Below are 72,089 nucleotides of genomic sequence, written 5' to 3'. Positions count from 1 at the left end.
AAAATCCATCCAATCATAATCAGTGATCACGCTCCAGTTTCCTTATCAATAAAAACTCAAACACATATCAAGTCTCCCACAAGATGGCGTTTCAATACATCACTCTTGGAGGATCCAGATTTCATCACATTAATTCAGAAAGAGTGGGCATCCTTTCTGGAGATGAATGACTCTCCAGAGATCTCAGCATCACTCTTATGGGAAACAGGAAAAACAGTCATCAGAGGAATAATCATTTCATATTCATCACATAAGAAACGACAGCAACAGGAACAAGAAACTAGCTTAAACTAGACAAAAATCAAACACCTAACACACCAACTAACCAGCAATCCCTGTGAACAAAAACAAAATGAATTAGCTCAACTTAAAACCCAATTGGAAAGCATCATATACAAGAAAACACAATTCATTATCCAACAGCTCAAATATGAAAACTTTCAGTACAATAATGAATCAAGTAAATATTTGGCTAATCTATTACAACTCAAAAAAGAAAAAGCAATAATCCCATCCATACTCAATTCCACAGGTACAGTCACACATAATCCGCAAGAAATCAATGACATATTTCATAAATTTTATAGCAACCTCTACTCCTCAAATCACAAACCCAGTCAATCAGAAATAGACACTTTTTTAAGTAATCTGGACCTACCAACCGTACCATCAGATTTAGCCCACCTTTTAGATTCACCACTCAGCCTCGAAGAATTACATAAAGCTCTACTCAAAATGCCAAACAATAAATCACCTGGACCAGACGGTTTTCCTGCAGAATTCTACAAACATTTCTGGAATATATTATCACCGCTATTCTTCAGAGTAACTACAGAAATTAAAACTACCTCCATTATACCCACCCACATGAACACCGCCGTAATGACATTACTCTTAAAACCCAATAAGGACCCAACCCACCCCTCCAGTTATCGCCCCCTATCACTAATTAACACAGACCTCAAAATCATTACAAAAACATTGGCAACCAGCATAGAAACGGTCATTCCACTTATAATCCATCCCGACCAACCAGGCTTCATCAAGAATAGACACGCTTCAGACAATATCTGTAGACTTTTTAATTTGATCAATACATCACAGCAAAAACACAACAAAACCGTAATTGTATCACTGGACGCAGAAAAAGCATTCGACAGGGTAAACTGGACTTTTCTATTTTCCACCCTCCACAGGTTTGGCTTCGGAGAGTCATTCATCCACTGGATTAAAACACTTTACACTTCACCTAGGGCCACAGTTACCACAAACGGGATCACTTCACCAAGCTTCACACTCCACCAGGGAACCAGACAAGGATGTCCACTCTCTCCATCTCTATTTGCAGTTTTCATTGAACCACTCGCCACAGCCATACGACAAAACAATAAAATCAAAGGAATACAATATACTAATTCAGAACATAAGCTTAGCTTATATGCAGATGATTTATTACTACACCTACAAGATCCTTTCACATCATTACAAGAAACATTCAAAATAATCAACAACTTCTCCTCAATCTCACACTATAAAATAAACTGGAACAAATCCACTATTCTACCTTTGACTGCAAATGCCTGGGATTCTGCAGCCCAAGATCCCTCTCTCCCACTCCACACTGGTAATATCAAATACTTAGGCATTAATATTTCCTCCAGGCTGTCAGAGTTGTTTAACCTCAACTACACCCCTCTGCTGAAAAACATAGAAGATGATTTTAAACGCTGGACCAAGTTACCACTTACTCTTATTGGACACATTGCAACAGTTAAAATGAAAACCCTTCCACAAATCAACTACCTATTTTCATTACTTCCCATTACCCCCACTGACAACTGGTTTCAAACTTTAAATTCTTTAACAACTCAATTCTACTGGAACCAAGAATCTCACTTTCAACCTTACAGAGCACAAAATCACAGGGCGGCCTAGAAGCACCAAACTTCCTTCATTACTTCTTATCAAATCGACTACAATATTTATTCAAATGGATCCATAAAGATAATTACAGTACACCATGGTTACAGATAGAACAAAATCAATGTAAAACCACCTCACTCACAGACATCCCATTCCTACCACAATCAATCAAGAAACAAGACTACTACAAGAACATCACAATCTCCTCAACTCTGACAGCCTGGTGGAAAGCCCACAAAATCACCAAATCATCACTGGCACCATGTAGGTTCACCCCGATTTGGTACAATCCAGATTTCCAACTGTACAACACTTCTGTTCACTTTCCATCATGGCACCAAAAAGGAATCACTCACCTCCACCACTTATTTGAAAATAACCAGTTCATATCATTCAATACACTTATCCAGAGGTATGGGGTTGGGAGAGACCAATTCCTCCAATATCAACAACTAAAATCTATTATTAAATCCAAAATCAACATAACCAATAACACATTACAACCTTCCAAATTAAGCGAAGACATCCTCAAAATTACAAACCCCAAAAGAATAATTTCAAAAATTTACAAACTTCTTTCATTGACAGACACCTCCATAACACTCCCAACCTCAAAATGGGAAAAGGACCTGGCTCTATCTCTATATTGCTATCACTAATATAGTCATTTATGCCACATACTATGAATTATACAATTATTATTATCACTACTATTGTTATTCCAGATATGATCAACTACACTATTATTATTATGGTTGTTGCTGTTGATGTTATCATTATTATCATATTCATTATTATTTTATAATCATTATTATTATTATTACTGCTGTTGTTCTAGTCCTTGAGTGTGGTGGCGGTGGAGGTAGAGGCAGTCGTAAGTCCGGGTAAAGTCTTATTTGCAGGGCGGTGGGGGGTGGAGCCATGCGGGGCGTGGGGCGGGGGGGGCGCCTACCTCTCCCGACTCCTTCGCCTCCGGTGGTATGGCCGCGGTCCTTGGCGAGAACGGCGGGAGGTAACTGGCTGTGGGACCTCTACCCCTACCTCTGTTATAGCAAAAAAAAAATCTATGGTCACCTTCCACTGGACAAACTCTCTCCCAAAGGGTCTGAGAGTGGTCCAGCTGGACTAGGTTTGGACCATCTCCAAAACAGAACGGCAAACAAACAAACAACAAGAGACAGAGAAGGGGAAAAGGGGAAAGAAGCAAAACAAACAAATACTACAAGAGGAATACCCCTTAGCTGGTCTCAGCTGGTCTGGTCCCTGGGCTGTGGCTGTGTTGCTGGGGGGGCTGGCTGTCGTGTGGGAGGGTGATGGTGGCCTCCCCTCCTTGGGCTCTGCATGTTTGGCTCCACCCCCCATAGCCATATTAAATTAATTTAATTAATATACACTCAAATAGAAATAAATTGATATAAATTAATATAAATAGCTAATTATTTAACCCTTTTCACTGTTATTGTGGCTGCCTCTGCCGCTACTGCCGTCACAGTACACTATCAAACAAGACTATTATCATTATTACATTATATTGCTGTATTATTATTATTATCGTTATTATTATAATAATTATTGACGCTCTCACTTTTTCTTTCTCCCCCTCCTCTCTCTCTTCTTCTCTCACTTTCATTCACTCACCCCCCCTTCCCCTTTCCCACAATCAACCCATATTGCTTAGTTGCTTTCTACATTTTACTATGTTTTTCATTGTAATATGATGTTGTCATTGCTGTTGTTTGTCATTATTTTTGTTTGTTTGTCTATTTGCTTGATTTGTCTTTTATTTATTTACTTTTCCTTCCCACTATGTCTTGTCAACAATATCACCAATAAAAAAAAATAATAAATAATAATAATAATAATAATTTTTTTAAAAAAAAGTGCGCCCTGCGCAGTGCGTCGGGACGTGCCCAGCGCACTTTAGTGGATTCATGGAAATCTCGCCGGGCACGCCTGAACCGTAACTGGACAACTGGACAACCTGTGGAGGAAAAAAGAAGCGGATGAAAGAAGGAAATAGCAAATATTCAGGCTCTGAAACTCCCATGGAGCCAGAGCCTCCTGTACCAGCAGCGATTAAACAGAGTTGGCAGGTCTGCGCGCTGGTAGGGCCCCCAGGTGTCACCGACAGATTAAACTCAGCGGCTTCACCTGGAGGTAACGAGAAGCATGGAGGAGACTCCTCGTTAGCAGCCAGATGACTGGAGGAGTTCCTGTTCACAACCTAAGGTCTGAGCCTTGATGGCGTTATGGATGACGTCAAATGACCACTGCTGTCAACTGAGAACTGATGACACATCAATATGGACATCCTCTGTGATCCTCACAGGTGCTACAGGGTAAAGAATAAAGAATATATGGACCAGGGGCTAGCTTCGTAATGGGAGGGTTGAAAAGGGAATGGCAGAAAAAACAGGTAAATGGAACCACCAGGAACGTTTCAGGTAAGTTTACTGTACCAAGTTATAAAACATGAACATAAAATGCAGTGCAATTATCATCAATATCTCAAGATTTCACAGTCTTTCAGCACAACTTAGAGTGTAATGTCCCTTTAATGTCTTTGCCATATCAGTCAGCGCGCTCAAGTCAATGTTTTATGTCAAGTCAGGGGGAAAAATTCAAGTAGTCGGATGTGTGGTGATCCTACCACACTGATACTTGAGTGGAAGCAAAAAAAGATACCAGGTCCTCTTCTCAGGTCTCGGTTCCTCACTCCTTAGGTTAAGAAGAGATCTCACTGGGGGCTCGCCATCTCCCATCCACAGGGAGAATCCAGATCCAGTTCTCTTGTTCTCAAAAAAACCCAGCCTGCATGAAGACGGGACTGTTATTTTCATGACGTCACTACTTTTCTCTAATGGCCATAGTAATATAATAATTCTCCACACATTACTGTAGCACAATAATGATTAAATGAATTCTCTCTTTTAACTGTACAGTTGTTGTTGTTTTGTTATCTCAATGTAAGTATTTCCCACATTTTATACATTTTTTTCAACCTTTTTATACATTTTTAATCAACCTTTTAAACATGAATTTAATCAACATGAATTTTAGCTGTTAACCCATGAATTATGATGTTTTAACTTTTAGTTATAAATGAACTTATCCATCACTTTCATCATACAAGGTATCTCAATATAACTACACACACACTATCAAAATAAACATCATACCTTACTTCTTCTAAATTATCAGAGCAATAATATTCAGTTTTTAACTCTTAAGATAGTTAACAGAAACAGTGAGCAGCAGTGATAAGCCAAGTTCAAGCGTTTATGGAGCACAGACACGTTTTCTGCCACCTCACACATCAACTCACAGTGTGGCTAATACACTTAGCATGCGCTGGCGCTAATTAGCTTGGCAACTCACCAAGACGATAATGCCAAAAGTACTACTACTCCTGGCTCACGGACCCTCGCACACCTCTGACGTCTTCACAAGAGTATTTTATCTCATGGATATGTTAATAATCGCTGTTCTAACTCTCTATTTCTCATCCACTCCGACCGCTGCTGTTTTACCCGCACTGCAACTCACTGACTTCTGCGTAAAGAGAGGGTGGGACTTAACTCCCTCTAACCAATCATAAGTTTGCTCTACTTGATATGACAAATAAGGACTGTGTGTGGAAAATAAGTCATTGACAGATTGATTAACAAATGAAAATGAGATAAATAAGGAAACTATAGAAAAATAAAGATAGAATTGGACCCAATTCTCTACTGGCTTACAAGTACTTTAACACCTACACTGTTTGCCTGTTACAACTTGTCCTGGATTTAGTCCTGTTCGGGACATGTGTGCAGGCAGTCATCTCAGTCAATTGCGCCCCGCGCAGCGCAGATGTACATAAACGTACATAAATATATATTCACGTATATAAATATACATGGACGTACATAAATATACATAAATGTACATTTACGTACATAAATATACATAACTGTAGATAAATGTATGCATGCAGTGAAGAAAGAAAGCAAGAGGATAGAAAAGAAAAGAAAAGAAAAGAAAGAAAAAAAGAAGCAGCAATATATACAGGCTCTGAAGCAACCAGGCTGCCTGAGCCTCCCATACCAGCACGACAGACTAGGCCAGATCTATGCACTGGCAGGGCCCCCCGGTGTCATGCATCGCGAGCTTGAGCTCAGCTGTGCACCGCGAGCTCGAGCTAAGCGGTGGACCGCGAGCTCGAGCTCAGCCATGCATGACACCTGGCGGCTATCGAGGACTCCCCTCGGCTGCGGACCGAGGCGACGGCTGCCGCATGCTGCTTGCGGTGCATCAGAGCCTCCACGTCTCCTGTGAGGGAGTGTGGAATGGAGATTGATGGCAGGACGGGGTCCTATTTATAAACTCGGTTCCAAGCCTTGACGCTGTCATTGATGACGTCAAATAAGCACTGCTGTCAACTGATGACACATCAATATGGACATCCTCTGTGATGTCACATAGCCGTCACGACGAACATAAGATGAAATGAAAGAGTAAAATAAACATCTCAAACTCAAATTCATTGATAAATAGAATATTTCTCACAACAACAGGTGGAGTTAAGGGAAGCTTGATTGATGCCAATCACAACAGCTCCTCTCATAAGCAGCAGGCAGTTTAATGAGCCAAGAGCTCCGGAGAAAACTCTTCTTCCCAAGATAAAAAAATATATACACTTCCCTAAATATGACTATACAGCCCGAGCACACCGAATATTAACAGACAGCACCCACATTTATACAGTATGCCAAATATGCTTTGGAGGTAAGATTTGAATTTCGGTTGCAGGAGACACTGAAATTCCTGTCACCACGTGCAGTGTGCACATTGTTAGCAGACAATTAGCATATAATGTACAAAATATTACATGAAACCAGCAGGTTCTTGTAAATATTCCTTTTACACAAGTAATCAACTTTAAATCATTCCCAAATTGTGTCAGTAATGTTACTAGGCTGTATGATCTGTAAACGGTGTAACTTAGGAAAAAATTGTCATAGAGTTAATATTGGATCATGAGGATGTCTTGTCATACTATGGGAAAACTGATGTCCTCCTGAGTGATGTATATCTCAGCAAAGGAGCAATTATGTGTTCTGATGTAAATTGTGATGGACATTTCTCACCCCACCTTACTTCTTCCACCACCGTAAAAACTTGTGTTATAGTATACAACAAAATACTTATAACACAATATAGGCTAGTTTTAGTGTTATAGTGATGTGTGTCTGTGGTGCTGCATTGATTGGTGCCATTGATAGTAAGTGCTCCTCTTCTCCAGATGGAGGCAGTGTGGGCCAGACTAAGCAGCATTGCTTTCTGAGCTTTCTTTCTTCCTGGAACATGAAGCTGTCACAGCTGTTTGTTGTAAAGTGTGCAGAGTGTAAAAAGACTGGGTCCCGCTGTATCGCTCAGGCTGCACTACAGCGTCTATTCACAGGCGCCATCCAACTACTGAGCGGCACGGGGGCTTTGACCTGCTCCGTTTCCGACCTGGGCCGGTGCACCCCTCCTCAGACCACCTGGTGATCCCGAGCTCCCCCAGGAGCACCATATCCATACCCAACTTAGTGCCGACACCCGATCCACATAGTCCGCTGCAGTTCAGAGCTCCTGAGCTCAAGCCATCCTCCAGCCTCAGCCTCCTGGTAACTTGGATTACAGGCGCGCGCCACCGCACCCGGCCAGAGTCACCTGATTCATCCCAGTTTTGGGATTTAACAAAAGTCATGTCGCCAACAAGCACCTTCCAGCGCCATCTAGCTTCCAAAATGCCAACTACAGTGTTGAAGCTTCATCAAACAGGTCAACACTTTCCCAAAGATCACTCACTGATAATGTCTCATGTTTTCAATAAAGATACATAGTTGTATAACATATGGCCAATTGCTCTTTTAATCTATGCTCATTATCAATTTATTCATATCATCCTATATACATACAGACGCTTGACAAATTCAAGGAAAAGCTGCTCCAGGTCTGAATGCTTGACCTCTACAGTGAGGGGATCTGGTGGCTCTGTTATGCTGTGGGGGGCATTTTGCTGGCATGGTTTGGGTCCACTTGTCCACTCAGAGGGAAGAGTCACTGCAAATCAACACAAAGTTGTTCTGAGTCATCACCTTTATCCTATGATGAAACATTTCTATCCTGATGTGAGTGGTCTCTTTCAGGATGACAATGCCCCAATTTATATGTTCAAAAGGGTTCACTGAATGTTTTGATGAGTATGAAAATGATGTGAGTCATAGTCTATACTATGGCCCTCGCAGTGACCAGATCTCAAGCCAAATTCAACACCTATGAGAACTTTTGGACTGACGTGTTAGACAGCGCTCTCCACCACCATCAAAACAACAAATGAGGGAGTATCGTTTTGAAGAATGGTATAACTGACTTTTATAAAAAATAAACAAATAAATAAAAGTTGCGATTTTTTTCTTTTCATTTGAATGTATGTGATGTACATTGTTTGTATTGTATATTTTTTCGAATGGACTGAGTTTGACAAGGAAGTTGACATAACATAATATAAACCATCGATCAATCAATCAATCTTTATTTATATAGCGCCATATCACAACAGAAGTCATCTCAAGGCACTTTTCACATAGAGCAGGTCAAGACTGTACTCTTTAATTTACAGAGACCCAACAATTCCCCCATGAGCAAGCACTTGGCGACAGCGGTAAGGAAAAACTCCCCTTTAACGGGTAGAAACCTCAAGCAGACCCCGGCTCTTGGTGGGCGGCCATCTGCTTTGACCGGTTGGGTTGAGAGAGAGAAAGAGAGAGGGAAAGGGGGAGGGGGGACAGAAGAAAAACAATCACAACATCAACAACAACAACAAGCACAAGCAGCAACAGCCAGGGAAGGATGCCATCAGGACTGTGAAGGACCGCAAAGGTTCGGCCCGGGACTTAGGTGAGAAAGCACAAAAAAAAACTCCAGGGAAGAAGCAAAGTTAGTGACATGCATTGATGTTACATGAATGCATACAGATGGAGAGGAGGAGAGAGGAGCTCAGTGCATCATGGGAAGTCCCCCAGCAGTCTAGGCCTATAGCAGCATAACTAAGGGCTGATCCAAGGCGAGCCTGGTCGACCCTAACTATAAGCTTTATCAAAAAGGAAAGTTTTAAGCCTACTCTTAAACATAGAGAGGGTGTCTGCACCCCGGACCCAATCTGGAAGATGGTTCCATAGAAGAGGAGCCTTATAGCTGAAGGCTCTGCCTCCCATTCTACTTTTAAAGACTGTAGGGACCACCAGTAAGCCTGCATACTGGGAGCGCAGTGTTCTAGTGGGATAATACGGTATTATGAGCTCTTCAAGATATGATGGTGCCTGACCATTAAGGGCTTTGTAAGTTAGGAGAAGGATTTTAAATTCTATTCTAGATTTTACAGGAAGCCAATGTAGCGAAGCTAAAATGGGAGAAATGTGGTCTCTTTTTCTAGTTTTAGTCAATACACGTGCAGCTGCATTCTGGACCAGCTGAAGAGTCTTTAGAGACTTGTTAGGGCAGCCTGATAATAAGGAATTGCAATAATCCAGCCTAGAAGTAACAAATGCGTGAACTAGTTTTTCTGCATCTTTTAGGGATAGGATGTGCCTGATTTTTGTGATATTACGTAAGTGAAAAAAGGCAGTCCTTGAGATTTGATTTATGTGGGAGTTAAAGGACATATCCTGATCAAAGATAACTCCCAGATTCCTTACGGTGATGCTGGAGGCCAGGGTAATGCCATCCAGAGTAGCTTTATCATTAGATAATGTGTCTCTAAGGTGTTTAGGGCCAAGCACAATAACTTCAGTTTTATCTGAATTTAGTAGTAGAAAATTGCAGGTCATCCAGGTCTTTATGTCGTTAAGGCATGTTTGGAGTTTGTTTAACTGATTGGGTTCATCTTGCTTCACTGATAAATATAATTGGGTGTCATCTGCGTAACAATGAAAATTTATAGAGTGTTTCCTAATAATATTACCTAAAGGAAGCATATATAAGGTGAAAAGAATTGGTCCAAGTACAGAACCTTGTGGAACTCCGTGTCTAACTTTTGCCTTCACGGAGGATTCATCATTAACATGTACAAACTGAAATCGGTCTGATAAATAGGACTTAAACCAGCTTAATGCAGTTCCTTTAATGCCAATTAAATGTTCCAGTCTCTGCAAAAGGATTTGATGGTCAATTGTGTCGAATGCAGCACTAAGATCTAACAGGACAAGTATGGAGACAAATCCTTTGCCTGATGCAGTTAGGAGGTCATTTGTGACTTTCACCAGTGCTGTCTCTGTGCTATGATGCGCTCTAAATCCTGACTGAAAATCCTCAAATAAACTATTGTTATGTGGAAAGTCACATAACTGATTAGAGACTGCTTTCTCAAGGATCTTGGATAGAAATGGAAGGTTAGATATAGGTCTATAATTGGCTAAAATGCCTGAATCAAGAGTAGGCTTCTTAAGAAGAGGTTTAATTACAGCTACTTTAAAGGACTGTGGTACAAAGCCTGTTACTAAAGGCAGATTGATCATATCTAGTAAAGAAGTGCTCACTAAGGGTAAGGCTTCCTTAAGCAGCCTAGTTGGGATGATCTAAGAGACAGGTTGATGGTTTAGCTGAACAAATCATTGAAGTTAGTTCAGACAAGTCTACTGGAGAAAAACAGTCCAAATATATGTCAGGATTTACTGCCGTTACCAAGGTTCCTGTGTTTGGGGAGAGAACGGTGCCTGTTGAGGGCAGGAGGTGGTTAATTTTGTCTCTAATAGTTAGAATTTTATCATTAAAGAAGCTCATAAAGTCGTTACTACTGAGAGCTATAGGAACACATGGATCAGTAGAGTTATGACTCTTTGTCAGCCTGGCCAAAGTGTTGAAAAGGAACCTAGGGCAGTTTTTATTCTCTTCTATTAATGCTGAGTAATAGGCGGCTCTGGCATTACAGAGGGCCTTCCTATATGTTTTAAGACTATCTTGCCAGACTAAGCGAGATTCTTCTACTTTGGTGGAATGCCAAATCCTTTCCAATTTTCGCGATGTTTGCTTTAATTTGCGGATTTGGGAGTTATACCATGGAGCTAACCTCTTATGTTTTATTATCTTCTTTTTTAAGGGGGTGATGGAGTCGAGTGTTTGTCTTAGTGAGCCTGCAGCACTATCAATAAGATTATCAATTTGGGAGGGACTAAAGTTAACATAAGAGTCCTCTGTAGTATTGAGACATGGCAGTGAATTCAGTACTGACGGCATTGCTTCCTTAAATTTATCTACAACACTATCAGAGAGACATCTAGTGAGGACATTTTTGTCTAATGGTGTATAATCCAGTAATAGGAATTCAAAAGTTATTAAAAAATGATCTGATACAATAGGATTTTGTGGAAAAATTATTAAATGTTCAATTTCAATCCCATAAACCAGAACAAGGTCTAGGGTGTGGTTAAGACGGTGAGTGGGATTATTTACACACTGAGAGAAGCCAATTGAGTCTAATAATGAGATAAATGCAGTGCTGAGACTGTCACTATCAACGTCCACATGAATATTAAAATCACCTACTATAATTACTTTATCTGTACTAAGGACTAAATATGACAAAAACTCTGAGAATTCAGATAGGAATTCAGAGTACGGGCCAGGAGGACGGTACACTATAACAAATAGAACTGGCTGTAAAGTTTTCCAGGTTGGCTGAGAGAGACTAAGAACAAGGCTTTCGAATGAGTTATAATTAAATTTAGGTCTAGGGTTGATGATTAGGCTTGAGTTGAAAATGGCTGCAACTCCTCCTCCTCGGCCAGTGTCTCAAGGAATATGAGTATTAATATGACTGGGGGGAGTGGATTCATTAAGGCTGACATATTCTTCATGACACAGCCAGGTTTCAGTGAGACAAAATAAATCAATATGATGATCTGAAATTAAATCGTTTACTAAAACAGCTTTAGATGAAAGAGATCTAATGTTCAAGAGTCCACATTTAATTATCTTATTTTGTTGTACTATTACAGTAGTGGTTTTAATTTTTACTAGATTTTCATGAATGACTCTTCTTTTGTTTACTTTGGATTTAATTGATTTATGTGGTCGGGGGACAGACACAGTCTCTATGTGGTTTTGGGTGGGTAACTGCTCTAATAGAAGCGCAGAGAAGCGTGTAGGACTGCAGCTTTGCTTCCTGGTCTCAACTCTGGGTTGTCATGGTTTTGGTCTACTAATAAACTTGGCCATATTTCTAGATATGCGTTTTCAGCATATGGTTGTATGCTGTCTCTCCTAATCAGACCAGCTCTTCCCCAGAAATTCTGCCAATTATCTATGAAGCCCACATCGTTTGCTGGACACCACTTCGACAACCAGCGGTTGAATTGTGACATGCGGCTATACATGTCATCACTGGTCAGATTAGGGAGCGGTCCAGAGAAAATTACGAAGTCCGACATAGTTTTTGCAAATGTACACACCGACTCAACATTAATTTTGGTGATCTCCGATTGGCGTAATCGGGAGTCGTTGCCGCCGACATGGATGACAATAGTACCATATTTACGTTTATTCTTAGCCAGCAGTTTTAAATTTGACTCAATGTCGCCCGCTCTGGCCCCAGGAATACATTTAACTATGGCTGCTGGTGTCGCTAACTTCACGTTTCTGACTATGGAGCTGCCAATAATCAGAGTTTGTTTCTCAGCGGGTGTGTTGCTGAGTGGGGAGAACCTGTTAGAAACATGAACTGGTTGGTGGTGAACCGTGGGCTTCTGCTTAGGGCTATGCTTTCTTCGGACAGTCACCCAGCCGCCCTGGCTTCCCGGCTGCTCGGGAGCTACCGTGGGAGTGGGAGCTACGCTAGGTCGGCCCGCACCGGATACTAGGGGCTGGCTAAGTATATTAGCAGCTGATTGTTTTTCCATGGTGCGGAACCGCGTTTCCAATTCACTAAGCCTTGCCTCCAGTGCTGCAAATAAACTACACTTATTACACTTACCACTATCGCTAAAGGAGGCAGAGGAATAACTAAACATTTGACACACCGAGCAAGAGAGAGCAGGAGAACGAGAAGGAGAGAGAGAAGCCATCGCTAACTGCTTAGTTTAAGTTGGCTGCTAGTGCTAGCTGCAGTGCTAAAGTGACTAACAACTTGTGCGATTAGCGAGAAAAGCGCTGAGAGTGCTTGTGTAAAACTAGCGAAAGTTTAAATATACAGCAGATATTAATCCACAGTAATGTGATATATATAGGAAAATCAACTGAGATGAGAGCAGCAACAATGCTATCAGTAGACACAGTCGGCAACCGGAAATGGTACAATACGCTTACCGTAGCACGTCAGCACGTCACTTCGGGGAGAATATGCCGCTTCTTTTTGTTAAATTTTATTTCTTCACTGCATGCATACATTTATGTACGTTTATGTATATTTATATACATTAATGTGTGTTTATGTATATTTATATACGAGAATGTATATTTATGTACGTTTATGTATATTTATGTACGTTTATGTATGTTTGTGTACATTTGAGGCACTGCGCGGGGCGCACTTGACTGACATTTTCGCCACATCACTGGGTTCACATCACTGGTCTGTAACGTGTCAACAACACAGAGACTGCTATGAAGTACTTTTACATGTCCACTGTTTGCCTCTTACAACGTGTTCTGCTTTTAGTCCTGTTCAGGATATGCCCGTATGAGTCTTACATTATCCAGGTTTCTGATGGTCTGTGTCGGACTGACAACCTCTGTCATTTCTGCATTAAGGTGGCTTCTGTTCTCATCTGCATCAGTTATCCATGTCCTGACCACGTTTATATTATGTTATGTCAACTTTCTTGTCAAACTCAGTCCATTGGAAAAAATATACAATACAAACAATGTACATCACATACATTCAAATGAAAAGAAAAAAATCGCAACTTTTATTTATTTGTTTATTTTTTATAAAAGTCAGTTATACCATTCTTCAAAACAATACTCCCTCATTTGTTGTTTTGATGGTGGTGGAGAGCGCTGTCTAACACGTCAGTCCAAAAGTTCTCATAGGTGTTGAATTTGGCTTGAGATCTGGTCACTGCGAGGGCCATAGTATAGACTATGACTCACATCATTTTCATACTCATCAAAACATTCAGTGAACCCTTTTGAACATATAAATTGGGGCATTGTCATCCTGAAAGAGACCACTCACATCAGGATAGAAATGTTTCATCATAGGATAAAGGTGATGACTCAGAACAACTTTGTGTTGATTTGCAGTGACTCTTCCCTCTGAGTGGACAGGTGGACCCAAACCATGCCAGCAAAATGCCCCCCACAGCATAACAGAGCCACCAGATCCCCTCACTGTGGGGGTCAAGCATTCAGACCTGGAGCAGCTTTTCCTTGAATTTGTCAAGCGTCTGTATGTATATAGGATGATATGAATAAATTGATAATGGGCATAGATTAAAAGAGCAATTGGCCATATGTTATACAACTATGTATCTTTATTCAAAACATGAGACATTATCAGTGAGTGATCTTTGGGAAAGTGTTGACCTGTTTGATGAAGCTTCAACACTGTAGTTGGCATTTTGGAAGCTAGATGGCGCTGGAACGTGCTTGTTGGCGACATGACTTTTGTTAAATCCCAAAACTGGGATGAATCAGGTGTCTCTGGCCGGGTGCGGTGGCGCGCGCCTGTAATCCAAGTTACCAGGAGGCTGAGGCTGGAGGATGGCTTGAGCTCAGGAGCTCTGAACTGCAGCGGACTATGTGGATCGGGTGTCGGCACTAAGTTGGGTATGGATATGGTGCTCCTGGGGGAGCTCGGGACCACCAGGTCGTCTGAGGAGGGGTGCACCGGCCCAGGTGGGAAACGGAGCAGGTCAAAGCCCCCGTGCCGCTCAGTAGTTGGGTGGCGCCTGTGAATAGACGCCGTAGTGCAGCCTGAGCGATACAGCGGGACCCAGTCTTTTTGCACTCTGCACACTTTACAACAAACAGCTGTGACAGCTTCATGTTCCAGGAAGAAACCTCAGAAAGCAATGCTGCTTAGTCTGGCCCACACTGCCTCCATCTGGAGAAGAGGAGCACTTACTATCAATCGCACTAATCAATGCAGCACCACAGACAGACATCACTATAACACTAAAACTAGCCTATATTGTGTTATAACTATTTTGTTGTATACTATAAGACAAGTTTTTACGGTGGTGGAAGAAGTAAGCAAAGTATTATCTTCCGGCCTCATACACAGCTCCCACAATACCATCACACATAACACAGAGGGCTTTGGGGTGAGAAATGTCCATTACAATTGACATCAGAACACATAATTGCTCCTTTGCTGAGATATACATCACTCAGGAGGACATCAGTTTTCCCATAGTATGACAAGACATCCTCATGATCCAATATTAACTCTATGACAATTTTTTCCCCAAGTCACACCGTTTACAGATCATACAGCCTAGTAACATTACTGACACAATTTGGGAATGATTTAAAGTTGATTACTTGTGTAAAAGGAATATTTACAAGAACCTGCTGGTTTCATGTAATATTTTGTACATTATATGCTAATTGTCTGCTAACAATGTGCACACTGCACGTGGTGACAGGAATTTCAGTGTCTCCTGCGACCGAAATTCAAATCTTACCTCCAAAGCATATTTGGCATACTGTATAAATGTGGGAATATATATACACTTATATATATATATACACCTATATACACTTCCCATATTTAGGGAAGTGTATATTTTTTTATCTTGGGAAGAAGAGTTTTCTCCGGAGCTCTTGGCTCATTAAACTGCCTGCTGTTTATGAGAGGAGCTGTTGTGATTGGCATCAATCAAGCTTCCCTTAACTCCACCTGTTGTTGTGAGAAATATTCTATTTATCAATGAATTTGAGTTTGAGATGTTTATTTTACTCTTTCATTTCATCTTCTGTTCGTCGTGACGGCCATGTGACATCACAGAGGATGTCCATATTGATGTGTCATCAGTTGTCAGTTGACAGCAGTGCTTATTTGACGTCATCAATGACAGCGTCAAGGCTTGGAACCGAGTTTATAAATAGGACCCCGTCCTGCCATCAATCTCCATTCCACACTCCCTCACAGGAGACGTGGAGGCTCTGATGCACCGCAAGCAGCATGCGGCAGCCGTCGCCTTGGTCCGCAGCCGAGGGGAGTCCTCGATAGCCGCCAGGTGTCATGCATGGCTGAGCTCGAGCTTGCGGTCCACCGCTTAGCTCGAGCTCGCGGTGCACAGCTGAGCTCAAGCTCGCGATGCATGACACCGGGGGGCCCTGCCAGTGCATAGATCTGGCCTAGTCTGTCGTGCTGGTATGGGAGGCTCAGGCAGCCTGGTTGCTTCAGAGCCTGTATATATTGCTGCTTCTTTTTTTCTTTCTTTTCTTTTCTTTTCTATCCTCTTGCTTTCTTTCTTCACTGCATGCATACATTTATCTACATTTATGTATATTTATGTACGTGAACGTACATTTATGTATATTTATGTACGTCCATGTATATTTATATACGTGAATATATATTTATGTACGTTTATGTACATCTGCGCTGCGCGGGGCGCAATTGACTGAGATGACTGCCTGCAGACATGTCCCGAACAGGACTAAATCCAGGACAAGTTGTAACAGGCAAACAGTGTAGGTGTTAAAGTACTTGTAAGCCAGTAGAGAACTGGGTCCAATTCTATCTTTATTTTTCTATAGTTTCCTTATTTATCTCATTTTCATTTGTTAATCAATCTGTCAATGACTTATTTTCCACACACAGTCCTTATTTGTCATATCAAGTAGAGCAAACTTATGATTGGTTAGAGGGAGTTAAGTCCCACCCTCTCTTTACGCAGAAGTCAGTGAGTTGCAGTGCGGGTAAAACAGCAGCGGTCGGAGTGGATGAGAAATAGAGAGTTAGAACAGCGATTATTAACATATCCATGAGATAAAATACTCTTGTGAAGACGTCAGAGGTGTGCGAGGGTCCGTGAGCCAGGAGTAGTAGTACTTTTGGCATTATCGTCTTGGTGAGTTGCCGAGCTAATTAGCGCCAGCGCATGCTAAGTGTATTAGCCACAGTGTGAGTTGATGTGTGAGGTGGCAGAAAACGTGTCTGTGCTCCATAAACGCTTGAACTTGGCTTATCACTGCTGCTCACTGTTTCTGTTAACTATCTTAAGAGTTAAAAACTGAATATTATTGCTCTGATAATTTAGAAGAAGTAAGGTATGATGTTTATTTTGATACTGTGTGTGTAGTTATATTGAGATACCTTGTATGATGAAACTGATGGATAAGTTCATTTATAACTAAAAGTTAAAACATCATAATTCATGGGTTAACAGCTAAAATTCATGTTGATTAAATTCATGTTTAAAAGGTTGATTAAAAATGTATAAAAAGGTTGAAAAAAATGTATAAAATGTGGGAAATACTTACATTGAGATAAAAAAAACAACAACTGTACAGTTAAAAGAGAGAATTCATTTAATCATTATTGTGCTACAGTAATGTGTGGAGAATTATTATATTACTATGGCCATTAGAGAAAAGTAGTGACGTCATGAAAATAACAGTCCCGTCTTCATGCAGGCTGGGTTTTTTTGAGAACTAGAGAACTGGATCTGGATTCTCCCTGTGGATGGGAGATGGCGAGCCCCCAGTGAGATCTCTTCTTAACCTAAGGAGTGAGGAACCGAGACCTGAGAAGAGGACCTGGTATCTTTTTTTGCTTCCACTCAAGTATCAGTGTGGTAGGACCACCACACATCCGACTACTTGAATTTTTCCCCCTGACTTGACATAAAACATTGACTTGAGCACGCTGACTGATATGGCAAAGACATGAAAGGGACATTACACTCATGGACACTTTCAATTCAAGTTCTGCTGAAAGACTGTGAAATCTTGGGATATTGATGATAATTGCACTGCATTTTATGTTCATGTTTTATAACTTGGTACAGTAAACTTACCTGAAACGTTCCTGGTGGCTCCGTTTACCTGTTTTGTCTGCCATTCCCTTTTCAACCCTCCCATTACGAAGCTAGCCCCTGGTCCATATATTCTTTATTCTTTACCCTGTAGCACCTGTGAGGATCACAGAGGATGTCCATATTGATGTGTCATCAGTTCTCAGTTGACAGCAGTGGTCATTTGACGTCATCCATAACGCCATCAAGGCTCAGACCTTAGGTTGTGAACAGGAACTCCTCCAGTCATCTGGCTGCTAACGAGGAGTCTCCTCCATGCTTCTCGTTACCTCCAGGTGAAGCCGCTGAGTTTAATCTGTCAGTGACACCTGGGGGCCCTACCAGCGCGCAAGACCTGGCCAACTCTGTTTAATCACTGCTGGTACGGGAGGCTCTGGCTCCATGGGAGTTTCAGAGCCTGAATATTTGCTATTTCCTTCTTTCATCCGCTTCTTTTTTCCTCCACAGGTTGTCCAGTTGTCCAGTTGTCCAGTTGCGGTTCAGGCGCGCCCGGCGAGATTTCCATGAATCCACTAAAGTGCACTGGGCACGTCCCGACGCACTGTGCAGGGCGCACTTTTTTTTTAAAAATGTATTTATTTTTTTTTATTGGTGATATTGTTGACAAGACATAGTGGGAAGGAAAAGTAAATAAATAAAAGACAAATCAAGCAAATAGACAAACAAACAAAAATAATGACAAACAACAGCAATGACAACATCATATTACAATGAAAAACATAGTAAAATGTAGAAAGCAACTAAGCAATATGGGTTGATTGTGGGAAAGGGGAAGGGGGGGTGAGTGAATGAAAGTGAGAGAAGAAGAGAGAGAGGAGGGGGAGAAAGAAAAAGTGAGAGCGTCAATAATTATTATAATAATAACGATAATAATACAGCAATATAATGTAATAATGATAATAGTCTTGTTTGATAGTGTACTGTGACGGCGGTAGCGGCAGAGGCAGCCACAATAACAGTGAAAAGGGTTAAATAATTAGCTATTTATATTAATTTATATCAATTTATTTCTATTTGAGTGTATATTAATTAAATTAATTTAATATGGCTATGGGGGGTGGAGCCAAACATGCAGAGCCCAAGGAGGGGAGGCCACCATCACCCTCCCACACGACAGCCAGCCCCCCCAGCAACACAGCCACAGCCCAGGGACCAGACCAGCTGAGACCAGCTAAGGGGTATTCCTCTTGTAGTATTTGTTTGTTTTGCTTCTTTCCCCTTTTCCCCTTCTCTGTCTCTTGTTGTTTGTTTGTTTGCCGTTCTGTTTTGGAGATGGTCCAAACCTAGTCCAGCTGGACCACTCTCAGACCCTTTGGGAGAGAGTTTGTCCAGTGGAAGGTGACCATAGATTTTTTTTTTTGCTATAAGAGAGGTAGGGGTAGAGGTCCCACAGCCAGTCACCTCCCGCCGTTCTCGCCAAGGACCGCGGCCATACCACCGGAGGCGAAGGAGTCGGGAGAGGTAGGCGCCCCCCCCCCGCCCTACGCCCCGCATGGCTCCACCCCCCACCGCCCTGCAAATAAGACTTTACCCGGACTTACGACTGCCTCTACCTCCACCGCCACCACACTCAAGGACTAGAACAACAGCAGTAATAATAATAATAATGATTATAAAATAATAATGAATATGATAATAATGATAACATCAACAGCAACAACCATAATAATAATAGTGTAGTTGATCATATCTGGAATAACAATAGTAGTGATAATAATAATTGTATAATTCATAGTATGTGGCATAAATGACTATATTAGTGATAGCAATATAGAGATAGAGCCAGGTCCTTTTCCCATTTTGAGGTTGGGAGTGTTATGGAGGTGTCTGTCAATGAAAGAAGTTTGTAAATTTTTGAAATTATTCTTTTGGGGTTTGTAATTTTGAGGATGTCTTCGCTTAATTTGGAAGGTTGTAATGTGTTATCGGTTATGTTGATTTTGGATTTAATAATAGATTTTAGTTGTTGATATTGGAGGAATTGGTCTCTCCCAACCCCATACCTCTGGATAAGTGTATTGAATGATATGAACTGGTTATTTTCAAATAAGTGGTGGAGGTGAGTGATTCCTTTTTGGTGCCATGATGGAAAGTGAACAGAAGTGTTGTACAGTTGGAAATCCGGATTGTACCAAATCGGGGTGAACCTACATGGTGCCAGTGATGATTTGGTGATTTTGTGGGCTTTCCACCAGGCTGTCAGAGTTGAGGAGATTGTGATGTTCTTGTAGTAGTCTTGTTTCTTGATTGATTGTGGTAGGAATGGGATGTCTGTGAGTGAGGTGGTTTTACATTGATTTTGTTCTATCTGTAACCATGGTGTACTGTAATTATCTTTATGGATCCATTTGAATAAATATTGTAGTCGATTTGATAAGAAGTAATGAAGGAAGTTTGGTGCTTCTAGGCCGCCCTGTGATTTTGTGCTCTGTAAGGTTGAAAGTGAGATTCTTGGTTCCAGTAGAATTGAGTTGTTAAAGAATTTAAAGTTTGAAACCAGTTGTCAGTGGGGGTAATGGGAAGTAATGAAAATAGGTAGTTGATTTGTGGAAGGGTTTTCATTTTAACTGTTGCAATGCGTCCAATAAGAGTAAGTGGTAACTTGGTCCAGCGTTTAAAATCATCTTCTATGTTTTTCAGCAGAGGGGTGTAGTTGAGGTTAAACAACTCTGACAGCCTGGAGGAAATATTAATGCCTAAGTATTTGATATTACCAGTGTGGAGTGGGAGAGAGGGATCTTGGGCTGCAGAATCCCAGGCATTTGCGGTCAAAGGTAGAATAGTGGATTTGTTCCAGTTTATTTTATAGTGTGAGATTGAGGAGAAGTTGTTGATTATTTTGAATGTTTCTTGTAATGATGTGAAAGGATCTTGTAGGTGTAGTAATAAATCATCTGCATATAAGCTAAGCTTATGTTCTGAATTAGTATATTGTATTCCTTTGATTTTATTGTTTTGTCGTATGGCTGTGGCGAGTGGTTCAATGAAAACTGCAAATAGAGATGGAGAGAGTGGACATCCTTGTCTGGTTCCCTGGTGGAGTGTGAAGCTTGGTGAAGTGATCCCGTTTGTGGTAACTGTGGCCCTTGGTGAAGCATATAGTCTTTTAATCCAGTGGATGAATGACTCTCCGAAGCCAAACCTGTGGAGGGTGGAAAATAGAAAAGTCCAGTTTACTCTGTCGAATGCTTTTTCTGCGTCCAGTGATACAATTACGGTTTTGTTGTGTTTTTGCTGTGATGTATTGATCAAATTAAAAAGTCGACGGATATTGTCTGAAGCGTGTCTGTTCTTGATGAAGCCTGGTTGGTCGGGATGGATTATAAGTGGAATGACCGTTTCTATTCTGGTTGCCAATGTTTTTGTAATGATTTTGAGGTCTGTGTTAATTAGTGATAGGGGGCGATAACTGGAGGGGTGGGTTGGGTCCTTATTGGGTTTTAAGAGTAATGTCATTACGGCGGTGTTCATGTGGGTGGGTATAATGGAGGTAGTTTTAATTTCTGTAGTTACTCTGAAGAATAGTGGTGATAATATATTCCAGAAATGTTTGTAGAATTCTGCAGGAAAACCGTCTGGTCCAGGTGATTTATTGTTTGGCATTTTGAGTAGAGCTTTATGTAATTCTTCGAGGCTGAGTGGTGAATCTAAAAGGTGGGCTAAATCTGATGGTACGGTTGGTAGGTCCAGATTACTTAAAAAAGTGTCTATTTCTGATTGACTGGGTTTGTGATTTGAGGAGTAGAGGTTGCTATAAAATTTATGAAATATGTCATTGATTTCTTGTGGATTATGTGTGACTGTATCTGTGGAATTGAGTATGGATGGGATTATTGCTTTTTCTTTTTTGAGTTGTAATAGATTAGCCAAATATTTACTTGATTCATTATTGTACTGAAAGTTTTCATATTTGAGCTGTTGGATAATGAATTGTGTTTTCTTGTATATGATGCTTTCCAATTGGGTTTTAAGTTGAGCTAATTCATTTTGTTTTTGTTCACAGGGATTGCTGGTTAGTTGGTGTGTTAGGTGTTTGATTTTTGTCTAGTTTAAGCTAGTTTCTTGTTCCTGTTGCTGTCGTTTCTTATGTGATGAATATGAAATGATTATTCCTCTGATGACTGTTTTTCCTGTTTCCCATAAGAGTGATGCTGAGATCTCTGGAGAGTCATTCATCTCCAGAAAGGATGCCCACTCTTTCTGAATTAATGTGATGAAATCTGGATCCTCCAAGAGTGATGTATTGAAACGCCATCTTGTGGGAGACTTGATATGTGTTTGAGTTTTTATTGATAAGGAAACTGGAGCGTGATCACTGATTATGATTGGATGGATTTTGTTTCCTTGGATGTGCTGGGAGAGTGAATTACTTACAAGAAAGAAGTCAATTCTGGAGGAAGACTGATGGAGAGAGGAAAAATATGAATATTGTCTGGATGATGGGTTTTTCATTCTCCAACTATCGCCAAGTCCAAGTTCCTTCATGTATTGTTTAATAACTTCAGTTGAGTGCCAGGTTCTTGTGTTACCGGGTGTGCTAGAGCGGTCGGTTGTAGGATTGATAACAGTGTTGAAATCTCCGGCTATTATGATGTTTGCTGAGTTGTATAGTGAGGAGAAAAAATTATGGAAAAAGGATGGGTCATCATTGTTAGGGCCGTAAATGTTTGCGAATGTGTATGTTGTCTGATTAACAGATGCATTAACAATGATGAATCTTCCTTGTGGGTCAGTGATGGATGAGTTATGGATGAATGGGATGTTTTTATTGACTAAGATCGAAACTCCTCTTTGTTTTGTGTTGAGTGTGGATGAGAATATTTTATCATATTGTTTGAGTCTAATATATTGTAATTCAGAGTTTGTAAGGTGGGTTTCTTGCATAAAGCATATATCAGCCTTTAATTTTATGAGATGATTGATGATTTTGATTCTTTTAGTCCGTGTACGAAAGCCACGTACATTCCACGTTACCAGGTTGAGTGTCTGCATTGTTATGTGTTTGGTTTATCTTGTTTTGAGTGAAGCATAAAGAAGAAGCCAGTGAAAGGGGGGAGGAGGACGGTGGGGGGAGTCGAGTTTCGAGCTGGTTGCTATAACTGCTTTAGACTGTCTAGACATAACGGTGAATGGTGACAATAACATAACATGAGAACACACATGCAGGGCGCACTTGATTGAGATTTTCGCCACATCACTCTTTAACTTGTCAATGGCACACCACCTGTTATTGAGTATGTAACCCACTAGGTGCTACAGGGTAAAGAATAAAGAATATATGGACCAGGGGCTAGGTTTGTAATGGGAGGGTTGAAAAGGGAATGGCAGACAAAACAGGTAAATGGAGCCACCAGGAACGTTTCAGGTAAGTTTACTGTACCAAGTTATAAAACATGAACATAAAATGCAGTGCAATTATCATCAATATCCCAAGATTTCACAGTCTTTCAGCAGAACTTGAATTGAAAGTGTCCATGAGTGCAATGTCCCTTTAATGTCTTTGCCATATCAGTCAGCGCGCTCAAGTCAATGTTTTATGTCAAGTCAGGGGGAAAAATTCAAGTAGTCGGATGTGTGGTGGTCCTACCACACTGATACTTGAGTGGAAGCAAAAAAAGATACCAGGTCCTCTTCTCAGGTCTCGGTTCCTCACTCCTTAGGTTAAGAAGAGATCTCACTGGGGGCTCGCCATCTCCCATCCACAGGGAGAATCCAGATCCAGTTCTCTAGTTCTCAAAGAAACCCAGCCTGCATGAAGACAGGACTGTTATTTTCATGACGTCACTACTTTTCTCTAATGGCCATAGTAATATAATAATTCTCCACACATTACTGTATCACAATAATGATTAAATGAATTCTCTCTTTTAACTGTACAGTTGTTGTTGTTTTGTTATCTCAATGTTAGTATTTCCCACATTTTATACATTTTTAATCAACCTTTTAAACATGAATTTAATCAACATGAATTTTAGCTGTTAACCCATGAATTATGATGTTTTAACTTTTAGTTATAAATGAACTTATCCATCAGTTTCATCATACAAGGTATCTCAATATAACTACACACACACTATCAAAATAAACATCATACCTTACTTCTTCTAAATTACCAGAGCAATAATATTCAGTTTTTAACTCTTAAGATAGTTAACAGAAACAGTGAGCAGCAGTGATAAGCCAAGTTCAAGCGTTTATGGAGCACAGACACGTTTTCTGCCACCTCACACATCAACTCACACTGTGGCTAATACACTTAGCATGCGCTGGCGCTAATTAGCTCGGCAACTCACCAAGACGATAATGCCAAAAGTACTACTACTCCTGGCTCACGGACCGTCGCACACCTCTGACGTCTTCAGATGACTATTTTATCTCATGGATATGTTAATAATCGCTGTTCTAACTCTCTATTTCTCATCTACTCCGACCGCTGCTGTTTTACCCGCACTGCAACTCACTGACTTCTGCGTAAAGAGAGGGTGGGACTTAACTCCCTCTAACCAATCATAAGTTTGCTCTACTTGATATGACAAATAAGGACTGTGTGTGGAAAATAAGTCATTGACAGATTGATTAACAAATGAAAATGAGATAAATAAGGAAACTATAGAAAAATAAAGATAGAATTGGACCCAATTCTCTACTGGCTTACAAGTACTTTAACACGTACACTGTTTGCCTGTTACAACTTGTCCTGGATTTAGTCCTGTTCGGGACATGTGTGCAGGCAGTCATCTCAGTCAATTGCGCCCCGCGCAGCGCAGATGTACATAAACGTACATAAATATATATTCACGTATATAAATATACATAAAAGTACATAAATATACATAAATGTACATTCACGTACATAAATATACATAAATGTAGATAAATGTATGAAGAAAGAAAGCAAGAGGATAGAAAAGAAAAGAAAAGAAAAGAAAAGAAAAGAAAAGAAAAGAAAAGAAAAGAAAAGAAAGAAAAAAAGAAGCAGCAATATATACAGGCTCTGAAGCAACCAGGCTGCCTGAGCCTCCCATACCAGCACGACAGACTAGGCCAGATCTATGCACTGGCAGGGCCCCCCGGTGTCATGCATCGCGAGCTTGAGCTCAGCTGTGCACCGCGAGCTCGAGCTAAGCGGTGGACCGCGAGCTCGAGCTCAGCCATGCATGACACCTGGCGGCTATCGAGGACTCCCCTCGGCAGGACGGGGTCCTATTTATAAACTCGGTTCCAAGCCTTGACGCTGTCATTGATGACGTCAAATAAGCACTGCTGTCAACTGACAACTGATGACACATCAATATGGACATCCTCTGTGATGTCACACAGCCGTCACGACGAACATAAGATGAAATGAAAGAGTAAAATAAACATCTCAAACTCAAATTCATTGATAAATAGAATATTTCTCACAACAACAGGTGGAGTTAAGGGAAGCTTGATTGATGCCAATCACAACAGCTCCTCTCATAAGCAGCAGGCAGTTTAATGAGCCAAGAGCTCCGGAGAAAACTCTTCTTCCCAAGATAAAAAAATATATACACTTCCCTAAATATGACTATACAGCCCGAGCACACCGAATATTAGGCTAGGCTAGGCTAGTTTTAGTGTTATAGTGATGTGTGTCTGTGGTGCTGCATTGATTGGTGCGATTGATAGTAAGTGCTCCTCTTCTCCAGGTGGAGGCAGTGTGGGCCAGACTAAGCAGCATTGCTTTCGGAGGTTTCTTCCTGGAACATGAAGCTGTCACAGCTGTTTGTTGTAAAGTGTGCAGAGTGTAAAAAGACTGGGTCCCGCTGTATCGCTCAGGCTGCACTACAGCGTCCATTCACAGGCGCCATCCAACTACTGAGCGGCACGGGGGCTTTGACCTGCTCCGTTTCCCACCTGGGCCGGTGCACCCCTCCTCAGACCACCTGGTGGTCCCGAGCTCCCCCAGGAGCACCATATCCATACCCAACTTAGTGCCGACACCCGATCCACATAGTCCGCTGCAGTTCAGAGCTCCTGAGCTCAAGCCATCCTCCAGCCTCAGCCTCCCGGTAACTTGGATTACAGGCGCGCGCCACCGCACCCGGCCAGAGACACCTGATTCATCCCAGTTTTGGGATTTAACAAAAGTCATGTCGCCAACAAGCACCTTCCAGCGCCATCTAGCTTCCAAAATGCCAACTACAGTGTTGAAGGTTCATCAAACAGGTCAACACTTTCCCAAAGATCACTCACTGATAATGTCACATGTTTTCAATAAAGATACATAGTTGTATAACATATGGCCAATTGCTCTTTTAATCTATGCTCATTATCAATTTATTCATGTCATCCTATATACATACAGACGCTTGACAAATTCAAGGAAAAGCTGCTCCAGGTCTGAATGCTTGACCCCTACAGTGAGGGGATCTGGTGGCTCTGTTATGCTGTGGGGGGCATTTTGCTGGCATGGTTTGGGTCCACTTGTCCACTCAGAGGGAAGAGTCACTGCAAATCAACACAAAGTTGTTCTGAGTCATCACCTTTATCCTATGATGAAACATTTCGTAATGGGAGGGTTGAAAAGGGAATGGCAGACAAAACAGGTAAATGGAGCCACCAGGAACGTTTCAGGTAAGTTTACTGTACCAAGTTATAAAACATGAACATAAAATGCAGTGCAATTATCATCAATATCTCAAGATTTCACAGTCTTTCAGCACAACTTAGAGTGTAATGTCCCTTTAATGTCTTTGCCATATCAGTCAGCGCGCTCAAGTCAATGTTTTATGTCAAGTCAGGGGGAAAAATTCAAGTAGTCGGATGTGTAGTGGTCCTACCACACTGATACTTGAGTGGAAGCAAAAAAAGATACCAGGTCCTCTTCTCAGGTCTCGGTTCCTCACTCCTTAGGTTAAGAAGAGACCTCACTGGGGGCTCGCCATCTCCCATCCACAGGGAGAATCCAGATCCAGTCCTCTTGTTCTAAAAAAAACCCAGCCTGCATGAAGACAGGACTGTTATTTTCATGACGTCACTACTTTTCTCTAATGGCCATAGTAATATAATAATTCTCCACACATTACTGTAGCACAATAATGATTAAATGAATTCTCTTTTAACTGTACAGTTGTTGTTGTTGTTTTTTTATCTAAATGTAAGTATTTCCCACATTTTATACATTTTTAATCAACCTTTTAAACATGAATTTAATCAACATGAATTTTAGCTGTTAACCCATGAATTATGATGTTTTAACTTTTAGTTATAAATGAACTTATCCATCAGTTTCATCATACAAGGTATCTCAATATAACTACACACACAGTATCAAAATAAACATCATACCCAGTGGCGGATCTACCGGGGTGGCATGGGGTGGCAGCTGCCACCCTAAAATAATGCCTTGCCTCCCCTGCTGCCACCCCACTTGGCAGCAACGAATTCAAAGAAAAGTTATGGCCAACTTGACTTTTACGAGCGCGAATCTCTGATGTCCTACTGCACCGAATGCAGCACGAGAGCGTCAGAGCGGCACTACTGGACCTTTTCTTTGTTTATTTTATTTTTAAACTGTGTGGCGCGAAGCAGAGGAGCAAGGAGAGAAGACACGGGAGTAAAGAGGTAAATACCGATTAATTATCGAATGATGAAAGTACAGTCCTAGTTTAACGTTAGTTGTAAGTTAGTTAGTTAGTGTAATTTGTACAGTTGCTATGTTGCTTTTAAGATGAAAAAATCTAGTTGAAGAAGGTTATTTTGTACATGTAACCGTTACATTAATATTGGCTATCGTCTAATTTAAGCTAACATTGATTAACGTTAAACGTCTGTGAATCCAGCAGAAATGAAGAGGAAAGGTAACATACACAGTTTTTTCGGACCGAAGAGAAAAGCCAAAGAGATTGAAAATGAACAATTGAGCAAGGTAGACGGAGGACATGAGGTGAAAGGAGAGAGAAAAGATGAGGAAGGAGAGAGAGGAGAGGACGAGGTGGAGAGAGAGGGAAAGGAGATGGAAGGAAAGAAAGAAGACAGAGACGAGTTGAAAGGAGAGAGAGAAGGGCAACAGAAACGCGACAGAGTTCAAGGCCAAGGTGACCAGGGACAGGAGGAGGTGACAGAACACAGCGGAGATTATATGGAGGGAGTGCACCACCAAGATGAGGACGGAGAAAATAAGAGAGAAGATGAAGTACAGGGCTCAGAAAGAGAAAGGGAAAGGAGTGAACCATCACCAGCTATCTCCAGTCGAGCTGGTCCACATGGTATGAAATAAGATAATGCATAAGATAAGTTACAGCAGCAAGTGGACAGTAAATAGAGTAAAAAAAACTCAGTAATAGAAAATACTGTATTAAAATAATAACCATGACACAATTTACATTATTTACAAGAGAAAATGTTGGTATTGATTAGTAATATACCACAAGTTAAACTCCATAACTAAGTATTAGCTATTATATGCTAATTAATGCCTTATAAAATTTTGCTACAAGAGACATTGCTTAGACTTCTTCAAATAAATATAAATATTCTTGTTAGTCTAAATATGAATAATTGGGGAACTTGTAAATGTGAAAGTGTAATTAGATGGGGACAGAATTTTAATATTTTGTTTGAAATGTATTTTAGATTGCCAAAATTAAACACATGAATCAAAAAATACTCTAAATGTTACTGTGTGTTTACACAATCTGAAAGTTATAACTAATCAATGACAGTTCCACATTTATTTTGTATTTTCTAGTTCTTATATTTTAAGACTAGTTCATATGTAGTGCAGTTTTAATCTTTTCTCCCCTCCATCTTCTAGACATATCTAAGTCCAGGTGTGAGGTGCCTATGCAACCACAGCGAGGCAGCTTCCCCAAGACCCTCCAAGGAGGAGCCAGAAGAAGCTTTCAAAGTGACTGGTACAAAACTTACCCCTGGCTAGAATATTCGCAATCAAACAATTCAGCTTACTGCTTTGCATGTAGGCATTTTTCCCTACCTGATGCTCCAAGGACAGTTTTCACCTCATTTGAAGGCTACTGCAACTGGAAAAAGGCAACCATGAAAGACAGTGGTTTCCATTCTCATGCCAGATCTGAAGGTCACATAAATGCCATGTTTGCTTGGAGAGAGAACAAAAAAAATTTGGATAAAAATAGCTCAATGTTTGGGTTAATGGATGAGCAAAACAAAAAGCAAGTTGCTGAAAATCAGTACTATGTCAAAACACTTGCTGAAATCTTGATTCTGACAGCAACTGAAAACATAGCTCAGCGGGGTCACAGGGAGTCTGTTGACTCAGAAAAAAGAGGTGTTTTTCTGTCTATGTTAGACTTGGTGGGTAACCATAACCCCATTATTAAAAAAAGACTTGAACAACAAGCTAAGAATGCAAAATACACCAGTAAAACAATACAGAACGAAATACTGGAATGCTTGGCTTCTATGGTTAAAGAAGAAATCATCCAGGAAGTTAAAATGAGCAAGCAGTTTTCGGTTATTGTTGATGAAACTAAAGATGCTCAGAAAAAAGAGCAAATGTCATTTGTTCTGCGATATTTTTACAATGGTGTGGTTCATGAGAGCTTTCTGGAATTTGAAGTGGCAGAACACCTGCATGCTGCTGCCTTAAGTGAAAAAATTATATGCTTTCTTGAAAAGCATGGGCTAGAGTACAAGAATAACCTTGTAGGGCAGGGCTACGATGGTGCGGCAGTAATGCGTGGGACACATGCAGGTGTCCAGGCAAAAATAAAAGAAGTGGCCAAACATGCCTTCTACATTCACTGCAGTGCACACTGCTTGAACCTAGTCATAGTTGACGCTGTAAAAAGTGTGGCAGATGCAGGAAACTTCTTTTCATTATTAGAGCAAATGTATGTGTTTATGTCTGGGTCTTATGTGCATAACAAATGGCTGGAAGTGCAACGAGAGATGTTTGATGGCCCACCAAGAGAACTCCAACAGCTGAGTGATACACGCTGGGCCTGTAGACACATAGCATGTCGCAATGTTATGGACAGGTTGCCAGCAATAGTACAAGTGCTTGAAGAGATTGCATCTGAGAACCATCCACAAAGAGCTGTTGAAGCAAGAGGGATATTGGCCCAGATTGATCTGAATTTTGCTGGCTCTCTTGTTCTGTTCAGAAAGGTCCTGAGTGACTCCAAATTTTTATCAGACATGCTCCAGTCTAAAACAGTAGACTATGCTAAGGCTGTTGAACTTATTGAAGCACTCAAAGAGACACTGGTCCAGTACCGTAGTGAAGCCTCTTTTGATGAAATGTGGAGTGAAACACTTGATTTATGTCAACGAAGTAACATTGATACGACTCAGCGAAAATCAAAGAGGCCAAGACAGACAACAAAGGTGCTTCAAGATACTGTCATCCACTCCACCTTGGGACAGCATGTAGTTCCAGATAGCAAACACACTTTTTGTGTCTCTGTGTACTATCCAGTTCTGGATAACATGATTGGAGAAATAGGAAGACGATTTTCCAACACAAATTGTGATATTATGCAGGGTGTTCAGGCACTAAATCCATCAAGTCCAACTTTTCTGAGAGAGGATGCTGTACTGATATTGGCTGAAGCTTATGACTCCAATATTGAGGATCTCAAACACGAGTTACATCAGACGAGGAGAGTACTTGATAGAAAAAAGGGGGAAAATGAGAGTCCTACCACTCTAATGGAGTTCACTCGGTTTTTGGACCCATACCAGGATGTTTTTTATGAGTTGTTCAGATTGTGTAAAATAGCAGTTGTTTTACCTGTGAGCAGTGCATCCTGTGAACGAAGTTTCTCATCTCTTAGGCTCATTAAGACTTATTTGCGGTCTACTATGACAGAAAAGAGACTATCTAGTTTGGCTGTACTCAGCATTGAATCAAAACGCACAAAAGCATTAGATCTAGATAAATTTGTAAAACGTTTTGCTGAGCAGCATGGAAATCGCCGCATTCAACTGTTATAGACATGACATTGGATAGTGACTATTAAATGTCTCTTTCTTTGTTTTACAGTGGTGGGAAAAAAGTGTTCAGACACCCTTAAATATGTCCCCAGTCTCAACTTTTATGGAACCTACTTTATGTTTTTAATGTCTTTTATTTTAGAGTTTAGCTATGACTGTACTAAAATAAATTGTACTTAAAGACTTAAGAATGATTCTTAATGCAATGTTCAAAATGCATGGGCCCAAAAACTTTTTCACTGTATGTATAAAACTGTCCAGGAACAGTCTACTCACAAAAGTTCTTTGTACATTTTATGACTGGGAGCAAGGTTTATTTTCATGTGACTCCTTTCCAGGTTTGTGGAGATTTTAATTTAACATACTCTTTTGTAATGTTCTGTATTTGATATGATTTTATTGGTAAAAACCTCATTTGTCAAAAGTATGCTCTGAGTAACCATTAAAAGTCATGTCCAGTCCTTGTTTGAATACTGTTTATTTCCATAGTTGACCCAGGGCCATCAGTGACATGAGGTAATCAGATGTAGCAATACTAATTTTAGTACAGCGTACTGCATAGATCGTCATGGGTAAGTTTTACTTTGGATAGTTACTTATACAAATGCATCCTGCAATGCTACCACTCTGACACAGTTTTATTCTTCCTTTCACACATATGTCATTCATCACCAGTGTCCTACCTTAATGCTTTTCATGTGATAATGACCCACATACAGCAGTGTCATCAAAGTTCTTTCTCTCATTCAGTTGACTGTTTCATATGAAACACTGATTGCATGAGATTAAGTTTGTATGAGTTTGTAAATAGTAGCCCATGCCATTATATCCACATATGAGACATGTTTTTGAGTTATGTATAAAGTCCTGCAAGCAGAAGTGTTTGTGTAAATTATGTCTACTATTGTCTTATCAAACTGTGATTTAATTCATTGCCACCCCTCGAAAATTCCTGCCCCCCTTTTGCCACCCCATAAATATTTTTCTAGATCCGCCCCTGATCATACCTTACTTCTTCTAAATTATCAGAGCAATAATATTCAGTTTTTAACTCTTAAGATAGTTAACAGAAACAGTGAGCAGCAGTGATAAGCCAAGTTCAAGCGTTTATGGAGCACAGACACGTTTTCTGCCACCTCACACATCAACTCACACTGTGGCTAATACACTTAGCATGCGCTGGCGCTAATTAGCTCGGCAGCTCACCAAGACGATAATGCCAAAAGTACTACTACTCCTGGCTCACGGACCCTCGCACACCTCTGACGTCTTCAGATGACTATTTTATCTCATGGATATGTTAATAATCGCTGTTCTAACTCTCTATTTCTCATCTACTCCGACCGCTGCTGTTTTACCCGCACTGCAACTCACTGACTTCTGCGTAAAGAGAGGGTGGGACTTAACTCCCTCTAACCAATCATAAGTTTGCTCTACTTGATATGACAAATAAGGACTGTGTGTGGAAAATAAGTCATTGACAGATTGACTAACAAATGAAAATGAGATAAATAAGGAAACTATAGAAAAATAAAGATAGAATTGGACCCAATTCTCTACTGGCTTACAAGTACTTTAACACGTACACTGTTTGCCTGTTACAACTTGTCCTGGATTTAGTCCTGTTCGGGACATGTGTGCAGGCAGTCATCTCAGTCAATTGCGCCCCGCGCAGCGCAGATGTACATAAACGTACATAAATATAAATTCACGTATATAAATATACATAAAAGTACATAAATATACATAAATGTACATTCACGCACATAAATATACATAAATGTAGATAAATGTATGCATGCAGTGAAGAAAGAAAGCAAGAGGATAGAAAAGAAAAGAAAAGAAAAGAAAAGAAAAGAAAAGAAAAGAAAAGAAAAGAAAGAAAAAAAGAAGCAGCAATATATACAGGCTCTGAAGCAACCAGGCTGCCTGAGCCTCCCATACCAGCACGACAGACTAGGCCAGATCTATGCACTGGCAGGGCCCCCCGGTGTCATGCATCGCGAGCTTGAGCTCAGCTGTGCACCGCGAGCTCGAGCTAAGCGGTGGACCGCGAGCTCGAGCTCAGCCATGCATGACACCTGGCGGCTATCGAGGACTCCCCTCGGCTGCGGACCGAGGCGACGGCTGCCGCATGCTGCTTGCGGTGCATCAGAGCCTCCACGTCTCCTGTGAGGGAGTGTGGAATGGAGATTGATGGCAGGACGGGGTCCTATTTATAAACTCGGTTCCAAGCCTTGACGCTGTCATTGATGACGTCAAATAAGCACTGCTGTCAACTGACAACTGATGACACATCAATATGGACATCCTCTGTGATGTCACATAGCCGTCACGACGAACATAAGATGAAATGAAAGAGTAAAATAAACATCTCAAACTCAAATTCATTGATAAATAGAATATTTCTCACAACAACAGGTGGAGTTAAGGGAAGCTTGATTGATGCCAATCACAACAGCTCCTCTCATAAGCAGCAGGCAGTTTAATGAGCCAAGAGCTCCGGAGAAAACTCTTCTTCCCAAGATAAAAAAATATATACACTTCCCTAAATATGACTATACAGCCCGAGCACACCGAATATTAACAGACAGCACCCACATTTATACAGTATGCCAAATATGCTTTGGAGGTAAGATTTGAATTTCGGTCGCAGGAGACACTGAAATTCCTGTCACCACGTGCAGTGTGCACATTGTTAGCAGACAATTAGCATATAATGTACAAAATATTACATGAAACCAGCAGGTTCTTGTAAATATTCCTTTTACACAAGTAATCAACTTGAAATCATTCCCAAATTGTGTCAGTAATGTTAGTAGGCTGTATGATCTGTAAACGGTGTAACTTAGGAAAAAATTGTCATAGAGTTAATATTGGATCATGAGGATGTCTTGTCATACTATGGGAAAACTCATGTCCTCCTGAGTGATGTATATCTCAGCAAAGGAGCAATTATGCGTTCTGATGTCAATTGTGATGGACATTTCTCACCCCAAAGCCCTCTGTGCTATGTGTGATGGTATTGTGGGAGCTGTGTATGAGGCTGGAAGATAATACTTTGCTTACTTCTTCCACCACCGTAAAAACTAGTGTTATAGTATACAACAAAATAGTTATAACACAATATAGGCTAGTTTTAGTGTTATAGTGATGTGTGTCTGTGGTGCTGCATTGATTGGTGCGATTGATAGTAAGTGCTCCTCTTCTCCAGATGGAGGCAGTGTGGGCCAGACTAAGCAGCATTGCTTTCTGAGGTTTCTTCCTGGAACATGAAGCTGTCACAGCTGTTTGTTGTAAAGTGCGCAGAGTGTAAAAAGACTGGGTCCCGCTGTATCGCTCAGGCTGCACTACAGCGTCTATTCACAGGCGCCATCCAACTACTGAGCGGCACGGGGGCTTTGACCTGCTCCGTTTCCCACCTGGGCCGGTGCACCCCTCCTCAGACCACCTGGTGGTCCCGAGCTCCCCCAGGAGCACCATATCCATACCCAACTTAGTGCCGACACCCCATCCACATAGTCCGCTGCAGTTCAGAGCTCCTGAGCTCAAGCCATCCTCCAGCCTCAGCCTCCCGGTAACTTGGATTACAGGCGCGCGCCACCGCACCCGGCCAGAGACACCTGATTCATCCCAGTTTTGGGATTTAACAAAAGTCATGTCGCCAACAAGCACCTTCCAGCGCCATCTAGCTTCCAAAATGCCAACTACAGTGTTGAAGGTTCATCAAACAGGTCAACACTTTCCCAAAGATCACTCACTGATAATGTCTCATGTTTTCAATAAAGATACATACTTGTATAACATATGGCCAATTGCTCTTTTAATCTATGCTCATTATCAATTTATTCATATCATCCTATATACATACAGACGCTTGACAAATTCAAGGAAAAGTTGGTCCAGGTCTGAATGCTTGACCCCTACAGTGAGGGGATCTGGTGGCTCTGTTATGCTGTGGGGGGCATTTTGCTGGCATGGTTTGGGTCCACTTGTCCACTCAGAGGGAAGAGTCACTGCAAATCAACACAAAGTTGTTCTGAGTCATCACCTTTATCCTATGATGAAACATTTCTATCCTGATGTGAGTGGTCTCTTTCAGGATGACAATGCCCCAATTTATATGTTCAAAAGTGTTCACTGTTTTGAAAAGACCTTAGGAATTTTGCAGGACACTCTTCATCCCTTAGCCTTTCTCCCTCCAATTTAGATGGGTCCATCTTTTCAGGGCATTGTTTCCTCAGCTGGGCCCATATTCGGCTCCGATATCCATTAAATACTAATGGATCGTGGCTGTTTCCTAACAGCACCGCCGGCATGTGTGCTCCCTTAAAAACTTCTTCTGTAGCAGCAGTTCCTGCCATGTGCATGAGCAACGCTTTGATGTCACCCAAAGCTAAAGTGACTCCTGCTGTGCTTTCTTCTAATGCTGTGATCCACTTATTTGCTCCCTCATTCAAGTCTGGCAGTCTTCCTGCTAGACCAATCATGTCACAGAAGGACCACGGAGTATATTGAGGAGTCTGGTTTCGACCCTTGGTCACTAATGGCATCTGGCGAAGGGGTGCCTGTTTAGCGTTTGGTCCTGTAGTTTTTCCATTTCGGAGTTGCATCTCTAAGGGGCTGAAAGAGGCTTCTGGCCTGGTTGTCCATTCCGCCAATTCTATTGATTCCCCTTGTAATACTCTTGAATGTCTTTGCACCTCTTCCAGTTGTTCCATCTCCTCCAGATGTTCCAGCACCAGTCATCTTTTTTTCCAAATTTTTTAGCATTTCTCGTTCTCTCTGCTCTTTCTGCAGACGCTCCTCTAGGCATTCTTTTGCTCTTTTAAACTCCTCATGTAATATTGCTCGGCGTCTTTTTCCCTCCACTTCACCTTCCACTGTGTGAGCTCCTCTTGGTGATGGGAGCTGAGTCCCCTCACATCTTGGGAGGGAATGAGCACGGGGTGTCATTATATCGTCAGTTCGGTATCGTCGTTCTGTATACTGTGACCCCTTCTGGCTGCATCCCTCCTTTTTCTGGCTCTGTACAGGTAAGGTATGTCGTCTCTCTGATCCACAGGCTGTCATTTCCTTGTCATTATATGTTGTTTTGGCTTTGTTTGGATCTAATTTGTCCACCTGGGAGCGTGTCTTCTGTCCATAAGTCTCACAGGCATCGAGATATGCTGTCCTGGCTTTATCTGTATCTAATTCATCCTCCAGGAAGCGTGTAGTTTGCCTGTAAGTCTCATAGGCGTCGTCGACCCGCACACTTCCTCTCTCTTCCTCACAGAGAGAGGAGGCAGCTGATACCCTTGATGACTCATTGCGCGCTGGAAGATCTTGTGTGTCCCAGTTCAATGTGATTTCTCCCTCTGCTTTGGCTTCTCGTTCCACCAGTGGGCACTGTTTTACTCGTACAGCCTCTTGCTGGGGGGAATATGGAGGTGGCTGGCTTGTTTCCATCGGAGCTGAGGGGGTAATTTGCTGCTCTGCCTCCTTTTTCTTGCTTTTTAAAGCGGGCATCTGTTTTATGTCCAATATATGTTGCTTAGCAGTGTCTCTAAACCATCTGAGCACTTCACGTTCTCTGGCGCGCTTTCCTTCCCTGCTATTGCTGGTGTCTTTTGCCTTGTAGTGTTTGATGTTAGCTTCTACTTCTTTACAGCAGGCCACATCAAAAGTCCCCTTCTCAGGCCACTGAAGGATGCCTGTTGTTCGCTTATGCCACGTCTTCATACAATGTCTTATTTGTTTGACCTGGTCTGGATGCTGTCCTATCACTAACTCTACTGGGGTTAGCAGTCCTTCCTGTTTTGTTATTTTAGCTCCCATCACTCCTTGTTTAGCACTGCCTTCTTGTCTGGTGATTTCTGGCTGTCCGTCTTCCCTTGTTAGTATCAAAACTAATATTTTGCCTACTGTAGTAGCCTGTTTTAACTTTGGTACTAACTCTGGGTTGTACTTTAAGAACTCACTCCTGTCTTCGGCTCAGGTTTTTTCGAGATACCCAAATTTACCTGTCTCCCACTTTATGTTCCTGGGAACAATCCAAATCTGCAGCCGCGGATCTATTGCCCCCTGATGTCTCCCTGCGATTGCTAAATTTTCAGGGATTCCTAAAAAAGGGCGCAAAGGAAGAATAGCTGCACCTTTGGGGTTTAGGCACAGATTTTCTAATATTGCAGCTAGGGTGAATGGCACCCATAAACTGCGTATCACGTCTTCCTAAGGTACTGCTGGGAACTCTTCTTTTGTTTGATTCAAGTTTATGATCTTTGTCAGTTGCCACAATTTCTGGTTAATTTCTTGTTCAGTCTGCCAGTGTTCTATGCCGTCCTCGTCAAAATATGTGTGTTCCAGCCAAAAATGTGTTTTTATGCCTTTAGTTTCCACATTTCCCTTGTTCAAAAAATGACTGGGGGTCAATACCTCATCATCACTATCACTCTCTTCTCTCTGTTGAGCCATTCACTATTTTACACTCTGTTCTATTTATTTAGTTTTACTCTTGTGTGTTTGTGTCTTTTTTTCTAGTATGTTCATACACTTTTTCTGCACCTGTGTATGTGGGAATGTGTGTATGTGCGTGAGTGTGAGTGCATGTAGGTGCGCGTGTGTATGTGTGTGTGAGTGTGTGTGCGTGTACGCGTGTGCGTATGTGTGTGTATGTGTGTAAGTGTGTGTGTGTGCTCTGCACTCCTTATCTACACCTGTTCTGGCTTCGCGCCCAGACTCATGCACAGGCTTGAAGGACCCTGCCTTGGCACAACACCCAGGCTTATTATCTGTTGTTTTTGAGCTTCTTCTCTCTCTTTTTTTTTTCTCCAAACACATACACTTTTTAACACTAAAAAAGGGCCTTTTGATTACATTTCATACATGTATATATTTATGTACACTACTTCATACTAACTTTAACAGAATTATCACCTCTTCTAGATGATGTAAAAAGATATGCCCTATCCTAGAGGCATAAAAATCAGCTCATTTTACTCTTAAAACGCTAATTTCTTTTTCTCGAGATATATTTTGTTCACCCATGCAGACCCCCCACTCTTTGGGAGCGGTATCGTGAACTTTAAAGGTATGCCTTTATCCTAGAGGCATGACCTTGACCTTTGACTCTAAGCGCTTACAAAAACTCACACTTATGTTTGTTTTGATTAGGTATGACACAATATTGGCAGCAGTCTAATTTAAGAAAACCTCAACATTTGATCTGTTGGGCTGGTTGCATTCCATGCTATTCCAATCTACCAGATTCAACTTAATGAATGTTCCAGGATGGAGATAACATGCAGCTCAACCCAACGCTCAAAATTTTTTTTTTTTTTTTTTTTTTACATCGGTTTAAGAAAATTTAAACACTTAAATCTTTTTTTTTTTTTTTTTTTAATATAGGTGATATTTATTGCAGGATTGTGACACTGGATCATTTCATAGAGAACAGGTGATCATGTTATTGTGTCTACCCCGGTATGTTCAGATTACTTTGCCGTATTTGAAGCGTGGACATACACATAGATCAAAATAACAGTAAAATTTAGTTCAGGTATTTTATTTAAGGGTTGCTAACAAACAGATTAACCATTGCCACTACTACTAAAAAATATTCCCAGGTGTATTCCACTACTTTCACTTAGTTGTCTTTTATCGGAATACTTTATATTTTATGTGGCGTTTGGTTATTTTTTTGTATATATAATAACAATATTTATTTATAGAGCACATTTCTAAACCCACGTTACAAAGTGCTCCACATAAGGCAAAAACTTACTTCAAAACGAGCAGATCATAAAAACAAAATGAGAAAAATAAACAGATTTAAACAGATTTTAGATGAGAACAGACTTAAAGGTGCCGTGTGTAGGATTTAGTGATATCTAGCAGTTAGGTTGCAACCCCCCACCCCACCCCCCAAGCGTGTAGGAGAACCTACCGTCATACCTGCCAACATTTAGGTTTCAAAATACAGGAGTTTTTTTCAGTTTGGGGGCTGGGCAAAAAAAACATTTCCAGTAAAAAGCCAATAAATACTTTATCAAACCCACCTGTTCAACAAGCATAAACATGTAGAAATGCGATATTTTCAACTGCTTTGCCTGTAGTGTCCCATCCACCGCCAGTATGTTTTACGCAACCACAGCATGTTTTGTATCAAATTGTTGCAGAAAAAGGTACCAGAGCAAAAAAAACCTCTCTCTTGTAAATAAAGAGGGAGTCAGAGGTCCAAGCAGCAAAGTGTTCTTTTATTGCCGGCAAGTAAAAGGGGTACAAGTAGCACTTTTTACAAAGAACCAACTCACTCCAAAGATTTTTCTTTGGGGCATTGTTTTTATGTCCTTGGGTCGGCTTAGGTCACACCTTATCATCCACCCTCCCTAATTTTTGACCAATTATTATGTATGTTTTATCTCCGTCACTCGTTGTTGGTCAAAACTCTTCAAAACAGGTTTTGAGCTGTTTGAGGATATGTACTGGCATATATAATTCTACCTGATTATATCCAATTTTTATATATAAGTATTGGGAATCATTTTACACCATTATTTCTTGATCTCCTTCAGAGGGTATTTTTTTTTAAAAGGTGAAGACTTTAATGCAGACCCAAGCAAAGTGACATGTAATACAAACACACTCAAATTTCTCCAGTGTATGATTATGATTCTTCTACCGTGCCTCTATACGTACAGTGTGATTAAATATGGTTCATGGGATTATAACTACACCAATACAAATTGTATCACACTAGCCCTTATTACTTATAAACTTATAAAATCAATCTGCATAGCTTAATATTGTCTTTAAGCACACTAATGACTTTTAATGAAAATACACCACAACTGAATGTTTTGATGAGTATGAAAATGATGTGAGTCATAGTCTATACTATGGCCCTCGCAGTGACCAGATCTCAACCCAAATTCAACACCTATGAGAACTTTTGGACTGACGTGTTAGACAGCGCTCTCCACCACCATCAAAACAACAAATGAGGGAGTATCGTTTTGAAGAATGGTATAACTGACTTTTATAAAAAATAAACAAATAAATAAAAGTTGCGATTTTTTTCTTTTCATTTGAATGTATGTGATGTACATTGTTTGTATTGTATATTTTTTCCAATGGACTGAGTTTGACAAGAAAGTTGACATAACATAATATAAACGTGGTCAGGACATGGATAACTGATGCAGATGAGAACAGAAGCCACCTTAATGCAGAAATGACAGAGGTTGTCACTCCGACACAGACCATCAGAAACCTGGATAATGTAAGACTCATACGGGCATATCCTGAACAGGACTAAAAGCAGAACACGTTGTAAGAGGCAAACAGTGGACATGTAAAAGTACTTCATAGCAGTCTGTGTGTTGTTGACACGTTACAGACCAGTGATGTGAACCCAGTGATGTGGCGAAAATGTCAGTCAAGTGCGCCCCGTGCAGTACCTCAAATGTACACAAACATACATAAATATACATAAACGTATATACATAAACGTACATAAACACACATAAATATACATTAATGTATATAAATATACATAAACGTATATACATAAACGTACATAAATATACATTCACGTATATACATATACATAAACGTAAATAAACACACATAAATATACATTAATGTATATAAATATACATAAACGTACATAAATGTATGCATGCAGTGAAGAAATAAAATTAAAAAAAAAAAAAAAAAGAAGCGGCATATATACAGGCTCTGAAGCACCCAGGGCCTCCCATACCAGCACTACAGACTGGGCCAGGTCTATGCACTGGCAGGGCCCCAAAGCGTCATGCACCGCCAGCTTGAGTTCAGCGGTGCACCGCCAGCTTGAGCTCAGCCATGCATGACACCTGGTGGCTATCCAGGACTCCCCTCAGCTGCAGACGTGGGCCGAGGCGTGGGCTGCCATGGTGCTGCAGTGCATCAGAGCCTCCACGTCTCCTGTCAGGGTGTGTGGAATGGAGATTGATGGCAGGAGGGGGTCCTATTTACAAACTCGGGTCAAAGCCTTCAAGCTGTCATTCATGACGTCAAATAAGCACTGCTGTCAACTGACAACTGATGGGACATCATTATGGACATCCTCTGTGGTGTCACATAGCCCTGGCATGATAGATGATGTCACCACAAACATTCAATAAAACAAACACGGAGGATGTCCATATTGATGTGTCATCAGTTCTCAGTTGACAGCAGTGGTCATTTGACGTCATCCATAACGCCATCAAGGCTCAGACCTTAGGTTGTGAACAGGAACTCCTCCAGTCATCTGGCTGCTAACGAGGAGTCTCCTCCATGCTTCTCGTTACCTCCAGGTGAAGCCGCTGAGTTTAATCTGTCGGTGACACCTGGGGGCCCTACCAGCGCGCAGACCTGGCCAACTCTGTTTAATCGCTGCTGGTACGGGAGGCTCTGGCTCCATGGGAGTTTCAGAGCCTGAATATTTGCTATTTCCTTCTTTCATCCGCTTCTTTTTTCCTCCACAGGTTGTCCAGTTGCGGTTCAGGTGCGCCCGGCCAGATTTCCATGAATCCACTGCGCTGGGCACGTCCCGACGCACTGCGCAGGGCGCACTTGATTGAGATTTTCACCACATCACTCTTTAACTTGTCAATGGCACACCATCTGTTATTGAGTATGTAACCCACTAGGTGCTACAGGGTAAAGAATAAAGAATATATGGACCAGGGGCTAGGTTCGTAATGGGAGGGTTGAAAAGGGAATGGCAGACAAAACAGGTAAACGGAGCCACCAGGAACGTTTCAGGTAAGTTTACTGTACCAAGTTATAAAACATGAACATAAAATGCAGTGCAATTATCATCAATATCTCAAGATTTCACAGTCTTTCAGCAGAACTTAGAGTGTAATGTCCCTTTAATGTCTTTGCCATATCAGTCAGCGTGCTCAAGTCAATGTTTTATGTCAAGTCAGGGGGAAAAATTCAAGTAGTCGGATGTGTGGTGGTCCTACCACACTGATACTTGAGTGGAAGCAAAAAAAGATACCAGGTCCTCTTCTCAGGTCTCGGTTCCTCACTCCTTAGGTTAAGAAGAGACCTCACTGGGGGCTCGCCATCTCCCATCCACAGGGAGAATCCAGATCCAGTTCTCTTGTTCTCAAAAAAACCCAGCCTGCATGAAGACAGGACTGTTATTTTCATGACGTCACTACTTTTCTCTAATGGCCATAGTAATATAATAATTCTCCACACATTACTGTTGCACAATAATGATTAAATGAATTCTCTCTTTTAACTGTATAGCTGTTGTTGTTTTTTTTATCTCAATGTAAGTATTTCCCACATTTTATACATTTTTTTCAACCATTTTAAACATTTTTAATCAACCTTTTAAACATGAATTTAATCAACATGAATTTTAGCTGTTAACCCATGAATTATGATGTTTTAACTTTTAGTTATAAATGAACTTATCCATCAGTTTCATCATACAAGGTATCTCAATATAACTACACACACACTATCAAAATAAACATCATACCTTACTTCTTCTAAATTATCAGAGCAATAATATTCAGTTTTTAACTCTTAAGATAGTTAACAGAAACAGTGAGCAGCAGTGATAAGCCAAGTTCAAGCGTTTATGGAGCACAGACACGTTTTCTGCCACCTCACACATCAACTCACACTGTGGCTAATGCAGTTAGCATGCGCTGGCGCTAATTAGCTCGGCAACTCACCAAGACGATAATGCCAAAAGTACTACTACTCCTGGCTCACGGACCCTCGCACACCTCTGACGTCTTCACAAGAGTATTTTATCTCATGGATATGTTAATAATCGCTGTTCTAACTCTCTATTTCTCATCCACTCCGACCGCTGCTGTTTTACCCGCACTGCAACTCACTGACTTCTGCGTAAAGAGAGGGTGGGACTTAACTCCCTCTAACCAATCATAAGTTTGCTCTACTTGATATGACAAATAAGGACTGTGTGTGGAAAATAAGTCATTGACAGATTGATTAACAAATGAAAATGAGATAAATAAGGAAACTATAGAAAAATAAAGATATATTGGACCCAATTCTCTACTGGGTTACAAGTACTTTAACACGTACACTGTTTGCCTGTTACAACTTACAACTCGTCCATGTCTGCAGGCAGTCATCTCAGTCAATTGCGCCCCGCGCAGCGCACATGTACATAAACGTACATAAATATATATTCACGTATATAAATATACATAAAAGTACATAAATATACATGGACGTACATAAATATACATAAATGTACATTCACGTACATAAATATACATAAATGTAGATAAATGTATGCATGCAGTGAAGAAAGAAAGCAAGAGGATAGAAAAGAAAAGAAAAGAAAAGAAAAGAAAGAAAAAAAGAAGCAGCAATATATACAGGCTCTGAAGCAACCAGGCTGCCTGAGCCTCCCATACCAGCACGACAGACTAGGCCAGATCTATGCACTGGCAGGGCCCCCCGGTGTCATGCATCGCGAGCTTGAGCTCAGCTGTGCACCGCGAGCTCGAGCTAAGCGGTGGACCGCGAGCTCGAGCTCAGCCATGCATGACACCTGGCGGCTATCGAGGACTCCCCTCGGCTGCGGACCGAGGCGACGGCTGCCGCATGCTGCTTGCGGTGCATCAGAGCCTCCACGTCTCCTGTGAGGGAGTGTGGAATGGAGATTGATGGCAGGACGGGGTCCTATTTATAAACTCGGTTCCAAGCCTTGACGCTGTCATTGATGACGTCAAATAAGCACTGCTGTCAACTGACAACTGATGACACATTAATATGGACATCCTCTGTGATGTCACATAGCCGTCACGACCAACATAAGATGAAATGAAAGAGTAAAATAAACATCTCAAACTCAAATTCATTGATAAATAGAATATTTCTCACAACAACAGGTGGAGTTAAGGGAAGTTTGATTGATGCCAATCACAACAGCTCCTCTCATAAGCAGCAGGCAGTTTAATGAGCCAAGAGCTCCGGAGAAAACTCTTCTTCCCAAGATAAAAAAATATATACACTTCCCTAAATATGACTATACAGCCCGAGCACACCGAAATTTAACAGACAGCACCCACATTTATACAGTACGCCAAATATGCTTTGGAGGTAAGATTTGAATTTCAGTTGCAGGAGACACTGAAATTCCTGTCATCACGTGCAGTGTGCACATTGTTAGCAGACAATTAGCATATAATGTACAAAATATTACATGAAACCAGCAGGTTCTTGTAAATATTCCTTTTACACAAGTAATCAACTTGAAATCATTCCCAAATTGTGTCAGTAATGTTACTAGGCTGTATGATCTGTAAACGGTGTGACTTGGGAAAAAATTGTCATAGAGTTAATATTGGATCATGAGGATGTCTTGTCATACTATGGGAAAACTGATGTCCTCCTGAGTGATGTATATCTCAGCAAAGGAGCAATTATGTGTTCTGATGTCAATTGTAATGGACATTTCTCACCCCAAAGCCCTCTGTGCTATGTGTGATGGTATTGTGGGAGCTGTGTATAAGGCCGGAAGATAATACTTTGCTTACTTCTTCCACCACCATAAAAACTTGTCTTATAGTATACAACAAAATAGTTATAACACAATATAGGCTAGTTTTAGTGTTATAGTGATGTGTGTCTGTGGTGCTGCATTGATTGGTGCGATTGATAGTAAGTGCTCCTCTTCTCCAGATGGAGGCAGTGTGGGCCAGACTAAGCAGCATTGCTTTCTGAGGTTTCTTCCTGGAACATGAAGCTGTCACAGCTGTTTGTTGTAAAGTGTGCAGAGTGTAAAAAGACTGGGTCCCGCTGTATCGCTCAGGCTGCACTACAGCGTCTATTCACAGGCGCCATCCAACTACTGAGCGGCACGGGGGCTTTGACCTGCTCCGTTTCCCACCTGGGCCGGTGCACCCCTCCTCAGACCACCTGGTGGTCCCGAGCTCCCCCAGGAGCACCATATCCATACCCAACTTAGTGCCGACACCCCATCCACATAGTCCGCTGCAGTTCAGAGCTCCTGAGCTCAAGCCATCCTCCAGCCTCAGCCTCCCGGTAACTTGGATTACAGGCGCGCGCCACCGCACCCGGCCAGAGACACCTGATTCATCCCAGTTTTGGGATTTAACAAAAGTCATGTCGCCAACAAGCACCTTCCAGTGCCATCTAGCTTCCAAAATGCCAACTACAGTGTTGAAGGTTCATCAAACAGGTCAACACTTTCCCAAAGATCACTCACTGATAATGTCTCATGTTTTGAATAAAGTTACATAGTTGTATAACATATGGCCAATTGCTCTTTTAATCTATGCTCATTATCAATTTATTCATATCATCCTATATACATACAGACGCTTGACAAATTCAAGGAAAAGCTGCTCCAGGTCTGAATGCTTGACCCCTACAGTGAGGGGATCTGGTGGCTCTGTTATGCTGTGGGGGGCATTTTGCTGGCATGGTTTGGGTCCACTTGTCCACTCAGAGGGAAGAGTCACTGCAAATCAACACAAAGTTGTTCTGAGTCATCACCTTTATCCTATGATGAAACATTTCTATCCTGATGTGAGTGGTCTCTTTCAGGATTACAATGCACCAATTTATATGTTCAAAAGGGTTCACTGAATGTTTTGATGAGTATGAAAATGATGTGAGTCATAGTCTATACTATGGCCCTCGCAGTGACCAGATCTCAACCCAAATTGATTGAATTGAATCATTGATGACGTCAAATAAGCACTGCTGTCAACTGACAACTGATGACACATCAATATGGACATCCTCTGTGATGTCACATAGCACATGTTTTGTCTGCCATTCCCTTTTCAACCCTCCCATTACGAACCTAGCCCCTGGTCCATATATTCTTTATTCTTCACCCTGTAGCACCTAGTGGGTTACATATTCAATAACAGGTGGTGTGCCATTGACAAGTTAAAGAGTGATGTGGCGAAAATCTCAATCAAGTGCGCCCTGCGCAGTGCGTCGGGACGTGCCCAGCGCACTTTAGTGGATTGATGGAAATCTGGCCGGGCGCACCTGAACCACAACTGGACAACTGGACAACCTGTGGAGAAAAAAAGAAGCGGATGAAAGAAGGAAATAGCAAATATTCAGGCTCTGAAACTCCCATGGAGCCAGAGCCTCCCGTACCAGCAGCGATTAAACAGAGTTGGCCAGGTCTGCGCGCTGGTAGGGCCCCCAGGTGTCACCGACAGATTAAACTCAGCGGCTTCACCTGGAGGTAACGAGAAGCATGGAGGAGACTCCTCGTTAGCAGCCAGATGACTGGAGGAGTTCCTGTTCACAACCTAAGGTCTGAGCCTTGATGGCGTTATGGATGACGTCAAATGACCACTGCTGTCAACTGAGAACTGATGACACATCAATATGGACATCCTTTGTGTTTGTTTTATTGAATGTTTGTGGTGACGTCATCTATCATGCCAGGGCTATGTGACACCACAGAGGATGTCCATAATGATGTCCCATCAGTTGTCAGTTGACAGCAGTGCTTATTTGACGTCATGAATGACAGCTTGAAGGCTTTGACCCGAGTTTGTAAATAGGACCCCCTCCTGCCATCAATCTCCATTCCACACACCCTGACAGGAGACGTGGAGGCTCTGATGCACTGCAACACCATGGCAGCCCACGCCTCGGCCCACGTCTGCAGCTGAGGGGAGTCCTGGATAGCCACCAGGTGTCATGCATGGCTGAGCTCAAGCTGGCGGTGCACCGCTGAACTCAAGCTGGCGGTGCATGACGCTTTGGGGCCCTGCCAGTGCATAGACCTGGCCCAGTCTGTAGTGCTGGTATGGGAGGCCCTGGGTGCTTCAGAGCCTGTATATCAATCAATCAATCAATCAATTTTTTTTATATAGCGCCATATCACAACAGAAGTCATTTCAAGGCACTTTTCACATAGAGCAGGTCAAGACCATACTCTTTAATATACAGAGACCCAACTATTCCCCCATGAGCAAGCACTTGGCGACAGCGGTAAGGAAAAACTCCCCTTTAACGGGTAGAAACCTCAAGCAGACTCCGGCTCTTGGTGGGCGGCCATCTGCTTTGACCGGTTGGGTTGAGAGAGAGAAAGAGAGAGGGAAAGGGGGAGGGGGGACAGAAGAAAAACAATCACAACAACTACAACAAGCACAAGCAGCAATAGCCAGGGAAGGATGCCATCAGGACTGTGAAGGACCGCAAAGGTTCGGCCCGGGACTCAGGTTTTCCTGTGAGATGAGAAAGCACAAAAAACTCCGGGGAAGAAGCAAAGTTAGTGACATGCATTGATGTTACATGAATGCATACAGATGGAGAGGAGGAGAGAGGAGCTCAGTGCATCATGGGAAGTCCCCCAGCAGTCTAGGCCTATAGCAGCATAACTAAGGGCTGATCCAAGGCGAGCCTGGCCGGCCCTAACTATAAGCTTTATCAAAAAGGAAAGTTTTAAGCCTACTCTTAAACATAGAGAGGGTGTCTGCACCCCAGACTGAATCCGGTAGATGGTTCCATAGAAGAGGAGCCTGATAGCTGAAGGCTCTGCCTCCCATTCTACTTTTAAAGACTGTAGGGACCACCAGTAAGCCTGCATACTGGGAGCGCAGTGTTCTAGTGGGATAATACGGTATTATGAGCTCTTCAAGATATGATGGTGCCTGACCATTAAGGGCTTTGTAAGTTAGGAGAAGGATTTTAAATTCTATTCTAGATTTTACAGGAAGCCAATGTAGCGAAGCTAAAATGGGAGAAATGTGATCTCTTTTTCTAGTTTTAGTCAGAACACGTGCAGCTGCATTCTGGACCAGCTGAAGAGTCTTTAGAGACTTGTTAGGGCAGCGTGATAATAAGGAATTGCAATAATCCAGCCTAGAAGTAACAAATGCGTGAACTAGTTTTTCTGCATCTTTTAGGGACAGGATGTGCCTGATTTTTGTGATATTATGTAAGTGAAAAAAGGCAGTCCTTGAGATTTGATTTATGTGGGAGTTAAAGGACATATCCTGATCAAAGATAACTCCCAGATTCCTTACGGTGATGCTGGAGGCCAGGGTAATGCCATCCAGAGTAGCTTTATCATTAGATAATGTGTTTCTAAGGTGTTTAGGGCCAAGCACAATAACTTCAGTTTTATCTGAGTTTAGTAGTAGAAAATTGCAGGTCATCCAGGTCTTTATGTCGTTAAGGCATGTTTGGAGTTTGTTTAACTGATTGGGTTCATCTTGCTTCACTGATAAATATAATTGGGTGTCATCTGCGTAACAATGAAAATTTATGGAGTGTTTCCTAATAATATTATCTAAAGGAAGCATATATAAGGTGAAAAGAATTGGTCCAAGTACAGAACCTTGTGGAACTCCGTGTCTAACTTTTGCCTTCACGGAGGATTCATCATTAACATGTACAAACTGAAATCGGTCTGATAAATAGGACTTAAACCAGCTTAATGCAGTTCCTTTAATGCCAATTAAATGTTCCAGTCTCTGCAAAAGGATTTGATGGTCAATTGTGTCGAATGTGGCACTAAGATCTAACAGGACAAGTATGGAGACAAATCCTTTGTCTGATGGAGTTAGGAGGTCATTTGTGACTTTCACCAGTGCTGTCTCTGTGCCATGATGCGCTCTAAATCCTGACTGAAAATCCTCAAATAAACTATTGTTATGTGGAAAGTCACATAACTGATTAGAGACTGCTTTCTCAAGGATCTTGGATAGAAATGGAAGGTTAGATATAGGTCTATAATTGGCTAAAATGCCTGAATCAAGAGTAGGCTTCTTAAGAAGAGGTTTAATTACAGCTACTTTAAAGGACTGTGGTACATAGCCTGTTACTAAAGGCAGATTGATCATATCTAGTAAAGAAGTGCTCACTAAGGGTAAGGCTTCCTTAAGCAATCTAGTTGGGATGATCTAAGAGACAGGTTGATGGTTTAGCTGAACAAATCATTGAAGTTAGTTCAGACAAGTCTACTGGAGAAAAACAGTCCAAATATATTTCAGGATTTACTGCCGTTACCAAGGTTCCTGTGTTTGGGGAGAGAACGGTGTCTGTTGAGGGCAGGAGGTGGTTAATTTTGTCTCTAATAGTTAGAATTTTATCATTAAAGAAGCTCATAAAGTCGTTACTACTGAGAGCTATAGGAACACATGGATCAGTAGAGTTATGACTCTTTGTCAGCCTGGCCAAAGTGTTGAAAAGGAACCTAGGGCAGTTTTTATTCTCTTCTATTAATGCTGAGTAATAGGCGGCTCTGGCATTACAGAGGGCCTTCCTATATGTTTTAAGACTATCTTGCCAGACTAAGCGAGATTCTTCTACTTTGGTGGAACGCCAAATCCTTTCCAATTTTCGCGATGTTTGCTTTAATTTGCGGGTTTGGGAGTTATACCATGGAGCTAACCTCTTATGTTTTATTATCTTCTTTTTTAAGGGGGTGATGGAGTCGAGTGTTTGTCTTAGTGAGCCTGCAACACTATCAATAAGATTATCAATTTGGGAGGGACTAAAGTTAACATAAGAGTCCTCTGTAGTATTGAGACATGGCAGTGAATTCAGTACTGACGGCATTGCTTCCTTAAATTTATCTACAACACTATCAGAGAGACATCTAGTGAGGACATTTTTGTCTAATGGTGTATAATCCAGTAATAGGAATTCAAAAGTTATTAAAAAATGATCTGATACAATAGGATTTTGTGGAAAAATTATTAAATGTTCAATTTCAATCCCATAAGCCAGAACAAGGTCTAGGGTGTGGTTAAGACGGTGAGTGGGATTATTTACACACTGAGAGAAGCCAATTGAGTCTAATAATGAGATAAATGCAGTGCTGAGACTGTCATTATCAACGTCCACATGAATATTAAAATCACCTACTATAATTACTTTATCTGTACTAAGGACTAAATATGACAAAAACTCTGAGAATTAAGATAGGAATTCAGAGTACGGGCCAGGAGGACGATACACTATAACAAATAGAACTGGCTGTAAAGTTTTCCAGGTTGGCTGAGAGAGACTAAGAACAAGGCTTTCGAATGAGTTATGATTAAATTTAGGTCTAGGGTTGATGATTAGGCTTGAGTTGAAAATGGCTGCAACTCCTCCTCCTCGGCCAGTGTCTCAAGGAATATGAGTATTAATATGACTGGGGGGAGTGGATTCATTAAGGCTGACATATTCTTCATGACACAGCCAGGTTTCAGTGAGACAAAATAAATCAATATGATGATCTGAAATTAAATCGTTTACTAAAACAGCTTTAGATGAAAGAGATCTAATGTTCAAGAGTCCACATTTAATTATCTTATTTTGTTGTACTATTGCAGTAGTGGTTTTAATTTTTACTAGATTTTCATGAATGACTCTTCTTTTGTTTACTTTGGATTTAATTGATTTATGTGGTCGGGGGACAGACACAGTCTCTATGTGGTTTTGGGTGGGTAACTGCTCTAATGGAAGCGCAGAGAAGCGTGTAGGACTGCAGCTTTGCTTCCTGGTCTCAACTCTGGGTTGTCATGGTTTTGGTCTACTAATAAACTTGGCCATATTTCTAGATATGCGTTTTCAGCATATGGTTGTATGCTGTCTCTCCTAATCAGACCAGCTCTTCCCCAGAAATTCTGCCAATTATCTATGAAGCCCACATCGTTTGCTGGACACCACCTCGACAACCAGCGGTTGAATTGTGACATGCGGCTATACATGTCATCACTGGTCAGATTAGGGAGCGGTCCAGAGAAAATTACGAAGTCCGACATAGTTTTTGCAAATGTACACACCGACTCAACATTAATTTTGGTGATCTCCGATTGGCGTAATCGGGAGTCGTTGCCGCCGACATGGATGACAATAGTACCATATTTACGTTTATTCTTAGCCAGCAGTTTTAAATTTGACTCAATGTCGCCCGCTCTGGCCCCAGGAATACATTTAACTATGGCTGCTGGTGTCGCTAACTTCACGTTTCTGACTATGGAGCTGCCAATAATCAGAGTTTGTTTCTCAGCGGGTGTGTTGCTGAGTGGGGAGAACCTGTTAGAAACATGAACTGGTTGGTGGTGAACCGTGGGCTTCTGCTTAGGGCTATGCTTTCTTCGGACAGTCACCCAGCCGCCCTGGCTTCCCGGCTGCTCGGGAGCTACCGTGGGAGTGGGAGCTACGCTAGGTCGGCCCGCACCGGATACTAGGGGCTGGCTAACTATATTAGCAGCTGATTGTTTTTCCATGGTGCGGAACCGCGCTTCCAATTCACTAAGCCTTGCCTCCAGTGCTGCAAATAAACTACACTTATTACACTTACCACTATCGCTAAAGGAGGCAGAGGAATAACTAAACATTTGACACACCGAGCAAGAGAGAGCAGGAGAACGAGAGGGAGAGAGAGAAGCCATCGCTAACTGCTTAGTTTAAGTTAGCTGCTAGTGCTAGCTGCAGAGCTAAAGTGACTAACAACTTGTGCGATTAGCGAGAAAAGCGCTGAGAGTGCTTGTGTAAAACTAGCGAAAGTTTAAATATACAGCAGATATTAATCCACAGTAATATGATATATATAGGAAAATCAACTGAGATGAGAGCAGCAACAACGCTATCAGTAGACACAGTCGGCAACCGGAAATGGTACAATACGCTTACCGTAGCACGTCAGCACGTCACTTCGGGGAGAATATGCCGCTTCTTTTTGTTAAATTTTATTTCTTCACTGCATGCATACATTTATGTACGTTTATGTATATTTATATACATTAATGTATATTTATGTGTGTTTATGTATATTTATATACGAGAATGTATATTTATGTACGTTTATGTATATTTATGTACGTTTATGTATGTTTGTGTACATTTGAGGCACTGCGCGGGGCGCACTTGACTGACATTTTCGCCACATCACTGGGTTCACATCACTGGTCTGTAACGTGTCAACAACACACAGACTGCTATGAAGTACTTTTACATGTCCACTGTTTGCCTCTTACAACGTGTTCTGCTTTTAGTCCTGTTCAGGATATGCCCGTATGAGTCTTACATTATCCAGGTTTCTGATGGTCTGTGTCGGAGTGACAACCTCTGTCATTTCTGCATTAAGGTGGCTTCTGTTCTCATCTGCATCAGTTATCCATGTCCTGACCACGTTTATATTATGTTATGTCAACTTTCTTGTCAAACTCAGTCCATTGGAAAAAATATACAATACAAACAATGTACATCACATACATTCAAATGAAAAGAAAAAAATCGCAACTTTTATTTATTTGTTTATTTTTTATAAAAGTCAGTTATACCATTCTTCAAAACGATACTCCCTCATTTCTTGTTTTGATGGTGGTGGAGAGCGCTGTCTAACACGTCAGTCCAAAAGTTCTCATAGGTGTTGAATTTGGGTTGAGATCTGGTCACTGCGAGGGCCATAGTATAGACTATGACTCACATCATTTTCATACTCATCAAAACATTCAGTGAACCCTTTTGAACATATAAATTGCGGCATTGTCATCCTGAAAGAGACCACTCACATCAGGATAGAAATGTTTCATCATAGGATAAAGGTGATGACTCAGAACAACTTTGTGTTGATTTGCAGTGACTCTTCCCTCTGAGTGGACAAGTGGACCCAAACCATGCCAGCAAAATGCCCCCCACAGCATAACAGAGCCACCAGATCCCCTCACTGTAGGGGTCAAGCATTCAGACCTGGAGCAGCTTTTCCTTGAATTTGTCAAGCGTCTGTATGTATATAGGATGATATGAATAAATTGATAATGAGCATAGATTAAAAGAGCAATTGGCCATATGTTATACAACTATGTATCTTTATTCAAAACATGAGACATTATCAGTGAGTGATCTTTGGGAAAGTGTTGACCTGTTTGATGAACCTTCAACACTGTAGTTGGCATTTTGGAAGCTAGATGGCGCTGGAAGGTGCTTGTTGGCGACATGACTTTTGTTAAATCCCAAAACTGGGATGAATCAGGTGTCTCTGGCCGGGTGCGGTGGCGCGCGCCTGTAATCCAAGTTACCGGGAGGCTGAGGCTGGAGGATGGCTTGAGCTCAGGAGCTCTGAACTGCAGCGGACTATGTGGATGGGGTGTCGGCACTAAGTTGGGTATGGATATGGTGCTCCTGGGGGAGCTCGGGACCACCAGGTGGTCTGAGGAGGGGTGCACCGGCCCAGGTGGGAAACGGAGCAGGTCAAAGCCCCCGTGCCGCTCAGTAGTTGGATGGCGCCTGTGAATAGACGCTGTAGTGCAGCCTGAGCGATACAGCGGGACCCAGTCTTTTTACACTCTGCACACTTTACAACAAACAGCTGTGACAGCTTCATGTTCCAGGAAGAAACCTCAGAAAGCAATGCTGCTTAGTCTGGCCCACACTGCCTCCACCTGGAGAAGAGGAGCACTTACTATCAATCGCACCAATCAATGCAGCACCACAGACACACATCACTATAACACTAAAACTAGCCTATATTGTGTCATAACTATTTTGTTGTATACTATAACACTAGTTTTTACGGTGGTGGAAGAAGTAAGCAAAGTATTATCTTCCGGCCTCATACACAGCTCCCACAATACCATCACACATAGCACAGAGGGCTTTGGGGTGAGAAATGTCCATCACAATTGACATCAGAACACATAATTGCTCCTTTGCTGAGATATACATCACTCAGGAGGACATGAGTTTTCCCATAGTATGACAAGACATCCTCATGATCCAATATTAACTCTATGACAATTTTTTCCTAAGTTACACCGTTTACAGATCATACAGCCTAGTAACATTACTGACACAATTTGGGAATGATTTCAAGTTGATTACTTGTGTAAAAGGAATATTTACAAGAACCTGCTGGTTTCATGTAATATTTTGTACATTATATGCTAATTGTCTGCTAACAATGTGCACACTGCACGTGGTGACAGGAATTTCAGTGTCTCCTGCGACCGAAATTCAAATCTTACCTCCAAAGCATATTTGGCATACTGTATAAATGTGGGTGCTGTCTGTTAATATTCGGTGTGCTCGGGCTGTATAGTCATATTTAGGGAAGTGTATATATTTTTTTATCTTGGGAAGAAGAGTTTTCTCCGGAGCTCTTGGCTCATTAAACTGCCTGCTGCTTATGAGAGGAGCTGTTGTGATTGGCATCAATCAAGCTTCCCTTAACTCCACCTGTTGTTGTGAGAAATATTCTATTTATCAATGAATTTGAGTTTGAGATGTTTATTTTACTCTTTCATTTCATCTTATGTTCGTCGTGACGGCTATGTGACATCACAGAGGATGTCCATATTGATGTGTCATCAGTTGTCAGTTGACAGCAGTGCTTATTTGACGTCATCAATGACAGCGTCAAGGCTTGGAACCGAGTTTATAAATAGGACCCCGTCCTGCCATCAATCTCCATTCCACACTCCCTCACAGGAGACGTGGAGGCTCTGATGCACCGCAAGCAGCATGCGGCAGCCGTCGCCTCGGTCCGCAGCCGAGGGGAGTCCTCGATAGCCGCCAGGTGTCATGCATGGCTGAGCTCGAGCTCGCGGTCCACCGCTTAGCTCGAGCTCGCGGTGCACAGCTGAGCTCAAGCTCGCGATGCATGACACCGGGGGGCCCTGCCAGTGCATAGATCTGGCCTAGTCTGTCGTGCTGGTATGGGAGGCTCAGGCAGCCTGGTTGCTTCAGAGCCTGTATATATTGCTGCTTCTTTTTTTCTATCTTTTCTTTTCTTTTCTTTTCTTTTCTTTTCTTTTCTTTTCTTTTCTTTTCTTTTCTTTTCTTTTCTTTTCTATCCTCTTGCTTTCTTCACTGCATGCATACATTTATCTACATTTATGTACATTTATGTACGTGAATGTAGATTTATGTATATTTATGTACTTTTATGTACATCTGCGCTGCGCGGGGCGCAATTGACTGAGATGACTGCCTGCACACATGTCCCGAACAGGACTAAATCCAGGACAAGTTGTGACAGGCAAACAGTGTACGTGTTAAAGTACTTGTAAGCCAGTAGAGAATTGGGTCCAATTCTATCTTTATTTTTCTATAGTTTCCTTATTTATCTCATTTTCATTTGTTAATCAATCTGTCAATGACTTATTTTCCACACACAGTCCTTATTTGTCATATCAAGTAGAGCAAACTTATGATTGGTTAGAGGGAGTTAAGTCCCACCCTCTGTTTACGCAGAAGTCAGTGAGTTGCAGTGCGGGTAAAACAGCAGCGGTCGGAGTGGATGAGAAATAGAGAGTTAGAACAGCGATTATTAACATATCCATGAGATAAAATACTCTTGTGAAGACGTCAGAGGTGTGCGAGGGTCCGTGAGCCAGGAGTAGTAGTACTTTTGGCATTATCGTCTTGGTGAGTTGCCGAGCTAATTAGCGCCAGCGCATGCTAAGTGTATTAGCCACAGTGTGAGTTGATGTGTGAGGTGGCAGAAAACGTGTCTGTGCTCCATAAACGCTTGAACTTGGCTTATCACTGCTGCTCACTGTTTCTGTTAACTATCTTAAGAGTTAAAAACTGAATATTATTGCTCTGATAATTTAGAAGAAGTAAGGTATGATGTTTATTTTGATACTGTGTGTGTAGTTATATTGAGATACCTTGTATGATGAAACTGATGGATAAGTTCATTTATAACTAAAAGTTAAAACATCATAATTCATGGGTTAACAGCTAAAATTCATGTTGATTAAATTCATGTTTAAAAGGTTGATTAAAAATGTATAAAAAGGTTGAAAAAAATGTATAAAATGTGGGAAATACTTACATTGAGATAAAAAAAACAACAACAACTGTACAGTTAAAAGAGAGAATTCGTTTAATCATTATTGTGCTACAGTAATGTGTGGAGAATTATTATATTACTATGGCCATTAGAGAAAAGTAGTGACATAATGAAAATAACAGTCCTGTCTTCATGCAGGCTGGGTTTTTTTGAGAACAAGAGAACTGGATCTGGATTCTCCCTGTGGATGGGAGATGGCGAGCCCCCAGTGAGATCTCTTCTTAACCTAAGGAGTGAGGAACCGAGACCTGAGAAGAGGACCTGGTATCTTTTTTTGCTTCCACTCAAGTATCAGTGTGGTAGGACCACCACACATCCGACTACTTGAATTTTTCCCCCTGACTTGACATAAAACATTGACTTGAGCGCGCTGACTGATATCGCAAAGACATTAAAGGGACATTACACTCATGGACACTTTCAATTCAAGTTCTGCTGAAAGACTGTGAAATCTTGGGATATTGATGATAATTGCACTGCATTTTATGTTCATGTTTTATAACTTGGTACAGTAAACTTACCTGAAACATTCCTGGGGGCTCCATTTACCTGTTTTGTCTGCCATTCCCTTTTCAACCCTCCCATTACGAACCTAGCCCCTGGTCCATATATTCTTTATTCTTCACCCTGTAGCACCTAGTGGGTTACATACTCAATAACAGGTGGTGTGCCATTGACAAGTTAAAGAGTGATGTGGCGAAAATCTCAATCAAGTGCGCCCTGCGCAGTGCGTCGGGACGTGCCCAGCGCACTTTATTGGATTCATGGAAATCTCGCTGGGCGCACCTGAACCACAACTGGACAACCTGTGGAGAAAAAAAGAAGCGGATGAAAGAAGGAAATAGCAAATATTCAGGCTCTGAAACTCCCATGGAGCCAGAGCCTCCCGTACCAGCAGCGATTAAACAGAGTTGGCCAGGTCTGCGCGCTGGTAGGGCCCCCAGGTGTCACCGACAGATTAAACTCAGCGGCTTCACCTGGAGGTAACGAGAAGCATGGAGGAGACTCCTCGTTAGCAGCCAGATGACTGGAGGAGTTCCTGTTCACAACCTAAGGTGCATTTATGGACATAAATACAAAAAAACTACTTAAAACCAAGTCAGCACTTTCTTTCAGTCATTATTTCATTTAAAATCAAATATGCCGGAGTCAAAACAACCTAAATGTGTCACTGTCTGAATGATGGACTTTACACTGCTGCTAGTTTTCCCCTGGCTGTTTCCAGGTTATCCTGGTGCAGTCATAGGGGGAGTTTATGCATCAGCCTACCAGTGGAGGTCTCACACCCATCAAATAGGACACATGACATTTATTATATTATTTACAATATTTCTTTAGTTTGTAGTCTGTATATATAAACACATTGCTGGTAATGTAAACATTTGTGAGCTTAAAATGCATGTCAAAACACCCCTTATCCTTACATATATGACTGAAGAGGGTCCAGTTAACTCACTTCTCCCATATATGTAGACATTCACACAGCAATAATCCAAATGATGTGCAAAACAGCTGATAATAATAATGGAGTAACATTAACATACAACAGCAGTTTGTTAGCTACAACATGTAGCTAGTTTACTTACAAATCAATTAGCATTGCTAGCTTTGGTTATCACCTGAAGCTAACAGTTAGCGACAGTGGTGGGCAGGTAAATAATTTAAACTGTGTTTGGTTGGAGCATTGACTGTATATAAAGATGGATGTCATGACAGCTCTCCAAAAGTGAAGCCAAAACATCTTGAGTGCCCCTTGGTGGCTGGCTGCAGTATAGGTCATAAGTCCTGTCCTCTCCATGTTAGTGGATGGGACATGAGCCAAACTAAAAAATCAAAGTACATGTCAAACAAACTTTTCCCAAAGATGGGGGTCCGACATCATGACTGACAGCTGTGACAGCCGCTCTGAAACTTCAGTCAGGCAGTGGAATGACTGAGGGGGCATGTTCTGCGGGCCATCAACCTGTCTCCTGACTATACTGTGCAGACTCTGGCTCCAAATGACATAACACAAGCAAGATGGCAGCTCCCAGAAAGGACATATTTTGGCTCCACTTTTGCATAGCAGTAAGAAGTGGAGACGCATTGTCCATATTTATATACAGTCTATGGGTTGGAGAGGTTAACTCGATAAACTCATGCACACAACAAGACCACAAACATAAAGTTGGACTCACCTGTATGTAACGTTAATGTCTGCAGCAGCTCAGTGCGTCTATGTAAAACACACTGCATTTACTTTGAAAATCCCCAGACTGGTTCCGCTGCCTCTGCTTCTTTTTTAGATAGTTTTATCCTCAAAGTGTTTAAAAGAAGTTATGAATTATGTTCATTATTTAGGCTATTTCTTTATTTACTTTAGCTCTCCTTAAATTGAGCTGCAGCCAACACACTTCAAAACGCGCAACTTTTACTTTGAAGGTGAACTGTCTCCGTTTCTAGCTCCCTATTTTCTTAAGAAAAAGAAAAAGTTACAAAAGAAAATTCTACATTAGTAAATAGTTAAATAGTCATTTCATATCTCTGATCTGTTATTCCCTAATCTGTTATGACAGCCAGTGGCGAGTGCACGCACGTAATTTAACGTACTTCAACTGTTCATTCTTCCCTGGCCTAGTGGGTGGCTGTTAGGTTTTCATATATGGGAAACTCAGTTTTGTTTCATCAATTACCACCTTGGGGGGGGGGGGGGGGGGGGGATCTTTAAGGACTTTAACAAGGTAACTGAACTTTTTCTCTTTTTTTGAGGGAAAAAACCATTCAACACAAATTATTATTCAAAGCGGGGTATTCTTATATATCCTAAAACATGCCTAGAAGGTATCTTTAAACAGCATCAATGTCAACAAGATATGAAATATCAGCATTTACCACACAAACACGGAGTCATATGTTTTAATTATTTTTAATCCCTGCTGTCTCACATTCCTTAGAATGAACAGATACCACTGACCTCAAAGCAACAGCAACAAATTTTGTGGGACACTCCCAGGATAATGTAGTGGGAGGACCCCCCCTTTGATTAAAACTTTTACATGATTTTTCATAAATGTACTGTAGATAACAAAGTAAATAAAAGACCCATGGAAATCCCAGTCCCAAAGTATGACCTTGTATGTCATCTTGCTCCCTTGAAAAGAGACACACAAGCCATGCCTACTATGCTAGCTTGTTCTGCATCATGAAGAGCATGCGGTGCTGACATGAAGTCAAATAAACGAACCAAATGGTTATTACAGTTATATGATTTAATCAGCTTAATTTAGATTAAATTAATGTTGCAGCTGGTTGACAGGTGGAGTTTATTTTAACTACTTGTTGTGTTGTTTATTCAAGAACATCACATCATTTAAACTGGTCACATGCTATGTAAGTGAAATCATAATCTATAAGTAAAGCAGGTTTAACTGTATGACTCACTGATTAAAACAGACAAGAGGGTGTAGGGGTTACTACACATGGAAATTAATATCTTGCACTTGTGAAATAAACAGGGGCGCCACCTCCATTAATTAATGAATTAATTCAAAATAAATAAATCAAATGAATCAGTCTTATGTCTGAAAGTCATGAATATAGGGATCTTCATCTCTGTTGTAAAGGAATACACAAATACAATGACTTGGCTTTAAATCAATTTATTTATTGAACTACCAAGGGATAGGGATGAATAGGCAATAACTCAGCATATACATATACAAATAGAATTAATGATGTAGAGTTATCTATTGTGTGATTGGTATGATAGACCTGATAAACAGACGAGATGACTGTTACCTGAGAAACAGCAAGTCAAATCAGCGGTACAACAGCATAGTTCTGAATTGCCAATTGAGGTCATCCAGTCCGGATTTCAAAAGCTCCCATTGGAAGGGAGCTCCTGGTTTCAGCTTTTCTAGTTTTGATTCTTAACTCACTACTCTAGATTTTGAGGTTTCACCTCCTATTGTTCCAAATCACATCTTCAGACTAGCAAAGAGAAAACTTCCAACCAGCATGGCAAAAGGGCTGGAAGACAAAGATAAAAGCAAGAAGGGAGCAAAAAGCAGAAGCCTGGTTTCTCAGATAAGAGATTATTTCAAAGTTTCGGTCTGCCCAACCAGAAGATGCATCTTTGCCAATCACACGGATTGCCGAGGTCTGGGGGGCAGCATCAGTCCCCTCCTGTCCATGGACAGGTTTGTTCAACTCCTGAATGCTGTTACTCTTTTAATCAAAATTGTGAGTCTTATAACAAATGCATGATTTCTAATTTTGCATTTTTGATAATAGCTTCATTATTTTGAGAGTGAAACAAGCAGAGCGGTAATAAATATGACATTAGTGTTATCAAAGGTAATGGAACTATGTTAGTGATAGACTTCCTAGCTTAAAGGCAGTCTAATAAAGTCTAACTAACTAACACACACACATACTAATACATTTTATTAATTGTTCTTAGACAAAATGTTCATGGGTTGTCAGTCCTTTTTTCACTTAGGTCTGACTGTAAATGGCATCAGAGTTCACAGTAGGATTAAAGTTGGTGCCACCTAGTTTCTGTGGGTGACTGGCTCTTGGAGGTCTTGTAGGGTCAAAGGTGGTTGGGTCAGTAGTCTGGTTCAGTGGCCATGTAGGAGAAAAGGGGTCTCTTTATCTGATCATTGCTGTTTGCAGGATTTTAAATCTCACTGATGTCTTTTTGGCTACATTCCTAGGGGGCTGAAGAAAGAGCTGGTCCTTTTGTTGGTACCATCTGTATTCAAAGCAATGAGGGGACTTTTCTCCTACAAGGGTGATGCCATAGTTTTTTTCATTTGAGCTACATGGCAGTATTTTTCCTTTCATCCATAGTTTATTGCATAGAAAACTTAATTTCAGGGATGAAGGGACGATGTTGTGAATCATTTTATTTTGCAAAAGACATCCACTGGGTTACTTTTTCCTTTTTACAGTCATGAAGGGCTCCAAATTACTGATAAAGACAGAAAATCTTATCTGAACCCAGGTGTAAAGTACAATTCCTTTAAAACTCAAATCCAGAAATTAACATGTTTCCATTCGTCCCTCCTCAAATAAATGCAATTAATTTTTCATTCAAAAATTCTTTTCTTACAGTATGAAGACATTTTGTGGCCCATTGATACAAGATTTTGCTCAGTGCAGGACAGGGTACATCCTGATCTCTGGAAATAAATGTCTGTAAAGATGAAGAAGACTTGTCTTTTAAAAAAATAAATGGCCTCATGGCATTTTGAAGTAATTTCAGCAACAATAAAGTCAACGGGAAGTTGAAAAAGAAAGGAGTAAACAATAGAGAGAGGTGAAAGTAGTGCAGTTCCCTTATGTAGCCCCTTAAGGCCTCTTAGGATTACCTAAGGGGGTTGAATGAGAAAGTTAATAGACACTCGGTACAAGAGAGCCTGTGTCCACCTGTTGTAATGCTTTTGCTACTTCCATCACGCCTTTGATAGCCCCTCATACGCAGTTCACAGAAGTACTGTCACAGAACTGTTCCCTGGACTCTTATCCAACACACATCAGCCATGAAATTGAATCCAGACATCACATGGTGGGATGCATCCAAAAGGTGTGCAAAATGAAAAGGAACCTAGGGTGCTGTTGTCGGACATGCCGGCTTGAATGCACACCCACACAGTGATGCAACATCGTATCAAACCCCTAAAAGATGAAACAGGAAGGGCAATTATGCTGCAACAAAGATATGACTGAAAAACAGATGCTCAGATGAAATTTAGGATTTTATTGCCCAATATTATTATCCAGCTGAATTTCCTTTTTATTTAATATCTCTCCCAACTACCTCACACAGACTACTACTAGACATACAATGAAAGTCTTCATGGTTGACCTTGTGTGGAAAAAAATCACTCTAAAATAAAGTACTGTAGCAGTTGCACATTTGAAAGTGTCATTTGCTTAGCTAGTGGACCGTGAGGAATGCTTAGCTATGTACCGGAATGATACATAATAAAGATTTCACCTCACTAATCCAGGGATTTTCATGCAAAATGTCCCAGTTAAAGATCTCTCTAGTGGCTTGCTGTTCAGGCATATTCACAAGTCTGTTCCATTGTCAAATCATCTCATTTACATTTACAGTAAGTCTGATGTTTGGAGCCTCCCATTCCATATCACCAATGATGGCCAAAACTAGTGTCAACTTATGTATTTTGTGAACGATCACAAAGCTTTCTTACCCAATGTTGCATTAAAGGATAAGTCTGTTGATTATTGTGAACAAATACAATGAAGAGACTGAAACTAACAATTAATTGATCTACTATCAAGTATTGTGTGCATACAACCTGATATATTCCTGTGTGTCATAGAGCTCCATTGTTGTCCAAAAACTATTAAAAGACATCAATGCTCTGGGTGACATGTTTCTTCACTACCATGAACACACACACTGTAGTTTGTTTTGACTCAATCCCAAACACACTGTCCTGCTGACTCACAAGCATACCAAACATGTATTAATCCCCTACTGAAAGTAGTCCCCAACAAAAGCACTTTTCACTCCTATATGAGTAGCAAGTATTGCTAAAAACTACAATGCCCAGCTGTTTTGGGGAAATTATTTAGCCTTTTTAAAAAATGAAACTATATATTCACAATGTGTTTTTAAAGATTCAATAGGGATGAAAGTGCTTGGAACTGAATGCCACACACAGGGAAGTCTGAAAGTATTTAGATACGGACTAACACTGTTGTTGTCTTTTCATGGGATTCGTTAACAATAACAAAAACTTAGAATATCACCAGTCTTATCCTTAACATTTTCTCAGAAATATTATAATTTTGAGCTGTGCATGTATGATGGCAGCTAATGGTAAAATTATTATATTTTACATGTCTTAGTTCACTGCCACGCATAAACAAATGTGGTACTGTTCTACTGTCATCTTTTCTTACCTATTGGCAGATCTTATACAATATTTATTCCATCCCTTTTCTTTGTTTTAGTTTGTCACTGTAGCACAATTGTGTCTGTGCTGAATGAGATAAAAATAAATAAAACAACATCCACAAAAATCCTTTGAGAGGATAAATGGGTATGTATTTTTATTTGAGGGAATAGGCTGGGCTCCTCCGGGTCTTCCCCAGTAATCCAAGCAGCAGTGCATACGGTGTGTATGTGAGAATAGTATCCCCCACCACCCCCTCCTCCCAAAAGGCTGCAGAACAGAATCCAACAAAGACAAAGATGCACAACACAACACAACACAACACACAAAAACAAAGCATAACCAGGCAGCATAATGAGTGAGAGTGAAAGCTTGTTACATTACAAAGACCACCTCCTTGTCTTTATTGAACATGACTGGAGACTTGTTAGCTGAAATGTGACTGATCTGCCACAATGAACACAATGCCTCAGAGTTAATGAGTACATTCTATTGTATTATTTCCAATTATAAGCTTTTGAATGCAGGAGTAAGAAATAAAAGCTTATTAGTACATTTTCATTTTAGTGACTGTTTACTGATTTGCCAGAGAGAAGACAGTCATCTATGAAAATACATTTTTTTTGTTAAATAACAATGTCACAGTTTAATCATGAAAACAATATATCTCAGCAGGAGATATTAGATATAGATCTCAAAGAATAGCTTGATCTCTTGGGACAGGCTATTTCAGAAGGACACTCAGTATAGTAGCTGCTTTTGTCCCCCAGTTTTAACTTAATCTTGAATGTAACCTTAAATAAGAATCATATCACTGTTTTGCTTAAAAAGCTGTCAATATTAGTTGCGTGGATCAACTATTGATGAATTAATTAATTCTTGGAAATCTAATTTGTTAATTTGTTTGTGTACAATTCAAGATCATCCTGTATTACAAGAGGTCATTTGAAGAAAGTAATCATTTAGTGACCTCTGCTGGTGAAGGTGTAGTATTACAGTCTGTGCAATTGAAGAAGTATTTATTGATATGATTGATTACATGAATAGTTTCTTGATGTATTGCACATGTTATCTCTATACTGTGAAGTAGATTATAACAAAGGTACCCCAAACCCACACAAGTTTCTGGATGCAGAATCCAGAGACACACAGACATCATTTCTTACTCATCACAACTACTATTATTATATACTAACATTACATTCACCCATTATTTATGTATTATGTTTTGCACATAGTTCATCACATACACTGTATATACATGACTCTTACTTTCCACTAGATAGCAGCATTGAGAAGAAAAAGAAGACATGTCACAGAGCAGACTTGTAACTGCACTTGTAAAATGCATCACTGGAAACGCCTCTTTAAAGTGTTTTACAGAAATGTTTCTTACGGTTTAATTTTCTGAATTACTGACCAGGCTTGTTCTACCATGGACAAGTGGAAAAGTGTTGCTGCCCAACAAAGCAAAATTACTTTGGGTTGAGAGCTCAAAGGATTCTAATAGACAAGAGCCACCCCAACCACAGTCTGTACACCCTATCTTATACCACACCAACAGACAACTGGCTTCATTCCTCTGGCTGTGAGGCTTCTGAACTCCACCACATCCTCTGCATCCCTTATATTTATTGCACAATGAAATTTACATTGAAATATTCTGTTGCACTATAACTTGTATATTACATTTATTTGCACATATTGTAAAAACTGGGTATTTACAGTCTATAAATATTATTTTTCCTTTTTAATTTCTTCTTGAGTGCTACTTTTTTTTTTAGTTTGTTCTATTTTGTGGCTAAATGTATTGTTTTTTTCTATTCTAATTTAAAATGTTTTAATATTTGTCAATACATGTGTAGTATGGAGGGGGCTACAACAGAATTTCATTGTGCAATTCTGCACTGTATAATGACAGTTAAAATGAACCTTGCACCTTTTTGACATCTGTTTTACCATTAAGTTAGTATGTCATAGCAAAGTATCATTTCTGTCAAAACAGCACATAAAATTTGCTTCAACTACAAAAAGGAGCTAAAAACCAGTAACCACCATCATACCTACTGCACTGTGCCACAGCCAACTACACAGCTAAAACAAGAGAACTATATAAATTCAAAACTAGCTGATGAGATAGCCAGAGGTTAGTCTTAGCTAAAGCTAAATTTGTTATCCAATTAAACTGAGGCAGCAGCATCAAAACATGATGAAGAAAAAGAACAGTTAACTAGTTCTGCTAAAATGTAACTAACATTGGCTTAGCTCAGCAGAGTATCAGTAACTGTCCTCTCCACAGGACTTTGACTCCACAGGAATTCATGCATTTTGAATCCTTAAATTGCCTAATTAAATCACATATTAAAATATATAAAATTGTAGATTCATTTTTCTATTCATTTCAGTATAAATTTTAAAAGTAGAAAAAATGTGAAAAACAACAATGGAAGAATCTTTATTTTACCAATGTGTTTCGATGCAGGGCCTTCATAAGGCTTAGTTACAGAATATGGCTGAATTTTGTTTTTATCCAATGAGAGCAACTTGAAAATAAAAGTACACAACAAAATGAAAGGTGAAAAGCAGAAAACAGCTAATACAGTTAAACACTACAAAATTACGAAAACTCTGATGCTAAAATTAGCTTTTTAAGATTGTAAAATCAGAAAGCTTTTTTACATTTCCTAAGGAAGTTCATGTCACTCCCTCTGGGCCCCATATTGACCTTATTAAGACTAATAAAGGAACACACCAATGAATGTTTGTCCTTTGAAAAATGTCTGGCTTCTGGGTGTTTTATGTTTCCCCTTTTCTGTGAGTGTGATAACATTTTTGCTCTACAGGTGATTCAGCCTTCTTGAAGAGTATATTATTTTTTACACATTCTGTATATCAGCCTGGTACATCAGTGTATAGTGTATATCAGTACACTAGTTGCTGTCCACCAGTGTTAGTATTTTTCTTGATATTTGGTCACATTATGCACCCAAACATTTTCCAAATAATGACACTTAGTCTTGTGACACATGATCTTTTCTTTTCATATCACACAATAAAATTGTAATTTTGTAAATTGTATGTAAATTTCCCCCGTGTCAGTCTTAGGCTAGTCTATGGTACTTAGATACTTCTGGGTCACTTCACTCAATTAGGAAACTTCCTAAGCAAAAAAGACTATGGACACGTCTCAAGTCTCTTATTTTATGTCTCCTCGCTCCTTGCTCCTCACTCCTCCTCTGAACCAGAAGTTCACATGGGCACTGTGATAAACTAATAAAGGTGCACAGTTATCACCGCTAGAGCAGCTGTTTCCTCTCTGCAGCCTGTTACCTGTTTAACAAACACCTAAATAAAAACCTGCATTCTGTATTTATACTGTGTCCTGCTCAGAGGCACAGGAACCATTTCTACTCGCAGAATGCGTTTATACTATTTATTTATTTATTTCTATTGATTATTCGCATCTGTATTTTTTGATAATCCTGACCGTGAATTCATTATTCGGTAACTCAGAATATAATCAGGGTGTCTTCTGAACACTGGAAAATATGTATTTGGCTTAATGTTTCAGGGAAAATGGAAATTATGTAACTCATATCAAACCCGACGCTCAGGAATTTTCAGCCTCACATGTGACTGAATGGAAATGACAATAAAGGATGTAAAATATGAATGTGTTTAACTGTTATTATGGATAAAATTAAAGTCAGGAAGAGTCTGTCTGTCTGCAAGAAACAGTTTGATGGAGGAAATAACATCATGAAAAGAAAAATCTTTCTAATCAATGAAGAAAGTTGTTTATGGTTCTTTTGTTGATCAGACCGACAATTAACAGATTTTTAACTATATGATGAATCAGAAAACAAAACATAAATTTGGGAATGATACACTTAAATTTAATCTGTAATCTGTCTCCACTTGGGTATGAAACTGCAGTGATGTATCAGATCAGTGTGATCAGCTGCAGCATCCAGTCAATAACTGATATCCAATAAAGGGGCATGTCGGCCGGTAAAAGACTTCCATGAAGGCTGCTCTCGTGTTTCCTCGCTCTTCAGAGATCCCTCAGAGATCCCTCCTCGCTCCTCACTCCTCGGAGCAGAATAAGAGACTTGGGACGCCTGTCAAAATGGGGCATCAGGAACAACTTCTGGTTCAGGCGAGGAGCGAGGAGACATAAAATAAGAGACTTGAGATGTGCCCATAGTCTTTTTTGCTTAGGAAGTTTCCTTATTGAGTGAAGTGAACCGGAAGTATCTATGTGGCAGCCATGATAAGAGCTGGTCGAATTCTCTAACTGCTAAGGAAAGGTGCTTCAATGCTTCCTTTCTAATCTCCTTTAGCACACGGTACACTTGACTATCCTCTACGGAAGGAAAGGAGATAATTCCGTCCCACGATTCTTTGCGGCAGCAACACTTAAAGTGACCAAGCGATGCACCATTCATAAACTCAAACAATTAAACCCACATTACACATCCACAGCAGTCCGTGTACCCTCCGTCCAAAGCTGTGTTCAACTTATTTGATAAACAAATATACAATGCATTATTTTGTTATTCTGTTTTTCATGTAAATTAAATTAAATGGAAATTCACATGCTTTTCCCGTTTTCGTCCTCAAATCAGAAGAGGAACGATACCAAAACCAGAAAACAACTTGTTTTTCGCTTTTGTTGTTATATCTATATTATCTGCCCCCACTGCATCTCAAAACAGTGTCATTGGCTATGCCCATAGCCTAGACAGACAGACAGACAGACAGACAGACAGACAGACAGACAGACAGACAGATAGATAGATAGATAGATAGATAGATAGATAGATAGATAGATAGATAGATAGATAGATAGATAGATAGACAGACAGATAATCAATGAAGTTATGCTGCTGTGCCTCATGCATAAATGCTCACAGCATCTCTCTTAATGGGGAAACACACTTATAGTTTCTGCTTCAGGGTGGGTGTGATGCTGTAGGTATTTAATAACCTCATGTAGATATTTCTCAATGTTAAAGTCTTTTTTATGTTGCCATATTCTCTTTTTATGTTTTGATCCTTCCATTGTAGCTCAACTGGGAAACACTCAATCAACATTAATTAACATCAGTTCCTGACTGGTCCTGTTGGCATGTCTGGAGATTTAAATAATCAAGTTACTCTGCTTCCCACTTTTTGTTTCCTTGTACAGTATTTCCCTGTTGAGCTGTAGTGGAAGGATCATAACAAAAAGATAAAATATGGTACTAAAACGACTGTAAGATTGAAAGATATCTGCTTGAGTTTATTAAATGATAAACTCAAGCAGATGAAACGATAAGTGTGTTTCCCTATTAAGAGAGACACTGTGCACATTTATGCATGAGGCACAGCAGCGTAACTTCATTCTATCTATCTAGGCTATGAGCATAGCCAATGACAAGGTTTTGAGATGCAGTAGAGGCAGGTCATTGATGACGTCAAATAAGCACTGCTGTCAACTGACAACTGATGACACATCAATATATAGTATATAAATATACATAAAAGTACATAAATATACATAAATGTACATTCACGTACATAAATATACATAAATGTGGATAAATGTATGCATGCAGTGAAGAAAGAAAGCAAGAGGATAGAAAAGAAAAGAAAAGAAAGAAAAAAAGAAGCAGCAATATATACAGGCTCTGAAGCAACCAGGCTGCCTGAGCCTCCCATACCAGCACGACAGACTAGGCCAGATCTATGCACTGGCAGGGCCCCCCGGTGTCATGCATCGCGAGCTTGAGCTCAGCTGTGCACCGCGAGCTCGAGCTAAGCGGTGGACCGCGAGCTCGAGCTCAGCCATGCATGACACCTGGCGGCTATCGAGGACTCCCCTCGGCTGCGGACCGAGGCGACGGCTGCCGCATGCTGCTTGCGGTGCATCAGAGCCTCCACGTCTCCTGTGAGGGAGTGTGGAATGGAGATTGATGGCAGGACGGGGTCCTATTTATAAACTCGGTTCCAAGCCTTGACGCTGTCATTGATGACGTCAAATAAGCACTGCTGTCAACTGACAACTGATGACACATCAATATGGATATCCTCTGTGATGTCACATGGCCGTCACGACGAACAGAAGATGAAATGAAAGAGTAAAATAAACATCTGAAACTCAAATTCATTGATAAATAGAATATTTCTCACAACAACAGGTGGAGTTAAGGGAAGCTTGATTGATGCCAATCACAACAGCTCCTCTCATAAGCAGCAGGCAGTTTAATGAGCCAAGAGCTCCGGAGAAAACTCTTCTTCCCAAGATAAAAAAAAATATACACTTCCCTAAATATGACTATACAGCCCGAGCAGACAGAATATTAACAGACAGCACCCACATTTATACAGAATGCCAAATATGCTTTGGAGGTAAGATTTGAATTTCTGTTGCAGGAGACACTGAAATTCCTGTCACCACGTGCAGTGTGCACATTGTTAGCAGACAATTAGCATATAATGTACAAAATATTACATGAAACCAGCAGGTTCTTGTAAATATTCCTTTTACACAAGTAATCAACTTTAAATCATTCCCAAATTGTGTCAGTAATGTTACTAGGTTGTATGATCTGTAAACGGTGTAACTTAGGAAAAAATTGTCATAGAGTTAATATTGGATCATGAGGATGTCTTGTCATACTATGGGAAAACTGATGTCCTCCTGAGTGATGTATATCTCAGCAAAGGAGCAATTATGTGTTCTGATGTCAATTGTAATGGACATTTCTCACCCCAAAGCCCTCTGTGCTATGTGTGATGGTATTGTGGGAGCTGTGTATGAGGCCGGAAGATAATACTTTGCTTACTTCTTCCACCACCGTAAAAACTTGTGTTATAGTATACAACAAAATAGTTATAACACAATATAGGCTAGTTTTAGTGTTATAGTGATGTGTGTGTGTGGTGCTGCATTGATTGGTGCGATTGATAGTAAGTGCTCCTCTTCTCCAGGTGGAGGCAGTGTGGGCCAGACTAAGCAGCATTGCTTTCTGAGGTTTCTTCCTGGAACATGAAGCTGTCACAGCTGTTTGTTGTAAAGTGTGCAGAGTGTAAAAAGACTGGGTCCCGCTGTATCGCTCAGGCTGCACTACAGCGTCTATTCACAGGCGCCATCCAACTACTGAGCGGCACGGGGGCTTTGACCTGCTCCGTTTCCCACCTGGGCCGGTGCACCCCTCCTCAGACCACCTGGTGGTTCCGAGCTCCCCCAGGAGCACCATATCCATACCCAACTTAGTGCCGACACCCCATCCACATAGTCCGCTGCAGTTCAGAGCTCCTGAGCTCAAGCCATCCTCCAGCCTCAGCCTCCTGTAACTTGGATTACAGGCGCGCGCCACCGCACCCGGCCAGAGACACCTGATTCATCCCAGTTTTGGGATTTAACAAAAGTCATGTCGCCAACAAGCACCTTCCAGCGCCATCTAGCTTCCAAAATGCCAACTACAGTGTTGAAGGTTCATCAAACAGGTCAACACTTTCCCAAAGATCACTCACTGATAATGTCTCATGTTTTGAATAAAGATACATACTTGTATAACATATGGCCAATTGCTCTTTTAATCTATGCTCATTATCAATTTATTCATATCATCCTATATACATACAGACGCTTGACAAATTCAAGGAAAAGCTGCTCCAGGTCTGAATGCTTGACCCCTACAGTGAGGGGATCTGGTGGCTCTGTTATGCTGTGGGGGGCATTTTGCTGGCATGGTTTGGGTCCACTTGTCCACTCAGAGGGAAGAGTCACTGCAAATCAACACAAAGTTGTTCTGAGTCATCACCTTTATCCTATGATGAAACATTTCTATCCTGATGTGAGTGGTCTCTTTCAGGATGACAATGCCCCAATTTATATGTTCAAAAGAGTTCACTGAATGTTTTGATGAGTATGAAAATGATGTGAGTCATAGTCTATACTATGGCCCTCGCAGTGACCAGATCTCAACCCAAATTGACTGAATTGAATCATTGATGACGTCAAATAAGCACTGCTGTCAACTGACAACTGATGACACATCAATATGGACATCCTCTGTGATGTCACATAGCACATGTTTTGTCTGCCATTCCCTTTTCAACCCTCCCATTACGAACCTAGCCCCTGGTCCATATATTCTTTATTCTTCACCCTGTAGCACCTAGTGGGTTACATACTCAATAACAGGTGGTGTGCCATTGACAAGTTAAAGAGTGATGTGGCGAAAATCTCAATCAAGTGCGCCCTGCGCAGTGCGTCGGGACGTGCCCAGCGCACTTTAGTGGATTGATGGAAATCTGGCCGGGCGCACCTGAACCACAACTGGACAACTGGACAACCTGTGGAGAAAAAAAAGAAGCGGATGAAAGAAGGAAATAGCAAATATTCAGGCTCTGAAACTCCCATGGAGCCAGAGCCTCCTGTACCAGCAGCGATTAAACAGAGTTGGCCAGGTCTGCGCGCTGGTAGGGCCCCCAGGTGTCACCGACAGATTAAACTCAGCGGCTTCACCTGGAGGTAACGAGAAGCATGGAGGAGACTCCTCGTTAGCAGCCAGATGACTGGAGGAGTTCCTGTTCACAACCTAAGGTCTGAGCCTTGATGGCGTTATGGATGACGTCAAATGACCACTGCTGTCAACTGAGAACTGATGACACATCAATATGGACATCCTTTGTGTTTGTTTTATTGAATGTTTGTGGTGACGTCATCTATCATGCCAGGGCTATGTGACACCACAGAGGATGTCCATAATGATGTCCCATCAGTTCTCAGTTGACAGCAGTGCTTATTTGACGTCATCAAGGACAGCTTGAAGGCTTTGACCCGAGTTTGTAAATAGGACCCCCTCCTGCCATCAATCTCCATTCCACACACCCTCACAGGAGACGTGGAGGCTCTGATGCACTGCAGCACCATGGCAGCCCACGCCTCGGCCCACGTCTGCAGCTGAGGGGAGTCCTCGATAGCCACCAGGTGTCATGCATGGCTGAGCTCAAGCTGGCGGTGCACCGCTGAACTCAAGCTCGCGGTGCATGACGCTTTGGGGCCCTGCCAGTGCATAGACCTGGCCCAGTCTGTAGTGCTGGTATGGGAGGCCCTGGGTGCTTCAGAGCCTGTATATCAATCAATCAATCAATCAATCAATTTTTTTTTATATAGCGCCATATCACAACAGAAGTCATTTCAAGGCACTTTTCACATAGAGCAGGTCAAGACCATACTCTTTAATATACAGAGACCCAACTATTCCCCCATGAGCAAGCACTTGGTGACAGCGGTAAGGAAAAACTCCCCTTTAACGGGTAGAAACCTCAAGCAGACTCCGGCTCTTGGTGGGCGGCCATCTGCTTTGACCGGTTGGGTTGAGAGAGAGAAAGAGAGAGGGAAAGGGGGAGGGGGGACAGAAGAAAAACAATCACAACAACAACAACAAGCACAAGCAGCAATAGCCAGGGAAGGATGCCATCAGGACTGTGAAGGAC

At 41.1% G+C, this 72,089-nt stretch overlaps 2 protein-coding genes and 1 long non-coding RNA gene across 3 annotated transcripts; 1 reads left to right on the top strand and 2 right to left on the bottom strand.

Moving 5' to 3' along the window:
* Positions 1 to 6,103: 6,103 nt before the first annotated feature.
* LOC122981966 lies at positions 6,104 to 16,242 on the bottom strand. Its single transcript, XM_044350860.1, has 6 exons — positions 16,041 to 16,242; positions 14,630 to 14,862; positions 12,176 to 12,992; positions 10,449 to 10,492; positions 7,420 to 7,492; positions 6,104 to 6,234 (listed from the first exon to the last, which is right to left on the bottom strand). The coding sequence occupies exons 1-6, from the start codon at positions 16,240 to 16,242 to the stop codon at positions 6,104 to 6,106; spliced, it is 1,500 nt and encodes a 499-aa protein (XP_044206795.1).
* Positions 16,243 to 27,248: 11,006 nt separating this feature from the next.
* On the top strand, positions 27,249 to 30,061 carry LOC122981965 (zinc finger MYM-type protein 1-like). The gene is made up of 4 exons (XM_044350859.1): positions 27,249 to 27,524; positions 27,743 to 28,168; positions 28,717 to 29,723; positions 30,047 to 30,061. The coding sequence occupies exons 2-4, from the start codon at positions 27,748 to 27,750 to the stop codon at positions 30,059 to 30,061; spliced, it is 1,443 nt and encodes a 480-aa protein (XP_044206794.1). The 5' UTR covers positions 27,249 to 27,524; positions 27,743 to 27,747.
* A 15,729-nt stretch (positions 30,062 to 45,790) lies between these two features.
* Positions 45,791 to 71,232, bottom strand: LOC122983208. Its single transcript, XR_006403624.1, has 3 exons — positions 71,189 to 71,232; positions 56,493 to 56,736; positions 45,791 to 45,945 (listed from the first exon to the last, which is right to left on the bottom strand). It is a non-coding gene; the product is annotated as an uncharacterized LOC122983208 (long non-coding RNA).
* Between the last annotated feature and the right edge of the window lie 857 nt (positions 71,233 to 72,089).

The sequence above is a fragment of the Thunnus albacares genome, chromosome 5, assembly GCF_914725855.1.
Source record: "Thunnus albacares chromosome 5, fThuAlb1.1, whole genome shotgun sequence".
In the NCBI taxonomy this organism is placed as follows: Eukaryota; Metazoa; Chordata; class Actinopteri; order Scombriformes; family Scombridae; genus Thunnus; species Thunnus albacares.
This window is presented reverse-complemented; position numbering and strand designations above follow the sequence as displayed.

Bases quoted from the DNA above. Each gene is read 5' to 3' on its own strand.
- LOC122981965 (XM_044350859.1), top strand. From the start codon at position 27,748: ATGAAGAGGAAAGGTAACATACACAGTTTTTTCGGACCGAAGAGAAAA. The intron at 28,169-28,716 runs GTATGAAATAAG...TCCATCTTCTAG, and splicing joins CAGTCGAGCTGGTCCACATG to ACATATCTAAGTCCAGGTGT.
- LOC122981966 (XM_044350860.1), bottom strand. From the start codon at position 16,242: ATGCACTGGCAGGGCCCCCCGGTGTCATGCATCGCGAGCTTGAGCTCA. The intron at 14,863-16,040 runs GTGAGGGAGTGT...TGTATCGCTCAG, and splicing joins TCAGAGCCTCCACGTCTCCT to GCTGCACTACGGCGTCTATT. The intron at 10,493-12,175 runs ATCTAGAAATAT...AGGAAGCCTTAC, and splicing joins ACCATATGCTGAAAACGCAT to CCTTAGTGAGCACTTCTTTA.